This window comes from Topomyia yanbarensis, chromosome 2 (assembly GCF_030247195.1).
Source record: "Topomyia yanbarensis strain Yona2022 chromosome 2, ASM3024719v1, whole genome shotgun sequence".
Lineage (NCBI taxonomy): Eukaryota > Metazoa > Arthropoda > Insecta > Diptera > Culicidae > Topomyia > Topomyia yanbarensis.
The window spans coordinates 44,188,108-44,260,196 of NC_080671.1; the positions used below are offsets into that span (position 1 = coordinate 44,188,108).

At 40.6% G+C, this 72,089-nt stretch overlaps 1 pseudogene; it reads left to right on the plus strand.

Moving 5' to 3' along the window:
• The first annotated feature begins 32,510 nt into the window (after positions 1 to 32,510).
• On the plus strand, positions 32,511 to 35,385 carry LOC131679448 (uncharacterized; annotated as a pseudogene).
• Positions 35,386 to 72,089: the final 36,704 nt, after the last annotated feature.

Here is a 72,089-nt window from a genome sequence, read left to right on the forward strand (position 1 = left end):
TGCTTGACCGTTCTGCTTCAGAGCCCAGCGTTGCTGCATGAAGAGTTTAGTTTTGATAATCATTGGACCAACGTGTTCGAGTGGATCAAAGATTTGGGCGATGTACGACATCTCCATGTGTATTGCCATGACGGATGCCGCTAGCAGCAACCGAACGTTGAGTGGGAGTATGTCCAACTTCGGTTCCCAAATTAGGCCAGGCGTAGCCATCCTGAAGATTGTGGTATGCCAGAATGTGACCTCAAGAACTTTGGGAGAATTCGATGCCAATTTAATGTTCGGTAATCCAGCGGAATTTAGTAAGGCAGATGCCTCACGAGACAGTTTGGTGGCAGTATCTACGTCTTGCGCACCAGAAAGAAAGTCGTCGACGTAAACATCTTCCGTAATTGGTCCACTTGCGACTGGATATTATTGCTTCGTCTGAACCTATAGACCAAAGATGGAAGAACACTTGCCGGTACATTGTCTCGATGACTACAACCAAGGCGATATGATGCGTTCGACATCTCACTATGATGGAGAGTAGATTTTGTTGAAATACGGGTCACCAAAAGCGTGTCGTTCAGCGAACATCCTAACAGGACGCGTCGAACACGACCCTATCTTTCGTCGTGGTGCTTGACTCCTTGAAAACGGAGTGTTGTAAGAAATAACAGTGAGCCTTCACCACATCTAGGGGCTCGTCCAATATAACTAAGCTGTAGGTACTCGTCCATGAAGCGTTGATAGGATTCCTTGATTGAAGGAAACGGCGCTCCAGGCTACGAAAACGGCATTCTACGATGACTATGGAGGCCTCCAGAAAGAGTTCTGAATCTTCGATGCGAGGAAGACGTACAACATACATACCTTCTAGTCGAATCACGCTTGACTGTATTGGTGTACAACTTTCCACAGCGACTTTCTTGGGAGAGTGTGCGGGAGCAGTGGAAATCGCTTTCAACTCCCAAAACTTCTAAAGTGCCATTTCTAAATCTTCTTTGGTAATGGTGAGATTGTAGATCCGGAAAATTGTTGCGGAACCAGAGACCTCCCATCAGAATGGCGTTTCAACTACCTACGCAAGACCGTTACCGAGTGAGATATTCCTACCGGTATGAAGTTCCTAGAAGACATCAATTACGATTATGAAGTCAATCCTTTCTGAGAAATGGAACTGTGAATCTGCTAAACCATCGTGATGAAATCCCCACGGCGCGCCGACGTCTGCGGATAACTACTCTGTAACTACGTGAGAAATAGAAATCCGAGCTTCGTGGAGAATAGCTGAATTCTCGATTCAATGGATGGCATTTTTCACCCTTTACGTTGAGAGACCGATTTCTACAACCGAAATGTCCACCTTTGTACGACGGATGAGGAGAAGCTTCGCTAATGCCCAGAGATGAAGTTGGACATTGACGCCGACTCGAGCAGAGCGCGAATCTTGTGTTCCTTGCCATGATCATCAACAACGTTGAGAAGAACCGTTTCCAGTAGAACCATGCTGACCTGTGGTAGAGCAGAGCGGCTGCGTTGGCTGCGAACTTCATCTTCGAGTTCATCCAACCCGGGGACTGGTTACCTTCGGCGGTGCCGGTTGCTTTATGTATGATCCAACGGAATTGAGGACGTGCACCTGTTGGTACAGGAACTCAACCGATTCCTCATACTTAGCATCATCCTGGCTGCTAGTTTTCTTCTCCCATGCTCGTAGTGTGGATTAGTCTAATTTGTACGATTTACCAGCGGCGCTCCAAAAATTCATCCAATTTCGCCACGTACATGGCGCTCGAAAGGATCGACCTGACTGTGGATACGCTTAGCAGACTCCTGTTTGATCGATGGAAGCTCGTAGAATGTTCTGAACAGCTTACGTATTAGAAATTGGCGATTATCGTACCAATGTTGACGCATAATTGTCGGATTCAACGTCAACTGACTCGAACGGCTCATTTGAATGAACAATGGAGGTACAGGTATTCCGAAACGTCAATCAACGTGTGAAATCGGAATTAACGGTGGTGGATTGTTACGAGAAAGAGTGCTGATTTGCTATCATAGATGTGTTCAACGGTGAGTTGTTCACTCCTACGGGAACCTTATAGCCCTTCGCTTCGCAGTATCGCTGCTCGAAATCAGCACGTTCCTCCAGGTGTGACACCAGCAGTTCCTCCTTGTTAAGTCTCTCAATTGAATCATACGCATCCATGAACTGCGCATGAGCTCTGTCCAGTAACTCCACACTGAACACTTAAACGACAAACATCACGTGAGGGATCGAACCTCCAACGCATCACGAATCGCCAGCAATCCATTGCGCTGGATTACAATTTGGCCGGTTTATTATATCGATCGGGATCGTCTATCTGGCGCGAATGTTCGCGATCGCGCTGTGCGTTTCTAATCAATTTCCATCATCTTCGATTTTGAAATGGTGTCAAACATCGATTTACGTCATCTGCTTGTCAAGTCAATTCCAAAAATACCTATATTGGCAGGATTTTAGAAAATTTAGCTCAACCGGAAGTCAACAGCTTGAATTTTAAAATGACACCCAACATCGGCTTCCATGATCGACTCATCAAGCCCGTTGCTAGAATATATGGATGAACTGCACATTCCTTTTGTTCGATTCGTTTTATCTGCAAGTTTTTTTCCGTGGCTACCGTTGTAGACATTTTCTCAATGACGTTTTTGGATATTAGTTACAATGTTTTTAAAAGTACGAAAAACATGATGAAATCTTTAGAAATTATAAACAACTTGTTTTTGCGAACATCCTTACTGAAGACCAAAAGACTCTATTTATAGTACACTCGAAGTTATAGACCGTTGTTTGTGAATGAACTCTTAAAAACGAATTTTTAACATAGCTTCTTAAATATCATAGATAGAGCTTCAGCATATTTCTGAATGTTATTTGTATAGTCAAGTTACATATCTTTCCAGAAAAGTTAATTGATATATCTCTTGTGACTTTGAAGTTATTGGGCAAGTTATGATAAAATTTGCGAAAGTTTCAAAAGCAATAACTTTCGGACGGGAATCAACGGGCAATCAGCTCTAGTTGCAATTAGAAGTGCTTTATCAACCTTATAAAGTTCAATGGATTTCACTTGTTGTCTCCAGTAGAGTTATAGATGATTTTTAAAAAAACTATAGATTGTGAAAAATATCCAATATCTTCGAAAATACTCGTGATAGAAAATATTGTACGTCAAAAAATGGTGTATTTTGACTATTGGAAGAATTTCATAGAATATAATCCGTAGGATTATTTAATAAAAACTTGGGGGTCATCCAAATATAATGAGCTACACGCAAATAATAGAACTGGCTATTTCTGGTAAGTATCTCGAAAACAATATTGACGTAAAACCAACCGTTTCAACGTAAACAACTAAACACTTTTTGAAACACTATATTTTTCAAAAATGTCGAATGATTTCGAAAATACACGAGAGCAGCCAATGTTGTAGTATAGAAGGTTTTCACGGAATATACCTTACTTGTCAGGGTGATATTAAAAAATTATATAATTAAATTGGTTTTAAGGGGCACCCACAAACAGCAAGCAATGATGTTGACGATATTATAGATGAAGACTTTGTGTCTTCTGAAAAGTTGTTGGCTTGTTCTACAACTTTGCTGAAGATATAATCTTAAATATATTTTTTTATGTCTTCCGTTTTAATTCCATTATGTTAACATAAAGGAATCAAAATGGAAGACATCATAAAAAAGTGTGTAATATAACATTCCACTAAGTCACTCATAAACAGTGCTTTTTAAAGTGACATCATCTTAATATATGTAGTTGCAATGAAGTTGATAAATATAGTTCATTTTTAGGGAGATTATTCATTTAAATCACAATACTATATGAATGGACTTGTAATGTCCACAAATTCCTCCGAAGCTGCCATTGACCCAAATTTTACGATTTATGTGCAATTAATAGATCGCACGATTTTGTCAATTTTTGCACTGCGCATTCTTGTAGTTTGTATCGAGCATGTTTCAAGAAAAAGAACAAAATAGGACAAAGTGAAAAGGACTAAAAAATTACAACAATACCACCGAAAAACGGTCAAAATTTTTGCTTCTATATTTTGACAGCCATATGTCGATGAAGTAGTATGGTATTTTATTTAACTACATATGTTAACGAAGTTTGATAGCTATTGATATTGATAATTCTCAGATATACCTTGTGAAAACAACATACTATTCCAGAAATGTTACTTCGTTAGCTTCGTTTAAGGTTACACATAATTATGGAGAATGGACGAATAAGCAGTTTGGATAACGTTCAACTAATGGACTATTAACCCACCCTACTCCATCATTCCTCCTTCTTGACGAAGGCACTCTTCATCCTCAAACAACCTCTTACAACTATAAAGGTCAGATTACACCATCGGGAAGGGGAAAGCCCATTACACTGTACTCAGCTCATCGGAGTTCGAACTCCCTTAGTTCTGTAGTGCCCTGAGGTCCCTAGTAGTCTTAACACGATCCTAGAGTGTCGTTTTGCCTACCTTTTTTCTTTCACCTCCTTTTCCCTTCCATCAGAAAAGTAATGAGATGACATGGCACAAATACCCGAATAACTTGGGGAACGTGCCAACCGAGCCAATATATTCTTATTCCTGATGCATGACTACGGACACGGGACGATACATGATTAGGGGTAGCATGTGAAAAAGTTTCCTAACAGGGGCGAGCACAGCGCAGTTGGTAACTCGATTACCTTGTACGCAGCTCACCTGGTTTCGATTCGCAACCCCGCACATAGGATTAGAAATTTTTCTAAAAAGATTTTTCTAACCCGACAAAAGAGGCGAATGACTCCCCTCCTCTTTATAATCGAAGTAAAAAAGGGTTTCCTAATATTTTACTTTTTTTAATCCAATTTGATTGCGCCTTATAAATATATTATCCAAAATGAATCATGATTTTCTGAACAAAATAGACTGAGATCTTGGAGTCCCGAAATAACAAGTTCAAGCGGTTAGCGCTTGAACTTCTCTAAAACTTTCGTGGGAATCTGTGGGATGTATCAGACCATATTGACAGTCCCTCGCTTTCTTCTTTTCGATATTCTAACGTTACTAGATGGTCACGCGAAATATGGTGGAATTAGTGATTCTAAGCTTCATAGCGAGAAGCTTCTGGGTTTCCATTGTAAGTGTACAAAATTAGTTCATAGGATGATATAAATTTTGCGATGTTTTAATGACACGGCTAAAATAAACATATAAAATCGAGTATGTAATTTTTCCCGAGTACACCTTTTATTTCAGTTCACCAATATGTTATTACTTTCAGCAGAGTAGACTCATCTCCGATCAGTCGTCCAAAACATTACCGCTATTCTGTTCAATACCTTCAGTTACATCTGTTTACCTTCCATTCTTCCCGTTTTCCGCTTCTAATCTGACCTTTTGCAGAAACGATATCAACTTTTCCCAAAAGGTCATAGTACCCGCAATCAACGAAATGACACTACTAACCGTTGTTGTTTTTATTGCTGGTAGTGAATGAAGACTTCGACTTCGATTTTCGACCATACTCCTTACAACCATTGGAAAAATAAACTTTGCCCCGTTCTCGTTTCCGCAGGCTGCTATCGAACCATTTCTCACCCCAGCCGCCCGCGACACCCGGCTAAAGAGCATCCATCCAACCGCCCGGACCGGCATGGTAGTGCATGTGTTGCACACCAATCGCATCGTATGGAAATACTACACACAGTCCTAAGCTGTTTGCCTCTGTCCAGTTCGAAGCTCCAAGCCAAGGAAACATTGACGCGGTTCAGTCAGTCAGAATTGTAAATAGAGTGTTCAATATTGATTTTTTCGTTTCTTTTCCATTCCATTCTTCCCGACAGCCCGTTCTTCATCGATAAACCCCGTCGTCCGGCGAAGTATGGTGTTTGCATATTGTAAAATTGGAAAAAATAGCACTTGAACCATACAGGCAAAGTTTTCCAAGCTGCTGCAGGCGATCGAAGGAAAGGTGAAATGAAAATTTTACACTATACCCCTGAACGGAGGTGATGAGAGAGCGCTGCAGGTCAAAGACAGGCGAAAGTGGTGATGAAAAATTTAATATTGGTGAAAGCTGATTGGGGTGTTTCGGCTGAATTGGTTCGGGAAGGGGCAAAGATTGACCCACTGTGGAAACTAATTGACCGGCTTACGGGCGGATTCAGCTGTTGATCCGTCTTGGATATTGTCGGAACGGCTGGTTTATAATGGAAACATAAACCGCTCGTGAAATGTTTCATTTGTGATGTAATTGAAGCAAAATGAAACCGTTTGCTGATGATTTGAACAGATTTTCCAGACCATTTCAGCCGACAAAACCCCGATAAGCTTCCGTTCAATGAAAGTTTAAACTTTCCAGTACGGTGTTATCTATATGAATATTTAAAGCATACTCGCTGTCGATATTGACTAACACATTTTCCATCAAAGTCGGGTGGCAGTAGCAGTGCGGAAATCGAAGTGAGATCGATTTGAACGAAGTGCAGTGGAGAGACTAATTAAATCCATTAAGCTAATTGACTCAGTCCACAGTTGCTCGCTGCACTGATGAGCAGAGTGGTTCAAGTATTCTCCCAAAGCTGACTGAAATCGAGTTGCCATCTGTACAGTAATTGGAACTGTGTGGATGCAATATACTGTGCGGATGTTTTGAAGCTATTTCATCTGAATCTAAAATCAACAAACTCCGTCCACTATTATCTTCATTCGGACGTAGCTAGCCTAGAGCCTTAGTTTCCTTCTTCTCTGTCGTAAGAGGAGGTAGAAAACAGGAGTCTCTAAGACAATGTGATGGTTAAGAGTTGCGAACAGGGTATCACAGAGCTTACCCTTGCAGAGCCTATGATACAGTGGGCATTTAAATCTCCGCAAATTGTGGTTTTCAAATGGTGGTCATGCCACCAGTCAGTATTTCGTGGTGCGCTATACACCGTTTATAAGCTAACGCTCATGGAATCTTCTAGTTAATTGTTTATCATGTTTCGGAGATGAAATGTTTTGTACTCTGACTGACATAAGTTACAGGAGCAAAAATTAAACTCCTGACTAAACCAAAAGCAATTATGGTGTTATTCCAAAAGCTACTACAGCTTTCGTTCAGGAATTTATGCAAAGAAAAATTATACAGCCATACCTTGATTTACTCAACTTTTGCGCTTTATCAAGTTACGAAAATATGTGCGTCGATGTGTTGATGATCGACGGCGGTCATTTTTGAACGACGGCGGCGGTGTTGGCGATGTCACGTCGTTTATATCGCGACCGTCGTGAGAATATTACTATATATTTTCACTAGCGAAATTATTAGTCGGAGTTTGGTTAATCTCGAAACGTATTAAACCTGTCCACTTAAACGTCACGTAAAAATGAGTTCAAATTATGACAATGCTAATCTCGGCCATGTGTGAACCGATTTAGTAAAATGTATGCAAATTTGAATATAATCAAGAATGATGTGCAATTTACGTATATACGTAGATTAAGGTGAATAGTTAGTATATAGAAGGCAACAATTTAACACTTTGCACTCTTAGTAATTGGTCAACTACCCGAACTAAACATTTAAAAAAAATCAATAGTTTTACCGTGGATTGACACGTATTACATTTTCACGCAGTAGGTAGGGGTTTTATATTTTATCGTACTGTTTGTGCAGAGGATAGCAACAAAGTGGTAAGTAGAATTGATTTGATTGGTTTATTGATAGCTATATAGATGGTCGGGCTTGGGTTTTTGGACCCAGGTTCGGTTCTAAAAATTTAAAATTTTCATATTCGGGTCGGGTTCCGGGTTATCAAATTTGGAATTCTCGGGTTCGGGTTTTGAACAAATAAAACTCGACAATTTCTTGCCGCTGTTTACGACCACGCACAACACGTAGTCGTTTTTTATAGTAAGGTCAATGAAACTTTACTTCGTGACACAAATGACCCATATAACCGTACTATATTTAACCATCTTTGAATTATTTTGCTTTTGCTTTTCATAAGTTATTCATGTTTCCCCAACAACAACAATAGGTTTTTGAAATTTCCTACAATTTTCCCTTTTACATTTAGGCGATGCGATATTGTAAACCATTTGATAGCTACATGAAAATAACTAAAATATGATGAATTTCGCTTTAAATCGTATTCAGAGTGTGCAGTACCCTATCAAATTTTAATGAAACTTTTTGTACATGAAGAATTTGTTACAAAAAGCAAATTTGCATACTTTGTTTTTCCAAAAATGAAATGGGTCAAACTTTTTTACCATTTTTTCAAATGGCTATGTCTAAAAATGACAAGTCCTACAAAAAATGTTGTAGGAGTGATTTTCACAAAATTAGTCCAGTTTTTGAAAAAAATATAGAAAAAATCTTCATTGACTCCTACATTGAAAAAAAAAAATTAAAAATTCAAAGTCATTTACAAAAAATTCAAAGTCATTTACAAAAAAAATACCATGTTTGATTTGGATAAAATTTTGTTCCAAGATAGGTGATTATGTTCTCTATCTACCGTCAAAAGTTCAAGTTGAGCACTTACAAGGAAAAAAAGTTATTTGGAAAAAACTTTTCCTTGTCCCAACTGAATATTTTTTCAGTGTATTTGTATCGAAAACTAAAGCAATAAAAGTCAGTGTAGTAGTTAATACTAAATAACTAACTAATCAACTAACTATCTAACTAACTAACCCAACTAACTAACTAACTAACAAACCTAACTAACCTAACTAACTAACCTAGCTAACTAACCCAACTAACCAACCTAACTAACTAACTTAACTAACTAACCTAACTAACTAACTAACCTAACTAATTAACTAACCTAATTAACTAACCTTACTAACTAACTAACCAAACTAACCTAACTAATTTTGATTGATTTTGTGTAGCTTTCAAATGGTTCATAATATTGCTTTGATGTTAAAGGGAAAGTTACAGAAAGCTTTATTTGCCCTTTTAAAAACCTATTATTGTTGACGGAGAAAGGCGAATAACTTATTAAAAGGTTGTAATAAAGCAAAATAATTGTGTGTCAAAACAAAATTTAAAATATCTTGAGGACTACCACATTTTAGAAAATTTTTGTTGGGAGCATTTTTATTCGAAATAGCGTTTAGAATCATATTCAAAAAGAAAATTGTATTTTTGACTGCAACTAGTATGAATTATAAAAATATGTCAATAGTTATTGTTAGGAATTTTTTTTAATGAAAGTTTCTCTATTATCCAAATACACTGAAAAAGTTTCTTTTACGTATTTAAATTAGATTGTTGACATTTAAAGACGTGGTAGCGCAAATAATTTTTAAAAAGGGCATAATTATACGAATTAATTTTATACAACTAGCGCGTTTAAAAAGATTTTTTGTTTGCATTTTGATTTAAAATGATATCTAAAATTATATTCTCTAATAAAATTAAAGTTTCGTATGTCAATTAGTATGAAATTAAAAAATATGCATAAAGTTATAAAGTTATAGTGTATAAAGTTAAAAACTTTTTTACTGATATGTTCTCCATTATGCAATGACATTCAAAATGTCACTTTTCTCTTTAGTTTTTTTTGACAAAATATAAAAATTTAAAAAAATGGATTTTGTTGCAATTTATATTTTTAACAGAAATTTTGGTTTTTATGAAAAGTGGCAAATTTTTTTTGCAGTGCATATGGTTTCGTACAGAACTTTTTCTTCCCTGTAACTCGTACTCAGATAGTTTTGCTGCTTAAAATACGGTAATCGAAAAAAAATTTAATGTAATGCAGGCAGAAACGTCTACGCCCTTTTGAAAATTTGCTCTTGCATGAAAATATTGCAATTTCCGGAGAAAATTATGGAGATTCATAAACTGAACACAGCTACAAAGATTCGTTCGAATCGGCGAAGGTCATATTTTGCGGTTGGTCGGTTTCTCATAGAATTCCTTAGCTGGTTTCTTTTTCCAAGTAAAAAAACTTTTTCCGAACGAATGCTTATTTTCCATCACCTGATGTAAGTTATACGGATGGAAAACGTATAAGTAGGATTGCCCCTCCTCCGAATTTGACTCGGAGACTCAGGGGCGATCTCCGGGCCTATTTTTTTTAAAGCAGATAATTTAAGCAGTTTATCCCTAATTTATTTTCGATAGACTGTCGTTGTACATTCTATTTTTAATAAAAAATCTTAAAATTAAAGAAATCGAAGTTGGATATAAGTTTCGAAAAACTTTGGATTTGAACCAACATCTCATCAGGCACCAAGCCTTGCGACAGAAACCTTTTTGCCAGGTTTCTATCTATCCTTGATTTAGCTAGGTTTCCTTCCGCCCTATTTTGGCCGAGAGCAAATTGTGTTGTATTGTTTATTGGGGCTTTAGCCTTGATGGGTCATTCGCCCTTAAAAATTCGTAAGTTACATTTCATGTTTACATTTCAGTTGTCTTAATTCTGATTTATTTTGTTGCCATGGTTGGCTAGGTGCGGATTGGTCATTTGGCAGGGTGTTGCGAATTGAGGACGGGTCTTATCCGGAGGTCCTAGAGTCGAGGCAGTTGGAGAGATACATAATTTTCGTGTGTCTAGCAAAAAACGGGATCGGACTTTCTGTTCATTCCAGTCTGGGCGGTCGTCCTATTTGACGAATATCCCCTTAATTTTCTGCGGAAGTCCTTGGGACGCCAGCCAGTGGTCGATGAAGTTATTATTATGGACTTCGGCGAAGTGCCGAATGATGTCCACCGCTGGCACTTCTTTGGTCAGCTTAGTTCGAGACCTGGTCATGGCGATGGCTGCGGTTTCGGCGGAAAAGACCAACCACTCTGTCCGAAGGCGGAAGGGCGAGCCTGTCCCACCGTTGCGGATTCCGACTCCGACCTCGCCAGTCTTCCTGCATTCGTCGGTGTAGACCCAAGTTTGATTCGAGGATCACCGCTCCGCTAGTTGATTGTAGGCTGAACGGGCGACTTCAGGGACTCCGCCCGTCCGGATCGCCTTGGACGGCCGTGTGTCGATTTGGAGTGTCTACCGTCTCATGGTCGAGGCCATACCCTGGGCTAGAGGTGGTAGGGGGATCCGACGTACTCCTCTCTGACTATTCTCATCGTTGCCGAGTCGTCATCTCCTGATGTGCGCTCGAGAACCTCTAGTGCCAGCCAGAGGGTCACCAGGGCAATCTTTTATAAAAAAAATGGAAGGACGCCGGCCTCGACGTGGACGCTTTCGGCTGGTGTACTGGGCAGTAGTTTTGATGCAGTCCGGGTGGATCATTGGTACAGAGGTAGCAATATACTGTTCATTCTTGCTAGGTTCCATCCGGTAATCTAAATTTTGTAATAAATCCGGCTATGAATTAGCACTTGGCTGATGGTGAGTGCCATAATCCGGTTCCACTGCGGGTACTGGGTGCATATCGTCTGAACCAGCTTTTTTTCGGTTGGCACAGTCGGCCTTCAATCCAGTGGGGCTCCTTAGTATCTTCGGCTCCTTTTTGTAGGAGATTTGGGTGTCCGCTATCCGGATTGGCCGGTCAGTGGCATGATGGTGGGTTGAGAATATGTGGGTGTAGTAGCTCTTGGAGGAAGATATTCGGAAACCGACGGAGATTACCCACCCGCAGGCGGCGTTAACTGCAGTTTGCAGCTTTATGCGGGTATGGCCTTTGGGCCTCCCGGTCGACCCCAGCACGATGTCATCTGCATAAATGAGTAAGAAGATTCCCTGTTGTCTTACCTTCCCGGAAGGCGTGTTACCGGTGGTCCAGTAGTTGGTGTTGTACAAGGGTTGTGATTAGCCTTCTGTTGACCATCAGTTCGAGCATCTCTCTGGTGCAGAGTTGTAAGCTAATGGGTTGAAAGACTTTGGTCGACCGGGTCTCCTGAGCTCTTTTGGAAAACGGAACGACGAGGGCCGTTTTCCACGAATCCAGGAGGGGCTCGTCCTCCCAGATCTGGTTGTAGCATTAGCGGAGGTCTCTTTTACCCGCCGGTAGGAGGTTCCCTAGAAGCGGGTACCGACGATGTCGATTCCAGTGGACTTTCCTCGTCCCTGGCTGTCTGGCGTCTGTCAGTTCTTGTCCGGAGAACGACTGGTTCCACTAGGGAAGGATGTCACGGGAGTGGCTTCGAGTAGGTTTTTCATGGCCTGGAACTCGGGAGGCAGTCAAGCAGTTTCTGAGAGGGAGGAAATATACCGTCCCAGTTCATCGACAATTTCGGGGGGTTGAAGGGTTGCGACGCCTCCGATTTCTAGCAAGAATCTGGTGTTGCGCTTTTCCCACTAAGTGCGTTTACTCGTCGCCATATTGGCGAATCGAGTTGGATCCGTCCAAGGATGTGTTGCAATTTGTGAATTTGGTCTTGGCCATTGCTTTCTGTGCGTTCAAAGCTGTGGCTGTCGACCGTCGTGTTCCGAAGAGTTCAGAGGAATCGTCGTCGGTTTCTGATAGCGTTTACGACCTCGTGGCACCACCAGTGGACCGCTCCACTAGACTGGGGAATACTGTCCTCGGCGTCATGGTGGATGTTCCCTGTGAGCTCATCCGGTGTGTAGGTCTGTGGCTCGAAGTTGTTCATAAACGCTTTGCCGAAGTTGGTCTAACCAGCCGTTTTATGCAGCTATCGTCGCTGCCAGGGTCGCCGCCGTGAAGTGGTCGGAAAGGGTCTTGTGGGTGATTGGGTGGTGATCGCTACTGCATCAGTCCGACAGGACGGACCAGTGATAGTCAGCTTCCAGGGAACCAGAGCAGATGGTGAAGTCTATTGTGATAGGGCAGTTCCTATGGCAAAGGTTGGGCTCACGTCGTTGAGGATAACAGCCCCGTTGTTTGGCTACCAGAATTTTGTTGCCGCGACAGCTAGGGCAGCGTTATGCCCAGGAAGGGTGGTGTGCGTTAAAGTCACCTCTTATCAGGAAACTTTTTGCATTAGTTGGTATAACTTCTTTCCGACTTCTCGGGCCTCTTGGGGTGGAAGCAAATGAAGGAAACGTTGAATCTCTACCGAGATAAATTTGAATGATCTAGTATCGACGCTAGACGCATTGATGGCATTCATAACATACTTCACAAAAAACGCTTTTTACTTCAAACTGTTACGTTTCGTTGTTCAAGAGACTCAAATGGAATTGGATTGGATTGTATAAATGTATATCAGAGCCAATTTCAAAACAGTAGTACATATATAAAACAAGCACTTTCTGTCAGATTCTTCCCGGGCTGGTCCATTGCATGATCCGGATTCTTTCATGAAAATACATAAATTTCCACGATCTTAAGGAACGGATTGCAAAACTACTGTGTGTTATTTTCAAGCCATTAGTGGATGTGTAGAAAGTTGGAGTTGTTCCGAGAGCTCCATGTCGAAGCATCGCTATTGGCACGCATACCATGCTATCTGAAGCATAGCACTCCACAATAGACAATCATCCTTACGCTAATTATGTGACATCAAGAACACGTCAGAGAATCTTGATTGACACCCGTCGACATAAGTTTGGCCGTACCAACCAGTAACGCGGGTGACGTCGTGTAAACTGTCGAACACAAATTGCCAATTGACATAGCTTGATTTTAAACACGTAATATACCTTAAAAAACCGCTCTTCTAGAAATTCGATAAAAAATTATAAATTTTGGTTGAGTACAACGGGCAAGTTTGTTTGAAACAATCATCATTAAGCGTTTTGTTTCTCGATGACTTACCCGCCGATTTATCCTACTTTCCGGTTAGGATATCGTCGATTTATACGCTTCTCAGAACATGACAGATTTGACGTTCAATAATAGTAAATATAAATGCGAATTCCACTTCCCCACTCATTAAATACCTGTTCAGGGTTACCATATGAGAATCCATATGTTTAAATATTTTAGATTTAGATATATGTGTACTACGTCACAAGATAGTCAAAATTGCACTGTTCTTATTAACAGCCTAAAGTGTATTCTACCTCACTTCGGCTATGTATCTAACATTACCCACCCATCTTTTTTATATACGTGCCATCGAGCGTTGATATGATATATGGGACATGACTAACAACGCTGTAATATGTGTTGCATGCCGGTGGAATAGCACGGACTAATCATGGCGCAGATAATTACTACTTTCACAAAATACATTATTTTCGTTATTTAGTAGTGTTACAGTTTACAAAATCAAATATAATATACGTGCACATATTTCCGACCAGGTAGTGAAATTTTTTTGTGATTACTGAATGAAGATAAGTTTTCAGCAACAATTTTAAACGTGTTGTGTCAGATATTTTTATATTTATGAACGTATTCTGCTCATATTTGCATAAAATAAACTTATACGTAGAAAATATGCTCAAATCATAAAAATCAATCCATTATTACAACTCGTCCAAATTGGAAAATTTTAAAAAAAATGCGGGCATTGTAATTGACACTGAATGAATGACTGAATGAGTCCGGATAATTCACCACTGCGACAATAAAAACTCACACATTCACAATTTCTTCGTATAAATAAAAAGCAGTTTTTCTCTAGATAATCAGTTCTTAAATTGTTCTCAAGGTCTGTGTGGAGTTGGAGAATTTTGCAGCTCAGGGGTTAAGGTTGATAAAAACGGGTTTTCACTGTATATATTATTCTATTAAAAGATGGCTTTTATCTTCATATTTGGAAACCCAGTTTAATTTTAATAAGCTGCCTTCCAGAATTGAAATATTCTATTTTTCACCATTTTATTTCTACGTTCCGAAATACAAAGTGCGCCCTCCGCACACTCAAGCTGTAGTTATTTGGTGGTAATGTATCACAGAAGACTGCACCTTCTTACTTTCGGGTCCACAATCTTCAAACCGATTTAGGCTTTGAAGGAGCACAGCTCACAAAACTTTCTTACGCTGTGGGTCTGGCGACCGCTTTGGAACATTAAATGCGATTGTTGTGCCGAAACAACCAAAAATACCTGGTTTGGGTTCCCAAACAGCACTCAGCTGACTTCGCACCATGAAAGCCACTCGTAGATAAGTGCCAGCCCTTGAATAGCTCCAGTTATTGCCTCAACACTACTTAGCAGCAGTTTCGTGATCCCTTGCTATTTCGGTTTACCACATTTGCGATCCCTGTCCCAAAAAAAAAACTATATAGAAAAGTGCTAACGCAATTCAAATTTAGCACCAATTTTTGGATGGTATGGAGCAGGGGTGACGGCTGATTCTCCGAAACGATCCGAGCGACCTTTTTCACCCCAACCCTTCCGAGCTAGTGGATGACCAGAGAAGCAGATTAGGGCATGAATATTGAATGAGTGAATGAATGAATGAGTGGATTGATCAGGTTTTTTTCCGCCAGACTCGAAGATGGAACTTCAAATAACGAGAACATAAATTGTGTCCTACATTTCCACCAACCCGCGCTGTTCCACTCCCATCGAAATATAGGAAAACACTCGGCAAACGGCAGCGGGCTTTTTGGCCTAGAATGTAAAGGCAACGCGATTGGTGGATGATTTTTCGGTCTGCGCCAACTAAATTCCAATTAACGCTACAGTTGTTTTGAATGCAAATATTTGTGGCAATAATTCTTCGGCTGTACATCGTCTCCCACATCACTGCGAGGGGAAATTATTTCCGTTCGGTTCTGTTGGATCTGGTATAGTTTTTTTTGAATAGTATACATTTATATCTACTTTGAATATTGTTTTCTAAATTAATGGAAACTTAAATTGGTGAGAGTTTTGAATGCGTTCTGTTTTACTAAATTTATTTTTTTTTTCGTTCTATTTTCCAGAATTTCTTCATGGAAGAAAACAGACCAATTCACCCGGCAAAAGGTAAGCAAATACTATTGTATATGATACCTTGATCTGAATTCAATACTGATGAAGTCTGCTTCAAAACATAAACAGGTGTGTCAGAAATTGAGATTGCTTTGCAGGATGATTTTGACCTAGATTCGCAATTACAAAAATTGCAATAATTATTGAAGGGTATTGTTTTCAACCAAGGAGCTGCATTAGTGTTCGTGAGATCGGTCGACAAAAGCTCAATTGACAAGACTATCATTTCGTCGCTGTTGTGCTATCTTATGACAAACGCCATTTTGGGGTAAAATGAGTTTGATATGCCACATTACTGGTCTAACGAATCTCTACAAGATTACGTTTCCAGAATTTTGAAATTTGGCTTGATTACTGAAATATAGCGACAAAAGTGATTAGAAATTGTGAGTTTTTTGCTTTAAATCATTATGTCTTGGGATTGGCTTTAGTTATAATGAAGTTCTAGTTGTTTTTATGTGTAAAAATATCGTAGGAACACAATGGCATAATAATTTTCAAAAGAAAAATACATGTATTTGGAGAAAAACGAAGTGTTAGCTTTAAACTGAAAATATTGCCTATTTGGCAGCATTGTAACCAAAAATAAATATTTTTTCTAGATTCGCTGACTCATTTCCTTCAAAATACATCTAACCGATTGTTTATAGACCAAATAAAACCAAAGATATGAATAAAAGTTCATAATTGGTGATTTTTTTCTATGGAAAATTTTCCATGCACGATTATGACACGTTATACAATTTTTTTCATCAATGCACACCTATGACACGTGTGAGTGCGACTTTTGTTTACATTTTTAGTGAAAACTCGCAATATAGTCAACCGAATATTTGAGTAATATTTGAGAAATAAATACAGAATAGGTAGAAGCATCAATTGTCTTCTCTGAATTGTTTCTACCATTTATAAGTTTCATGATATTCAATTTCAAACTTTAAAAATCGTTTTTCTCGATATGTGTAAAATGGCGCTTGTCATAAGACAGCACAACAGCGACGATTTGTTGTTAGAAACTGTCTATCCTCAGGAATGGTCATTGAATGGGCCACCCTCGATCCGCGTTGCTATGGGCTGCTGGAACCTTCAAAAGGAGTAGTTCAGAGAACCGTTTGATTAGTTGTTTTATTTACAACTTTTATAAAAGTTAGTATTTCGCTATGTTATAATAAGCTACAAGAGCGTTTAAGGACTACTCTTATACTGCGTTACAAAAATGCACTAGCACTTCGAAATATACATGCGGGTAACTATCACAGATACGTATTTCACTATTTCTTATAGTCATTTCTTATAGTCATCATCAGGGTCATATGATACTTCAATATTAATTTTTCAAAAGGGCTGATGAGATTTTTGTAAACAAATTTGTTTTGGAATTTTTTGAAAATAAATTCACATCTTTTCCTTCGTGGAAGCAACTTCAAATATTTTCTGCGTTGAAATAATAGCAAGTTAAGAGAAAACGGCAAAACGAAAGTTTGTTTACAAATTTTATTTGCCCTTTTCAAAAGTTAATATGGACTTACATAGATCTACAAAAGAAATTTATTCGATGTCGGAAACGTAAACACATGTAGATTATTACTCATTCTCAGCATGCAGATCTTTCATAGTGGTGTAGTGAAACGTAATAATGGAAATAATGATTTAGGCTACACTCCTGTTCATGATGGTCTAATGCTGTTTGCATTGACAGATAGTGGATTTAGGTCGAATATTTCAATTAATTGTTCTATATTTTCATTTGGTTTGGGCTTATTATTCTACACCACAGTTCACTCGCCATTTAGTCCCCAACAATGCTTATTTCTTTAGTTTTTTCTAAATATCAGACGGGTAAATATTAATCCATCTTGCTGTGGCTTTTGTGTCATTTTCCACTTGGCTCTCGCCTGAATCAATGTCCATTTGTCGCAAAAACATGCACATCCGTTTCGCTGGGCCACAATATGCATCCGAACGAAGAATGATAATATTAAACCAGTGTTGCCACATTTACATATGTACTAGTTTTGCAAATGTTTTGGAAAAATGTCAACATCACAATTTCCACTGTCGATTCTAATACTAGTTATTCTTAATTCATTGTTTATGTTGTTTTAAATTATTGCAATAATTGTGAGTAATAAACAGTAGGACAGGAAGCTAGTCTAAACGATCAGAACCTCAAGCACTTTGGATATGCATCCTAATAGTTTAGTGTCTTTGGAAAGCTGTCTTGGAAAAAATGGGCTGTTTTGACAGTTTTGGCTTTGATCTAGAAAAGTTGCAACTGATCTAGTGACAACCTTTCTGCTGCAAAGTTGTTTGTTTTTACATTTGCGAACTATACTCCAAAATGCACCCCATAAAAAAATAATACTAAAATTGAATCTTGACCATTTATAAATTCATAGGACACCGAAAAGAATATCTTTTACTCTTTTCTTATACAATGTTGTATGTTTCCATATTTTTGATATACAGTGTATATTATACACTCTGAATACATATACAGTTCATAATGTATATAGATGGTGTACTTTGGGGCAACATGATATTTTTGGCGAAGAAAATCTCTGGAGCTCTGGGTATGCATGATGTGCTTTCTATTATTATTTAAGTAAAGTATTTATTGTTTGGTTGAGTTATTTTTTACCAATTTTGATTTCTATGTAGATTTATTGAAACTTATCTAGATCAGTTACACATTTCTACAGAAACTTCCTTGGCACAAAATTTTTACAAAGGTGTTTGTTGTGGAATTTTAATATATAATCCAAATATCTCTATAGTTTCGAATTTCTGTAGACGTAGCTGTACAACTGGTGGGCGACGTTTGGCATAATTACGTTAGAAATAACCTTCACCCTTAGAGGCGTAGCTTTTTTCCATTATTTAGGTTTTCGCAAAAGTTGGCCTGGAGGGATTTTCATTTAAGTGATCAGTTCTTGTTAAAACTCATTTCTTGAGCGTTTTTTCAAAAAGACATATCTACAATGAGTGACTCTCTTTGTTTACTTTCTCTTTCGATTTTTGCGGCGTCGCTAAAGCACTTTTCACTTATTTTACAGTACAGCTCGAAAGACGGTGGTTTTGACTAGCATATTATGCAAAGAGTTGAGGGATAAATGTTAAAGCGACCGAATTATTAACAGAAGAGAAAGTAAACAAAGAGAGTCACCCATTGTAGATATGTCGTTTTGAATAAAAGGTCTAGATTTCAAGCCTATAGGGTATACCATCATGACAACTGTAATCAAATGTTGATAAATAATTCACAACAATGAACGACAAAAATTTTGTTCATGCATTTATTCAAGAGACTTTAGCTTTGTTTGGATACACACTACAATTAATTTTCGGAACCTATAAAAAGTTGCAGTGTTTTGGATAGGCTAAGTATTAGGCTACGGATTTTCCGTTCGTGACAGCTTGTTTGTTTCGGCAACTCTTCACAGTAAAAGGGAAATACTTTCTTTCTCTCTCTCTCTCTCTCTCTCTCTCTCTCTCTCTTGAATCAGAAAGTTTACGTAGTTCATTTTTGAGAGCAAAAATAATATGATCATTGAATTGAATAACATGGGGAGAAATCATTGTAGAAGCAGCCATATTTATAAGGTCGTTGAATGAATAATACTAAAATTGATCATTCTTCATTTCATAAGCTGTTCATTTCAAGTCATGTTTCTTATTGGGCAAGTTCAACGTACATATATGTCACCATCAACCCTCAAAAAGGCAAGGCGTCTCAGAGGCCCGGCTATTTTCAGTTCTCTAGTTTCAATGAACTTGTAATTTGAAATACAAATGATCGAGCGATTTTGGACTTTCGATTCTCTTACTAATAAAATGACAAAAAAGAGGCTTTTGATTGTATTGGGTCTTACAAGTGATGCTTCATGGAGTCACAATTTTAGCTTGTCTTTTTGAAGGTTAATCAACGTATAAACGTATGTGTATTTTCTATTCCTCCTAAATACCAATAATTTCCCAATCCTAAGGATTCGCTTTTTTTCTTTGAGCGCAAATTTCTTCAAGTTTATACTGTAGGATGAAATGTTGATCGAGATTGGTCAGCCAAGCTTCAACAAGATGCAAAAGCGCAAGTTATCACGCTTTTACCACCGACGACATCCGTATGGTATCCGGTGGGCTGAAATCACTCGAAGTTTTTCAGTCAAGAATTGATCCACTGGTTTCTGTTCCCATGTCGTAAGACGCCATCAACAACAGATGTGGTTGTGATCTACTGGGAGGTTGATGACAGTCTATTATCTTTCTCCTCAACCTAGAGGCCGTGTGGCATTCGGCGGGTTGAAGTAGTTCAGCCAAGAATTGATCCACTGGGTTCCGGATCCCATGTCGTAAGAGGCAACTGAAAACAGGTATCCTCAAGTCAAGGAGTTTCTTCGTGCCGAGGACTGAATGGCTGGCAGGACTAAAATGTGCCAGTCGCGCACGGAGTGTCGTAGGTCTTACACAGAAAAAAATATTTTGTAATTTTAAGTTTATTTTCATGCACATATTTGGAGCATGAATATAAATGTTAAATTAAGTTCCACCACAAATACATACGACTTGTCGTGTTTTCTTCAGCGAATTTTATTATAATTTTACACGTGGATTGAAAATTACAGTTTCTTTCAATGGAAAACCACTTGAATGTATTTTTACTCGAATACGACTGTAAAATGAATGACATGTAATATTAGACGAATGAAAGTGTAAAATTGTATGCTGTTTGATGCTCCAATTGATTTTAACGTAATTTTCAATCAAATTTTTGATTCAATCTTTGGATGTTTACATTCGTATTGATTTACATGTCGTTTAAATTTAATTATTTTTTGGTGTGTACCCTTGCTATGTTACTCGAATCGCTGAATTGTGGGATTCAAATGATGGTCATGTCACTAATGCCCATTCCGGGTTCGTTATAGGCTGTACAATAAGTGATGGTAATGAAATATGCAATGATCTGATCGACCATGGTTAGAGTAGCACAAATTATTCTTCAGCGTGAATGTACAGCAACTATGACTCTATTCCGCCTTTTGCAGGAAGGAAAAGCTTCCATAGGTTCAAGAAGCGTTTTTCCATGAAGAAAACTTCTATGTTGGAAAACTGCTTATAAACCCTGACTTCGTTGCATACAACAAAATGCCATAACAAATCCGCATAAAATGCCTCGTGCATGTAAACTTGTGAATAGTGCTATCGACGCATATCTTCTTTCCGACCCCACAATTCGTGATATTGCCACAGTCAATATAATTAGGTTATCTTTTGTGGCTGCCTCTGTTTGCTCTACATGTTACAAATTGCCCGAATCCAATGTAGTTGGAAGCGAGTTGTTTGTTCGTCCACATGTGTCGTCCCAACCGGGTAGTACATTATTAATGTAGCTGAGGATCCGTTTGGGACAGGTATGCCATATCTTGTGAGGCGTCATAAGATGCCTTCCGAAGTATCGCTCCCTTCGAAGAAATAGTACTGCGCACTGGCAGAGAATATGTTCCGAGCTCTCGAGCTCGTAGTTACAAAATCGACAAATGTCATCCTGACTTTGCCAATTTTTTTCAGATGATACTTAGCAGGACAATGTCCCGTAAATAAACTTGTGATTATACATAAGTCTTTACGTTTTCGATCCATTAGTTTTTTTGTTCTCGTTGTATCTGGATGTATGAATTTCTTAGCTTGTCGAGCTCCTTCTACGTTAGACTAGTCGTTTAGTAGTTGGTCTCTTGCCCAAGCCGAAAGTTCTAGATTAATGGCACAGGTAGATATACCTAGAAATGGTTCTGGTCCAATAAACGTGTTTGATGAACCGCGCCTGGCTAATTCGTCGGCCACTTCGTTACCATCGATTCCTTGGTGACCAGGTACCCAGAATATCATTACTTTATTCCGATTTGCTAGTTGTTGTAAAGATGTGATGCACTCCCAAACCAGTTTGGACTAACATTTCGACGACCCTCATGCCAACAGTGCTGCTTGGCTGTCCGAGAAGATTGCGACTTTTGCATATCTGTAGTGTCGCTTCCTACAGACCTCCGAACAGGTGTATATTGCATATACCTCTGCCTGGAAAACTGTAGGCCACTTTCCCATTGATATCGCTTCTTTAATTCTTTCGTGTCTCCCAACGTTGCTGTGATCTCTCGACTCTTGAGCATTGCAAAAATCCAGTCCTCTATCGGTTTTTCCACTCCTCTTTTTGCCAGGGCCTTGTGAATTGATATATAGGACGTATTATCAAAGCACCCTCGATGTCAAGAAAAGTGCAAATTGCTATTTCCTTGACATCGAGGGTTTTCTCAATAAGTGTCACTAATGTATGTAGGGCTGTTTCCGTAGATTTGCCCTTTTGATATGCTAACTGGTACTTGAGCTTTCGATAAGTGCTCCGTTCGAATATCGTGGTCCAGTAGTTTTTCTATCAGTTTTAGAAGTGTTGATGTCAAACTAATAGGTCTAGATAGGTAGTGTCAGGTCTTTTTTATCCGTTTTTGGAATAAATATTACCCCAACTTCTCTCCAGCTTATAGGTGTGTACCCAAGCATAAGACTGGATCTCAGGATGTTTCGTAGATCCGGAAGAATTATGTCTGCCGATTTTTGTAGAAATATTGGAAGAACGTATTCAGGGCCGGGGGATTTGTATAGGGTTCGAAGGTGTTGATAGCCCATTTCATTAGAGATGGTGTGAAAATCTGACAGGCCAGTTTTTGTGATGCCTCACAAGTCCTGTTAGGACGGAGTCCATCACAATCCTGACCTGTCGAATTCTCGTCTTTCGCAACCAACCCAGGAAAGTGGGTGTTCATTAGAACATCCAATGTTTCACTATTGCCAATTGTGAGAGAACCATCGCCTTTTTTCACTTGCCCTGGGGCATTTGTGTGATCCTTTGATAAGGCTTTTTGGAGGCGAACTGCCTCTGGAAAGTTTCCGATGTTTTCACAAAGCTCGCGCATTGATAGTTTTTTTTACCTTTCTCAACTTGGTTTTGTTTTTGGTAAGAGCGGTCCTGTAGTTTGACCGGTTACCAGTAATCTTCGCTTTATTGAAAGGGCGCCTAGCTTCCTTCCTAAGTGTTGCTAGATTTTCGTTCCACCAAGGAACATCACGACATACAGACCTCGTTACAAGAGGACAACTGTCATTATAAGCGGTTATGATCCTCTTTTGTAGGTCGTTTGCCGCATTATCTAGATCTGTCGGATATTGGATCTCACTCTCCGTTCTTTTTTATTGTTCCAGGTGTGAGCGGAATACACACAAATTTGTTTTCCTTATTTCCCTGTGTTTTTGCATTGTGAGTTTATTGGATTCTATGGCGAACATTATGTGTCTGTGATCCGACAGACTAGGTTCGTCAGAAACGTGCCAACTCTTTATATCTTCCGTTATTTGAGCGCTGCATACCGTAAGATCCAGTACTTCGCTCCTAACTGCGTTCATAAATGTAGGTACAGCTCCCTTGTTACATATATTGACATCATTTGACGAAAGGTATTCTAGTAGGTACTCATCTCTGGTATTTATATCAGTGCTACCCCATATTGTATGGTGTGCATTGGCATCACATCCTTGATAAAGGGCTTGTTTATGCTTCTGCAGTACTTTATGAGGGCATCGATTTCAAAAGGTGGTGCTGTATCCGCATCGCCAGGGAAGTAGGCAGATGTGATCACAATCTCCTGCTTTCCTCTAGCCGTCGGTGCTTCCACTGTTATTGCAACGATGTCTCGTTGAATGAATTCTGTAATTGGAGAGAATTTTATTGCTCTGTTTATCAAAGCTGGTCGATACAATATACTAATGTGAGCTGAGGAATTTAAGCCAACGATTTTGTGTTTATTCGCCCACGGCTCCTGTAGAAAAGCGATGTCTAGTCGCTCTCTGGTGAATCTCCGGGCAAGGACGCTTGTGGCACCTTTTGCATGGTGAAGGTTCACTTGAATGCAGCGAATGCTGCTCATTTTTTGGGTGTCGCTTTACCGTCGTTTTTTGGGCCAATTCTTCGCCTCCTTCATTGTACCGACGGCTAGTTACAGGCTGTAAGCTGCTCAACGTTCTAGTGGCCTTTTTTTGGCCCAGTATTTGCTTCGGCTCTTGCCGTTTACGCACCTTCGTCTGGCGTGAGTTTTCGATCCTCTCCTTGCGCATCAGTTCGTGAACCGCATACAGTAGGGTGCTTTTGTGTTTTGCTCGTAAGACGGGCTGCCACCGATGCACTCGTTACCGTTACTGCAGCCTTGCTATGATCAGAAGTCCGTTGTGAGGTGCTCCGTGTTGGGTCACCCACGGGAGCTTTTACAGACCATACTTACCTACAACATCCACGTTCGGCGAAGGCCGGGCCCCCCTTCAGCTGGCGCATTCTAGCCTTTCCGAATACGTAGTTCAGCTGGTTGTGTTGGGGGGTTATCAGTTTCACTGAAGCCTCATCTACCACCAACAGGAGCTCTACCATTTTGAGGACCGTAGTTCTGTTCACGACTTTCCAGCGTTCTGTGTAGAAATTGTCGTTCTGATTCTGCACCTGGCGGAGGATGTTCCCATCGGACCTGTCGATGCTGTCGGGGAAATACCCGATGTAAAGCGCTTGTTTTGGAATATGCGACTCTTCAACAGCTTTTAATGAAGCGCCTTCCCAGGGCTTGATTGCAGCTGTGGCATCCTTTAGCCACATAGCTGTATCTTTGTCTACACAGGCGATTTCGAGATACCCTTGTTTGTAGGTGCACTTCTTAAACTTGGGTCTCGTATTGCTTGAGCACTGCTCCATGACGCTATCGATCAGCACGCATCGAGTAGCATTCAGTTGTTCATGGCTGAGGGTATTTGCAGGGTACCCAACCGGAATGATGGCCATCGAGTACGACTTGGCCATTTCGTTGAAAGTTGGGCGCTGTTCAGTTTTCAGTCTGTCTAGGATCCTGATTCTTGATCTTTTTTGGTTGCGGTTCCTTCCTGCACCGACTGTTGTTCGGCGACTCCGTGTCCGTCGAACGCTGTCGCTGAGATGGTGCTTTCCCTATTGGGCTTTTTGCCAATTCTAGCGCTTCAGTGTGTTTGTGGCCGTTTCTCAGCAGCCACCCATAGCGTTTCTTCGCCGCTCCGCTTAAGTGATGAGTTCTTCCTGTTCCTCTTGTTTTGTTCTCGGAGACCTTCAACCCACCGGTTGCTCCGCCGGACTGGTCTATGTCCTCCTTGGCCACTGTCCGATTCTCGTCTCTATCTGGAGAGTTGAGAATAGACGAAGTGCAGGAGACAACATCCTCCAACGAAACCACTATTCAGCAGCTCTCCAAGTTTGCTTTCGGCGCAATCCTTCTTCTCTTCCACCTCCATCGCCGCAACTAACCTTACTATTTCCCTAAATCTTCCGATCAAGGCACAGATCTTCGATCAACATGTGGGAGATGCCACATTTTCCTATTCAAAAAATATTTTATTTTACGAGAGCTCGGTCGTATAGAACAAAATTTTAGGTCTATGACCCTAGCGTAGGTGAAATGTTGAAAATCGAAAAAAAAATTTTTGTCGGAATATGTCTAATTCTCTTTTGGATTTTTTCGAATATTATGAAATCAATATTCAAACGCCGCACCCTCTGAATAATGTTCGACTGAGCATAGATTTCTTTCTCGATGTAATAAGCATTATATGTATAAGATTTTATGCAAAATTTTAGATGACTATTTTCTTTGATATCTTCCTTATTGAACACCCCTAGTTCTCCATACAAACTTTGGTTTTAAACAGAGAAACGCCGTTCCAAATTTTTCAATAATTACCTCACCAGGGGTTTCGTGGGACACAAAACATCCGCCATTTTTTTTGTTGTGCTCCCCGATCTTGTGTTGAACAGTGTTATCATTTATAAAAGTAGTGTAAAAGTGAAGTATGTTGGTATTCATAGTGTACATTTGAGTGTCGAATTGAATGGCGTGAAATAGATTTTGTACACTAGGTCGCATTATAAACTTTTAAAGTCAGTACTGAAAGAAATGTACCAGAACATTTTTACTTGTCCCTCGAAAAAAAATTATGAAATAATTATTCAAAAAACATGATCTAGTTACTTGATGCCTTCAAATAAAGTTGTTAATAATGACGCCAGAAACAACTTTGTTGAAGACAAAACAACATTGGGGTTGGGAGGCGCTTAAATGAGACTTGAGTGTTGTTTTCAAATGTAAAATGGATAAAAGAAATAACGAATATGTTTGAGTTACACGACACGAGCATTTCAGCTGCAAAGACTTCGAATTAAAAATTAGCGAAAATTAGTGCAAACTTCATCGCTTGTTTTCTTAGATTCATAAAAATGTAAATGGGACAGACCAGCTCCAAGGGTAGTAAAGCAGGCCACCTTCTTCAAGTTTTAGCAGGCAACATGAAGTAAGCAGATCAATCATCTTCGAGAAGGCAACTCCATGCTATAGCGTGAAACTTAAACTCTTCTCGGTGCTGGGTGAAATTCCAATTAATAAAATGTTACCGGTGTCCAACCTAAGCCCACCCAATCCTGGTTGAACTGTTGAGCCACTTAAGATTTTTGGTGTTCTACGAACTCATTGATTGATCTCAATGTTCTAAGATCGGCGGCTGCTTTGGCTTTGTGTCAGCACTATCTCAAACTGTTATATTTGGTGGTCTCACAGGCGAAAAATGTTCATCTTTACCATGAATCTCATTTGCATGTAGTTTTTACGAGCAATAACAGATATTCTCACCATGGGATTGACAGAGTCGCACTCCTCCTGAGCCAAGATAGCATAATTGTTGGTTGTGGTGAGCGGTGTGGCTCTCTTTAGTAATTCAACAAAGGAATGCTTAGAGCGTCTTTTACGAGAAGGCTTAAGATTCTCCGGGTGCTGATTCTACGCGAGTCATGGTAATAGATCATGCGAATTTTTCCCACAATTGGAACACTTTTCTGCATCCCTAATGTAAGAGCCATCCTAACCATTCTCTGCGCAGTTGCAATACCGGGCCTTATTGCTACAATTGCTATTTGCTTGTGGTATTTAGTTCAATGCATGGCGCGCAGCACAAATAGCGCAACAGGCAGAGAAACCTTGTCGAACAAAACGTAATTAGACAAAGAAGCCTCACTAAATGCCCCTGAAAGATTACCATTTTAAATATTTGCCCTGTGGAGCAAGAGATATTTTTAACAGCCAACTCGAATAGGTGAACACACCATCGATTCCAACCTTGTGAGCGGGCATTTTGACGCGGTAGTCCTTCGTAAAAGACGTAACGTTATTTGCTTTCTTTAGACAGAATATCACAATTCTGAGCGTATCTGGGTGTACCTTCGGTTACATTTTTCTGCATCAGTTTCTTTCAAAATCTTTGGATTACTTATTTGATTATCATTGATCCGAAAGAGACCAGATATGGTTCGACTGAGTTTAAAGCGCATGATTTTAAACAAGAAGTCGGAGTTTTTGATGACGCATTTGATCTGAGTTGAGTTAGCTGATTTATTTTTAAACGCACTCGAGAAGTGTTTCGCGGTCAAGTTACAGATGGCGCTGGGAGTGTTAGACGTTTCATTTGCGAGAAACATGCTGAAAAGAAGACCATCTTCTTAACGTTTCTTGTTTACTAAAGATAGGAACTGTTTTGAATTTCGTTTTAGATTGGATTGGGTTACGCGTTTGATTTAAGTTTTGCCCTTTGAATTGTTGACTTAAAAATTTGCAAGAATAACTTCCTCGGTCGGCTGTTTGGAATTGTAATAGCTATAATCTATGGAAAGAGTACATCACTTTCGATGACTGTTGTCCAGAGTTCAAACACAAGAAAAACATGCCATAAAATATATTCATTTTATGATCGCATTGCCTGCTTGTGCCGAACGAATTGTATCCTGTACTCTACATAATCTGAATCAAACTAATGCCACTGTATCTGTACCTTCCCAGTTAAATCTGCAGATTCTGGCAACACTTGATGAAGCTGCAACGGAACAGCATACGAGATTGGACTGGACAGAATCGACCGACCGACTGGCGGACCCATAAACACGATTAATTTTTGTCATTTATTTGCATTCCTCTTTCCGCTGATGGTCCACTTTTTCCTTCCACTGGACGAAACCCTGCATCCAGATACAGAACAGATTTAGTTCGGGATATGCATCTCCCTTGTTTTATGAGTTTTTATCTTTCCTCCGGTGGAGGGGACGTAGGTAGGCACTGATTCCACTCGAATCCACTTTCGTCGTGGGTAAGTTTTGCAAACAACAGTATGATTGCGAAGCGAGGGTGGTTTCATTTGTAACTTGCATCCCCATTATTTCTCTCTACCGTATCCAGCCTCACATTTATCGTTAAGATGGATAATTTGGCTCTTCACCAAATTTTTAGCTATATTAGATTTCACTTCCTGTCCGACTTACAGAATTGATTGTCATTGAACCCTATTTCTAAATATAGAACTCCTTAATGCCTTCTGTCCATACACTGCATCAAAAGCCAAGTTGAATAAAACAGATTATTGTCAAAAATCGTCTGCCTGTCAATGCATATATTCACTAGATTTGTCCCATTCCATATGCATAACTGAACACATAAAATGCTAAATACATTGTTAATCATTATCCTCATCTTGCATTACTGCACAGTGGCATGGCTACGGACGGCGCTGCAGTTCGCTTCAGTTGACTCATCATTTCTCGCTTTCAAAAGCTCCTCCTGTGCATACATTATTCAGTGGCAGGCGGGCATCGCGCTGTTCGGGGAGATGCACAGAGATACGAAATGTTCAATGCCCGGACGAGTGAGCAATCTTCTACATACACTACCTACACCCCCGCCCCGCTTCGTATGCCTATACGGTAATATGGACGGGATATGTTGGATGCATTTGTTGCACACTGCACTATTTATCATTGCCACCGCCCGTACTGTTTTCTTATCAAATTTGTGTCACTGATAGATGCAATTCATCATACATCTTGACTGGGTGGGACACACAACAGCCTAGGATAAGACGTCTCGAATGGGGGGTGGGATTGTTCGGCTGGTGGTGGATTTGTTTGTGTGTTGGTGCTTTCGAATTCAAATTAGGGTAATGCATAGACGGGCTCTTAGACACTCATCTTGGCTTTAACCTATTTAGCACCCAGTGCACAGAGTTTTCTCTTTTGCCAAAGAACTTGCAATCGATAATTATGATTTATGCTAAAATCGTTTGCATTGGGTCAACGGCATCTTCGAAGGATTTGATTAACCCTAGAACGTTGCACTTGCGTGTTCCACCCTAGAACGTTGCACTGGGGTACAAATGTACCCCACGCGATTGATCGCAATTTTCGCAGGTAAAAATGCAAACAAAAGAAATGTGTAATACACCATTTTCTTCGCCTTTTAATTGCGAAAACAACTGTGTAAGTGAAAGTACGTAATTGATTGAATCAGTGATACATAAATTAGTTTGAACAAAATAAAAAGTGACTTTTTTCACAAAAATTACTAAAATTTAGCGAATTTTTAACCGATTTGAAAAAAATCAAATGATTCTAAAAGTTGAAAGAATACTACGGTATAAAATGGAATTTCGATATTGTTGAAGAACTGCAATTATTTTGAAGAACGAAAGATTAAAAATTGGGTTTTGGAAAATACCACGAAATGGGGTGGAAATTGAAATGAAAAAATATTTCTGACCAATAATATATTGGTAACACGCAATGTTACTGTTACAGCTGTTATTGTGCGCAAATTATACTTGCGAGCCATTGCTTTGAAAAACTATAAAAAATTAACAATAAAACAATAAAAATCAGCAAAAATGAGAACGATTTTTTGTTAAATTAAATTAAATTAATTGAATAAACGATTAAAACGATTATATAATACTAATTGTTACTACCGTAGTAAAACAACCAATATTTAAACTGATGTTGTCACAAACAACATTTCCACTGACCGCACGAATCCCGACGAAACACTAACGGCAACCGTACACTGGGGTACAAATGTACCCTACGTCAACTTTGACACCTGCTTCCACGAAGGCTATAAGCAAACTGGCTATACCACATTTTCCTACTCTTACTAGGAACTCTAAATTGAATTATGGTTAGAGTCCCAGGTCGGTAAATGCGGAATTCTCGTTTTTACACGGCCCTAAAGAAGGCGTGGGGTAAATTTGTACCCCAATGCAACATTCTAAGGTTAATATTATATGCATACATATGATTTTAACGTTTAATTCCTTTATATTTTCCAAATTTTATTTTCAGCAAATATAATGTTTTCCGCAATGTGGTAAAGCCAACTTTCGAACAATTTCGGTGCATTCTGAAGTATTTATCTACAATACTTTTAACGTATCTGCGAACTACAAAAGAGGTCGTGCATAAATGACGTAGCATTTTTTGGCGAATTACGACCCCTCCCCCCTCGTAGAATTTGTCACAATATTTTAACCTTCCACTTGTAAATGACGGAGCAGTTTGTTCTTATTAATTAAAAATTCGTCTCCACGTTCGCCTTGCCATCCCTCGTGTGATGAATTACCTTAATTGTAAACAGCTTCACCGCACAGCCACTTACCGTTCCAATAAGGCAAATGTGGGAGGTCTCATCAATAGGATGCTTGCAATAAAATCTCAGAAAAATGTTTACATTGCGGAGATAATTCGCATGAGCTCCTTGCATGCAGGGTCGTGGCGTGTGGTTGGCTAGGTTGGCCCCGCTTTGATCAAAATGATCTGCTTTGTAAAGTGAGTAAGGTTAAGTCATTAAATAAGTCAGGATAAGTTTTCCATTTCCAGATATAAACTAAATTATTGTTCTAAAATCGAATTGGAAATAAGTGTCAAGTGGAGAAAGGAATAAAGAACGAACGTGTTTGAGAACTCTCCCCACCATAAGCACATCCTCACGACTCTGCAAACTTGCGACCGGGTCTTATTACTACAATGGCCCTGTTGCGTCTCGCAAGTAGTTCAACACAAAATCATCAGACCTTTGCCATGCACAATAGACGGTTTCGATCTCTGGCATTCCAATATTGTTAGTGCACGTATGATACACACATACCGTAAACGCAGTGAAGACATCCAGCCAGTTATGTATCGATTAATTATAAATTAAATCAGTTGCGATAAATATAGTGAACCATGAGAAACAGGTTTTTCCGTTTCGTGAACATCAGCTCCTGTGCGGATAGTACCGAATCGCCTCCCTAGCCCTAGACAAAACAAGTTTGAAGCGACATACAAATTTGTCATGCCCTGTGCGATTGAAACAGCCAAGCCAACGAGTAGATCCACGCAAAATCATCGCATCGGTAATCACACCGACGATCTCTACTTTGTGAGCGGGTATGTAGATAGGGTAGTTCTATATAAACGATGTGTCATCAGTAATGTAATTTGCTGCTTTCCATAGGATACCACAATTCTAAGCTTGAGTGAACTTTCGATATACTTGTTGACGAATCAGGGTCGACACCTATATTATCATCAGCAAAAATTGAGAAGTATTGGAATTTTTAATTTAGAGTCTTTTACCGAATCTGTTCTTTCAAACTTTGTTATTTTGATCGGGGCTCGTCTAGCTGTTCGCATGAATTACCGACGTTGCAAACAATAGGGTTATATAGTTACCTATTGTAGAAACAAGGCACGGAGCGGAAAATGCCGAGAGAATCGTGAAAAGTTTTCCTTATGTGGAGAGCAGAGCTCGAAAAAATTGACATTCCCATATGAATACGAATGAAAATTACTTTCAGTGCATATATTTTTACCATCCATAGTTTTTCTTATCCCGCCGCGATATATATTTTGAACGAAGACGCTTCATGCGTTCATTCTTTCATTTCTCCAGAGTTTCATAAAAGTCATTCACTGAACGCAAAGTTGCCAAATCATTCATTCATGCGCCAGGTTAAGTTGTTGGCAGAACTTCATTCATTCAATTCATTCTCGTCTTGGTGAACTGAACGTTGTGAAAAAATTCAACCTCTTCCACGTTTAGTGATATTTTCCGATTTGGATATCTACAAACGAAAATGGCTGAAGGAAATTCTTCGACAAAGAAAGATGTGAAAAATCGAAATGGCAGAAAACGGTCAAATGTTGAAATTGGTGAAGAATTTGTTAGTCGAGACGGAGAAAAAGCATTTTGCAAGATCGATATCAAGAGCGGCTGTACATACGTGCAGGTTAAATATGATATTGGAAACTTCATTCGCCATTTTCGTTCTCAACACGCAGAGAAGGCTCATGAAGTTGGCCTGCTAAAGGATTTTGATTTATCTGCGAAAAAGCCCAGGGTTATTGCAAAACGTCCTTTTGCCATCGATAAACCGTTGCTTTTAGATTCCGCGATTAAAATGGTGTCATACCACCAGTTGCCGCTATCGTGTTTCGAATGGGAAGGAATTCGGCAGATTTTCGAACCCTTAGGAGCTGCAGTTGGATGCAAGATTAATTCAACTAATATAAGGATGCACATGCGGAACGTCGCGGAGAGAATCAGGGATCTTTTGAAGGAAGAAATGCAAAATCGATTAGTTTCAGTAAAAATAGATTCGGTATCTCGTTTTCATCGACATATCCTCGGCATCAACGCACAGTACGTGATCAGAAACAAAGTTGTTGTGAGAACTCTGGGTAGGACTTTTACTAAACTGTAGCATTTTACTTTAACTCGGATTTTGCTTTTCAGCTATGATTGAAGTGAAGGAAAGCCAAACTGCTAGTTTTCTGAAAGGAAAAATAATAGATACATTGCTCAGTTTCGGAGTCACAATAGAACAGATCTTCTCTATAACATCCGATAACGGTGCTAACATGTTAGCGGCTGTTCGGTTGTTGAAATCAGAATTGGAGCAGACATTGTTAGCGGATTTGGATGAAGATGATGACAATACAGAACAACTTGACCTTACAGATGAGCTTTGTACCGAATTTAACGAACGATTGAATCTCATTCGATGTGCTGTGCATTCACTTCAATTGGCTATTTTGGACGTGGTAAAAAAAGTAATGAATCAGTGAAAAACCTATTTTAATCCACCTAGCGGTGCAATTGTGCCTTTCTCAATCATGAATCACGAGAATGTGTGCGTTGTTTATATTCATTAAAAACTTTTAAATGCATATATTACATTTTATTATTATGCATCACATGACAACTATATACAGGAAAATAAATCATTATTCGAGTTCTAAAATTTTGAAAAAGAAAAAACAGCCATGGTAATATTGAACTGAAAAAAGGTGCGAAATCGGCAGTCCCAAAAAGTCGATTTTTATAAAAAAAAAATTTCGAGATAACATAAAATCTCGACGTTTCATGCATTTTAAAGATGTTTGGCATCAAAAATACGAATTCGATTTCTGAAATTTCATGGGGTCCCCCCTTTGAAAAAAAAATTAGAGTTCCGACTTATATGGGAATTTCATATGTGACCGGACGATTTAGTCTATATTTCCGGACCCATATAAGCGATCCGTACGAAATTTTATAGACATCTGTGGGGATATTATAGCTATCATTTGGGACTAAGTTTGTGAAAATCGGCCAAACCATTTCCGGGAAACTGATGTGAGTTCGCAAATTTTGAAAGATGGCCGCTTTTCCCGGGCACTTCCGGAACCATCTATGGTGGTCAATGTAATCAACGAAAGTTTGGTTGGCCGTCAGTGACCTAGAACAGCAAATTTAAGTTGTTTGAGAGACATTTTAGCGAAATTTTTACCTTTTTTGCTTTCATCGGAGTATCGGTTTGAATCACAATTTGCTATGTGATCGCACGCCACAGCCTGTAACTCCGGAACCGGAAATCGGATCGGGATGAAATTAAATAGCCATTTACGGGGACGCAATACCTTTCATTTGAGACCAAGTTTAGCCGAATCGGTCTAGCCATCTCCGAGAAACCGATGTGACTGTTATTCTGAATTTAGATTCTTCCGCCGGGGCTTCCGGAACCGATGATGGTGGCCAATGTGGCCAAATAGACTTTGAATGGATGTTAGTGACCTAATACTACAAATCGAAGCAGTTGTGGTCATATTTTGGAAAAATTTTCACCTTTATACATTCATTGCAGAATTTATTAAAATCGACATTTTCTGCGTGTTCGTACTCATCACCCTGTAATTCCGGAACCGGAAGTCGGATCCATTAGAAATTCAATAGCAGCCTATGGGAACATTGCACCTTTCATTTGAGACTAAGTTTGTCAAAATCGGTTCAGCCATCTCTGAGAAAAATGAGTGACATTTTTGGTCACATACACACACACATACGCACATACACACACATACATACATACACACATACATACACACACAGACATTTGCCGAACTCGACGAACTGAATCGAATGGTATATGTCACTCGGCCCTCCGTTAAAAAGTCGGTTTTCAGAGCAATTGCAATACCTTTCTATTGAGAAAGGCAAAAGGTAACTGATGTGGCAAAAAAATGTAAGCTAACCAGGTACAAGACGCACTTTGAATTCCGGAACGCCCACTATCCACCTGTTTGGTGCCAAACTCGGTGGGGTGGGATATTTAAAATGCTCGAAAGTTTTAAAATTCAAAAAGAATTCTTCGTTGAGCTTTCTGGACAGTTCCCAGAACTTGGTAAGTTTTCGTTCAGAATGTTTTACCTCTTAAGTCACCTTTCGAGTTCCGAGGAAAGTTTTTCTTAATCTACAAATGTTTTTGATTTCTAGATCTTTCATGTAGCTGGGAATTTATAGAGAAATATGTAGATGCATTCAAGCCTGTATAGATCTGTACAAAAAATATGCAAGCTACTCATGTTTCACTGCCAGATTTTTACATGGGCTGGTTGTTGGCTATCAGTGAGGTACAGAAAATTGAAAACAATACTTTTGTGCCGGAACTGGTAGAAGCGTTGACAAACCGGCTGAATAACCTCCGAGACTCCCGGGCATTCAAAATGGCGTTATATTTGGATCCCAGGTTCAACTATTTGGGATCAAAAATATTCACGGGCGATGAGAAGGACCAGGTTCAGGTACGTTCATACAAGCATTCCTATGATAATGATGATTATTATTATTATTGATTATGATTCTATACTGCAGGAATATTTGGTTGATACTTGGAACCGAATTTCTGAACTTGATCCATGTCCAAGCTCAAGTCGAACGACTGAACCAGTAACAGAGACTAGAAATGATGACTTCGATAAATTTCTGACCGACTTGTTCGGAGGTTCGGCGCCAGCGGAATCTAGCTCTGATCGGTCCACTTTTTTACAACAGCTAAAAGCTCTGGAAGTGGAACCAAGGCAGAACCACGGCTATGACTCATTTCAGCATTGGCTAAACCGAAGTCAAACACATCCGGAACTTTACAGAGTAGCAATGGTAGTATTGGCTGTTCCGTCGAACCAAGTTTCTGTAGAAAGAGCTTTCAGTGCCTTTGGACTGGTTTTGTCTAACCGGCGAACTGGACTTGCAGAAGACACTCTTGCTAACATACTACTTGTTAAACTGAATAGAGAGTTGTTCGACAAAGTCATGCCAAATTTGTACAACTGGAAAGAACCAGAATCATTCTAAATGATTTCATTTGACATACTATGTATATATTTCAGCTGAATGTTTTATGCATTTCGCTAGTTTGTTTTATATTTAGTTTTTTTTTAATTTTATTATGATGTATATATTTTAGAATTTAATTTTCTTTCGTTGATAACATTCGCCTGTTTCCATATTATTCGTTTTTCCTCATTACCACAAATATTAAAAAATAAGATTTTCTATTACAAATAATTACGATATTTGAAATAAAAATTAAGATGCAAATACGCTACAGAGATGCTTTCAATGAAAAGAAAATACTGTTAAAAATAATCCTCCCGAATACTACGTAGAAATGAAAAGTGAATTTTGGATTTCGTATGTGACTAAATATTTGCATTTTGAACTATTCTAATTTGGCAGGTACTTGACCATTGCTAACCAGACGATCATTTTTTTTTTTTTTATTATTCATTTCGTTTATTTGATAGGCACAAATGCGTTAGCTTGGCGGTGCCAAATTCTTTTGTTTTTACATTTTATATATTTTAAAACTAGGAGGTTACAATGTTGAAATATTTTTTTAAAAAAGAAAAATTTTACAGCTATCTTAAGACTAGAAATAAGATTCTATATACAAGAGAGGGGGCGAAAGATTTTTTTTATGAAAAAATTTTAAAACAAGGAATTCAATAGTAATAATTTTTAGGAAATATTTACAGTTATCTTAAAACTAACAATATAGTTTGGTACACAAAAGGGGGAACAAATATTTATGAGAAAATTCGCAGGTGTTTTAAGACTAGGGATACAATTCTATTTACAAGATGGGGGACAATAGTTTTAACAAAGAGGTAAAATTACAACTATCTTAAAACTAGGAATACAGAATACAAATTTGAACTTTTTTAGCGGAGACTTATGCTTGGTCAAGATATTCAGAGGGGGCTGTAGAAGCAGTTGTATCAAGGACAGGGGAGAGAAAGCGTAGATGGTGACCACGAGAGAAGAGCAAAACTTGCAACTTTCGCTCAAACGGGAGATCAGCGAAAGATTACCGCCTCAGTCTAGTAGGTCGGATTGGCAGATGGTATTCTTCGGACCCGCGGGGAATCCTTCAAAAGTCATCGGATCTCGAGTCGCTCTCGCTTCAGTTTCCGTAGTGGTAAGTGCGACGGCGGTTACATAGTTGCAGTCTGGAGCTGATCGGTCCCACAAGGCAAGAGAAAGCTTCTAAAACGAGAAATAAAAAGAGAGGGGCTAAATTGGGATATTTGTCGTTTTTATGAAAGTATAAATAAGGGACATATAGGGGAAATCACGATTTGCCAGTATATCTCGGACTGGGACATTAGGTGGTCTACCTCGGGCCCGAAGGGAATCCTTTAACTGAGACCTGGCGTCCAAGTACCCGGCGCATACCCAGACAACGTGCTCGATGTCGTGATAGCCCTCGTCACAAGCGCACAGACTACTCTCCGCAAGCCCAATACGCCGCAGATGCGCATCCAAGGTGTAGTGGTTGGACATAAGTCGAGACATTACACGAATAAAATCCCGACCCACATCCATCCCCCTGAACCAAGGCTTCGTTGATACCTTTGGGATAATGGAATGTAGCCATCGTCCAAGTTCACCATTGCTCCACGAGGTTTGCCAACTGTTGAGTGTCCTCTGACGACAAATACTAAAAAATTCGTTGAAGCAGATTGGTCTTTCGTATATGTCACCATTTAATGCGCCCACCTTTGCTAATGAGTCGGCCTTTTCATTGCCCGGGATAGAGCAATGAGAGGGGACCCAAACAAAGGTAATTTGATAAGATTTTTCAGATAACGTACACAAGGACTCCCGTATCTTCCCCAGGAAATATGGGAATTGCTTTTTGGGCTTCATCGCACGAAGAGCCTCGATGGAGCTGAGGCTGTCCGAAATGATGAAGTAGTGATCTGTGGGCAGAGTGTCGATGATCCCAAGGGTGTACTGAATTGCAGCTAACTCTGCGACGTAAACTGAAGCGGGATCATTGAGCTTGAATGAAGCGGTGATAGTATTGTTGAAGATACCGAAGCCAGTGGACCCATCGAGATTTGATCCGTCAGTGTAGAACATTTTGTCACAGTCGACTTCTCGGAATTTATTATAAAATATATTGGGGATCACTTGCGGGCGTATATGGTCCGGGATTCCACGAATCTCTTCCTTCATGGATGTGTCGAAGAATACAGTAGAATCAGAAGTATCTAGGAAACGAACACGGCTGGGAGTATATGAAGAAGGATTAATGCTCTGTGCCATGTAGTCGAAGTACAAGGCCATAAATCGGGTTTGAGAATTAAGCTCAACGAGCCTCTCGAAGTTTTCAATCACCAACGGGTTCAGAATGTCGCATCGGATGAGCAATCGATATGAGAGTTCCCAAAATCGATTTTTTAGCGGAAGAACGCCCGCCAGCACTTCGAGACTCATCGTATGGGTCGAGTGCATGCAACCCAAGGCAATGCGCAAGCAACGATACTGGATTCTCTCCAGTTTGATGAAGTGTATGTTCGCAGCGGAGCGGAAACAGAAACACCCGTACTCCATCACCGACAATATCGTTGTTTGGTATAACCTGATCAGGTCTCCTGGGTGAGCACCCCACCATGTTCCAGTTATTGTTCGGAGAAAATTGATCCTTTGTTGGCATTTCTGTTTCAGATACCTAATGTGACATCCCCAGGTACCTTTAGAGTCGAACCAGACCCCGAGATATTTAAATGTGAAAACCTGGTTGATCGTTGCACCCATTAATAGAAGCTGGAGTTGCGCCGGCTCACGCTTCCTAGAAAAAACAACCAACTCAGTTTTCTCCGTGGAGAACTCAATACCCAGCTGAAGAGCCCAAGCAGACAAATTGTCCAAGGTATTTTGTAATGGTCCTTGCAAATCGGCAGCTTTGGGCCCTGTAACAGAGACCACGCCGTCGTCTGCAAGTTGCCTTAGCGTGCATGAATTGGCAAGACAATCGTCAATGTCATTCACGTAGAAATTGTAGAGCAGGGGACTTAGACATGAGCCCTGGGGAAGACCCATGTAGCTAAATCGCGATGTTGTTAAATCGCCATGCGAAAAGTGCATGTGCTTTTCAGACAACAGGTTTAGCAAAAAGTTATTTAAAATTGGTGAAAGACCATGCTGGTGCAGCTTTTCTGACAGAATGTTGATAGAAACTGAGTCAAAAGCCCCCTTAATATCCAAGAAGACTGATGCCATCTGCTCTTTGTTAGCATAGGCCATTTGGATTTCTGTAGAAAGCAACGCAAGGCAATCGTTCGTCCCTTTGCCTTTGCGGAAGCCAAATTGTGTATCTGACAGTAAGCCATTTGCTTCAACCCAATTGTCGAGGCGAAACAAGATCATTTTCTCGAACAACTTCCGAATACAGGACAGCATTGCAATCGGCCGATATGAGTTGTGGTCGGAGGCTGGTTTTCCTGGTTTTTGGATGGCGATGACCTTCACTTGCCTCCAGTCATGAGGGACAATGTTACCCTCAAGAAACTTGTTAAATAAATTCAACAAGCGCCTTTTTGCAGTGTCAGGTAGATTCTTCAGCAAGTTGAATTTGATTCTGTCTAACCCTGGGGCGTTATTGTTGCATGATAAGAGAGCAAGTGAGAACTCCACCATCGAAAACGGTGTTTCGTTCGCGGTATCGTGAGGAGACGCGGCGCGGTACGTTTTCTGTACCGGGACAGAGTCCGGACAGATCTTCTTGGCGAAAGCAAATATCCAACGGTTTGAATATTCCACGTTCTCGTTGGTACTATTACGGTTACGCATACGTCGAGCCGTACCCCAAAGAGTGCTCATCGCTGTTTCTCTCGTTAACCCGTCGACGAACCGGCGCCAATAACTACGTTTTTTGGCTTTCATTAGACTCTTCATTCGCCTTTCTAACGACGCGTACTGTAGATAGCTAGCGGGTAACCCGTCTTCCCGGAAGGCCTTATATGCAGTGGACTTTTCCGCGTACAGCTCTGAGCACTCTTTATCCCACCACGGGGTGGGAGACCGTCCATGGGTATTCGCGCTGGGTACTGGTTTAGTCTGAGCTTGATTCGCACTGTCGAGAATCAAGCCAGCCAAAAACCTGTACTCTTCCTCCGGAGAAAGTTCTTGAGTGGATTCGATTTTAACGGATATCGCGGTCGCGTAACTCTTCCAATCAATGTTCCGTGTGAGGTCATACGATACATTGATTGTTTCCGATGGTCTTGAACCGTTAGCAATTGAAATCACGATAGGCAAATGGTCGCTACCGTGGGGATCAGGGATCACCTTCCACATGCAATCTAACTGTAGCGAAGTCGAGCATAGAGATAAATCCAACGCGCTTGCGCGTGCTGGTGGTGTAGGAATCCGCGTCATTTCTCCCGTGTTTAAGATGGTCATGTTGAAATTATCGCAAAGATCTTGGATTAATGTTGATCTATTATCATCATGAAGACAGCCCCATACCGTACCGTGCGAGTTAAAGTCTCCCAGAACTAGCCGCGGTGACGGTAAGGATTCCGTGATATTACAAAGCGTTCGGTGCCCTACCGAGGCTCTAGGAGGAATGTAGATGGAAGCAATGCAAAGGTCTTTACCTTTGATTAAAACTTGACAAGCGACAATTTCAATGCCTGGTGTCGAAGGGAGGTTAATTCGGTTGAAAGAATAGCACTTTTTGATCCCCAAAAGTACTCCTCCATAGGGGTTTTCTCGATCCAGACGTATTATATTAAAGTCGTGGAAGTTGAGATTTATATCGGAAGTTAACCAAGTTTCACATAATGCGAAAGCATCACATTTTAAACTATTTAGTAAAAATTTAAAGGAATCGATTTTCGGGAGGATACTTCTGCTGTTCCACTGTAGAACAGTGATCGAATCGGTGACCTCGTTCGATGACTTAGCCATCGAAGGATACGATCGCTGCAAGGAGGGGCCATTTAGCAGTCAACTGCTTCAAAAATGTTTGCACTATAGAGAAAACGTATCAGAAGGCTTTTAAGAGGATCAGTAACATTGAAAGCTGTGAAAATTAAGTCCACTATGTCAGAAAATTTCATTAGTCCGCTACTGGACTGAGTATCTGTTTGAAAAAAGGGGACACTTGGGGTTTTTGGTGTCCCTGGAAGTGGTGGGTACTCCTTGTTAGAATTAATATTTCCAAGTCCTGGAGCAAATTGCTTCGGCTTTTGTGCATCACTTCCGTTGGATTTATTGATTGCGGTTGGCGCACTCTGAGTGGACGACACCTTGGCACCCTTACGAGGCAATGTAGGGGAGGCTAGATTTCTCCTCTTCCTGGATTCCCCTGGGTTAACCAATGATGTTCCCTCTTGTGGGTCGTCAGATTCTTGCTCAACGCCAGCCAAAAGAGCAAAGGAATTTTCGGAAGGGACAGATGGCGAAGCATTCTTTAGCATTTCTGCATAAGAGTGCCTCGAGCGATCCTTAAGGGAGCGCTTAATTTTATCCCCGCGCTGCTTGTACGCCGGGCATGATTTAAGAGCATGCGGAGGGCCCCCGCAGTAAATACACTTCTCAGTTTCTCCACCGCAAGCGTCATCCTCATGCTCTCCCTCGCATTTGCCGCACCGTTTTTTATTGCCACAATAAGTGGCTGTGTGGCCCAGTTGCTTGCAATTGCTGCAGTTCATTACCCGCGGTACAAATAGGCGAACAGGTAGGCGAACCTTATCCAGGAGGACATAGTTGGGAAGAGCAGATCCGGAGAAAGTCACCCGAATCGAGTCTGACGGAGAATAAGTTGTCTTATCATCTTCAGTTTTTGCGGAATACAATTGCTTGCATTCCAGAATTTTCACCTTTTGAAGTGAAGGGTCCTTAAAGCAGCCAACCCCGTACTTCAACAGGTCTTCGGACTTTAGACCCGGTTCGGCGACGACCCCATCGATCTCCACAACTCTACAAGGCACATACACTTTGAATTGCTTCGTAAAACGCTCGCTGCGAGCAATCTGGTTTGCCTGGTCGAGGTCATTTACTATAACGCGTATCTTATTAGCTCGAACACGTGTTATCTGAGCCACGGACGGGTAGTTGGCAGTCAGCTCCCGTGAGATTTCTAGAATATTGGGCGATTTCGTGTTGGGCCGGAAATACACCACCCAGGGTCCAGTCGAACTGGCTGGGTATGTTTTAATACGGGGAGGACTGGGGGAATCAGGGGAGGGAGTAATTTCGGGTTTATCCGGTATATCCATGGGAATATCATTCCCATCCAATGTTACTTCGCCCTCGGCCATTTAGGCACGAGGATAACACGTGGTGTAAACGAGAGATGAAACTTATATTCAGGGGAAAGGGCAGAAGTAGAGACCGATCGGGGAAAGGGAAATGAAAGAAAAAAAAAATACTTAGCTTATATAGCGGCGATTCCGGCTATTCTGGTATTCACTTCACCAGCCTGGGCACCGGCGAACAAAGACTGCCTCGAACAATGGTTGACCTTCACTGACAATTTATTCTTGTTCACTTTATGCACAGCACCAGAAAACGAACTGCTTCGATCGAGAGCTCGGAGGGTTATATGCAGACGATCATTGCGGTAATACCCTTCGGCAGGAGTACAATGCTATTAGCGCGAGGTATTTTTAGGCCGCTGATGTTGGCGCGTTTTAGAATTGAATCAAAATTGCAAAAAAATTCGTCTATACCCAATCCTTCTCAATTATAGAAGAATATCAAAATTGATTATTTTTACATGAAATAACATGAAACACACGTTTTTCTACGGTACACATAAATGGGAGCAGAATCAAGTAGTAGAAGTAGAAGTAGAAAAATGAACAAAAATCAATCTTTGATTAATATCATCGTGGCAATTGAGACGGCGGAAAAACGTACAATACATTGAAACAACTTCAATCGAAAAGTAACGTTAATCACTCTTGTGATGTTATCATCGTTTCTGCCATTACTAGTCCCATACCGACTTAGCTCGTTTAAGTTTGGGTTTAATATGTCTGCCTCTTTTTCACACTAACCCGGTGTAGCATAACTATGCAAAACGAAACCATGTGAGTAAGAAGTCGACTTATTACAACTAATTTTAACCGTAGTGTAGTTGGTGTTAAATCAACGTGCTGCACAGGCAAACACGACGTATAAGTATAAGAAAAAAGATTTAAGATTTACGCTATTCTTTCTTATCAGTATGACGTATCACGTCAACGGTACTATTATTGATAGTCGAATGGAAAATCTTTGCTGGTCTTTAGACGGAAACTAAAGTATCTTTTCTCAAACTGATCTGATCATAAAAATGGTTACTTACTCTGATATTTTATTCTGAGCTTATTTGGAATTGCAATAATATGTTAATATATTCAGATCCAATAAAATATGCATTTAGTTGTAGTTTTCGAAATCTTGTAGCTGAAATTAAAACGGGATCGTTAATATATTATTGAAGTTTTTTATTATGCACCTGATTCTTTTTTCTAAAAATTCCAAGTGATTCATCCATTTTCGGGTGAGCAGCTATGCTATGCCATGCCTAAAAGCTTGAACAGGTTGGCATAATAATAATACCAGCTTGAGATTGAAATGGGATCAGCGCTTAGAGTTGGAAATCAGACCGGCTATCAATTCTTGGGATCCACAAGCTTGACGAAAAAAATGCTTGTTGGATCTTTTCGGTTTCACTAAATCTGAATGTCAAAATCAAACTAAGCCTACTGATTGTGATAATAAATTCAACGTTTCATGTTAAATATATTAGATAATAACTTCACTCCGAGGCATTGGTGTACTTAAAGATGGAATAAAGAAGGGCTAGGTGAAAACGGTATTGCGTCAGAATCGATCCTTGCATTACCATTTTCTAGACTTCACATAAGAATTTAATCTGGCACTAACCGCTAATCGTTTGAGCCCTCTGAATGTAGCACTATTTCCACTTCTCCGTGCCGTCTACGTGGTAGAAGACAGCCGCAATTTGTCCATGCAACACTTTGATTTATTGAAAACATTTCAATGGCCATTCTTATCAGACCGTGTTACGGTAATGACACGGTTTGATGGAAATGCTTCCAGGGAAATACATTCAACAAATTGGAAATAGTGCATAATTCGTGCAATGTCCATCATTTTTGAAACATATTTCCTGCAGGTGCGGCCGTGTTCCATCCCGTACATGGAGCTACGTGGATAGCGATTTTATAAACAAAAAAATCAAGGATTGTGATGGTAATAGCACCAAATACTTGTATTGTATTGTATTGTATATGTATTTCATAGCACTTCAAAGCCACAAAGTCGGACATCGAAATATTTTCATTCCAATATATATGAAAACAAAAATTTACTCTATCGATTACGGAAATCATTGAACATTATTTTCATTCACCACAATTCAATCTAGATGAAATGATCTTTGGCGTTGTTTCACATTCACTGCATGCAGAAACGAATGAATGTAGAAGGCAACAAAAACAAAAAAAAAGTTCATTTACTGGAAACGTGCGATATGAATAGGTAAACTAGAGTTTATTTCAATCCCAACAGGGAAGGCAGTTGGTGAATGAAATGTTGTCTCAATCAAGATGTATTTTAGCAATTGAATGTGAGGTTTCTGGACTCTGGTGGAGAGACTCCGCATGAACTGTCGACATATCTCACATATAAATTAGACGGGGAAACATTGAAGCATTTTTTGAGGTCCACTCCAAAGAAAAATGCTAAAGAGGGCTACGCTACCGGCCAGGACTGATTTCTATGCTCACTAAAGAGCGAGATTCTGACAAGTCCATTGAAGGAACATTCTGTAATGTACCTATAAATTATTTCCTCTCCTGAGCTTCCTCGTAAACGCTTGAAAGTATCCCTTGATGGGGGCTGTTACAAAACCGAAGTGAGTGCGTCACTCGTATTATTTTCCTAAGTTTTGCACAATGTATTTGCATTATAGAAAACCTGGTTAACTTTCGACGTAGATCTTCAAAAATTTTAACATTATTTGTCAGAGCCGCACAAACACTATGTAGGAGCGTTTTGAGGATCAAAATGTTCTATTATTTCAATCGATTTGGCCTTTGTTCGGTACCAGATATTGAAATTGTCGCTTGTCAAATCCGAAAAGATTGTTTTCATACTCATCGCACCACAGATGATTCTAGGTAACTTCCACGGTATGCCATGGACTTGTCTTCACGATGATAATCGATCTATCTTAATACCCATATGGACTACGATGGAAATGACACGAACGCCAACTACACCAGCTCAGCCTAGCGCGTTAGATTTATCATTGTACTCGACCTCGCTACATTTAGTGTGCCCATGGATTCAAAGTGTTACGCGTCCACTATATCCGAAACAATTGAATCAAAACAAGAAATTCCTCCGGTGGAAGCGTACGACGTTTTGACTGGCTTGATTCAGACAAAACGAAAAATCAAATATTAGTTTGAGTTCTTTTATATTGCTTCATTCCTGGTAATGAGGAGGCGGACACTTAGGCATTAGAAGGAGATATTTGTGAAAGATCACATAGCTTCAACGAATTTTTCAGTATATCTTGTCAGAGGACTTTTGAAAATTTATCAAATTTCGTGGTGCAATGAAATTTTTGGAATCCGAAAGGAATTGGCAAACCTTGGTTAAAGGGGATGGATGAAGGTCGTAAATTCTTTTGGGTGGTATATCGGGTTATGTCCAATCATGGTACGTTGAATGTACATCTTCGGAGTATTGGAGTCGGAGAGAACCGTCTCTGCACTTGTGGTGACGGTTATCACAACATTAAACATGTTGTCTGGTCGTGCGCCTAGTGTTCTAGTGCCAGTTATCAGATCCTGTCTTTCATACACATATTTTAAACCCCCGATAGATATCCGAATTTAGTTATCTCTTCTCTTTTGGTTGACATGCTAACAGCTACCTGGAAATCTGACCCAAGAGTTCCCAGCGGATCCAAGGAGGCCAGTCGGCGATCCGGTTCATGATACTCGGACAAAGATTTTCTGTTTGTCAAAAATCTAAAGTTTAACATGAAGTTTTTGTTCATCGAGAATTTCAGACGCATGCATTTTATACGCGAGACACTACGTGGTTAATTTCAGGTTGTGTTTTGTTCCAAACTTTCGAGTTGGTAATTCCTCCTGTTACCGATTATCTGGTACGGCTCTCTTAGCCCTCGAGGATTGTTCTCCGAGACCCAGAAGGGGAATCAGTCTAAACCCCAAGCTACTGGTCAGACCAACGGCAGCCGGCGGGGCGGGCGCGAAAGGCCTCTTTTGGGTCCTCGAGTCCCAGGGTCGTTAAAGAGGTGGTGGGGAGGCGTTCGGACTTTGTTAATAACGAGATTCGGGGGTTAGTTTTAAACGTTCTATTACTCACTCTCAAACTCCAGATGACGATGACTTTATTGGTTAATTGTTGGGCACGTGACGGTGTTGAAATTGGTCGATGTAGCTTTGGTCCTTGTAGCGATGGCCACCGTAGCACGCGGCGGTGCAATGTGAGGGCCTACGCTGGGTGGCGGATGGTTGCTGCGAATCACGACCACGAGGCGAACGGGTTCCTCCAGAGGCACCAATACCGGGTAAGTTGACGACTCCCGGGACACAATCTAGCGCGGTCCGCAGACCACCTCGTCCTTGGCGATTAGCAGATGGAAGTTTTGGCGAAATTCGCCACCGGGATCTGCGACGACGGTCTCCTTTACTTGTTAGCCGTTCTGGCACAGGGCACGATTACGGCGAGAAGTCTCTTTGTCCGGTCTTGGCTAAACTTCACAATTACCAGTGAAGTGACCGGGGCATTCAGCCTATCTAGCCGTCCTGAATATGCACTTAGCGCAAAACTTTGACTCGGTTGGTAAAACGATGCGTTCACTTCCACGGTCTAGATACAAGAGAACTACGTCTCGTTTTCTTGGCTCCAACTAGGCTTTCGATCCTCTCCTTTCAGTCCTGTTCCCCAACCAGCATCCGGTCCACTCGTCTAATTTTCCTCTCATATCATCTCACTCCCCGAAAGCCACCTGTTGGGGTTTTTAATTTTGCTTCCCACTGGTTTGCATCGCCGCGAGCAAATAGGGTTCTAAAACCTCATCCCTACTCCCGCGCATACCAAAGCGTTGAAAATTGCTATTTTGTTTTCTTGCAATAATTTTGGTAAATTGTAACACTTCATGGTTACAATCCGCCTGTGGTTGGTGAGAAAAAGAGATATTCATACAATATTTCTTTTTCAATCAAACATGCTCACTTACACATTGCAAATCGAACTGGTGCATTCACTCATCGTGTGGTCTTATCGAATAAACGCACGTATGGACCGATTTTGTATAAACATTTCTTCCAGGACAAACTTTCCGAACACTTATTATATCTACAACTTTTTTCGAAATAATGACGATAAATCACATGCATTCAAGAAAATAATGGCTTATCCTATGGGTTTTGAACTTAACGCAAAAAAAATTACCTAACACTACAAAATTTCCACTCAAACCTAATATAATACCTAACTATTTACACACGCAACGCACGCGACGCGACGGCGATTCTAATTTGCGAGACCGATCCGAATTTGCCAACGGTTTAGTTGTAACTAAGGATATCGATCGAGTCTGAATTTCTGCCTACCTACTTTGATCTTCGTTCTACGATCGAACGCGAGACGATCTTTTCAAACTCAGACGATGAATTTTATTACCTGTAACAAACTGCTCGAATTCAGAATTTTCGAACCATACTCTATTTCTTCGGTTTCCCTATCAAATCGTACCTACGAAAGTATTTAGTGGAGTTCGGTTATTGATCCGATTTCAGTGAGTGATCGTTTGTCGAACCCGTCGGTTCATGATCCACGCACATGAATAATTTTGGGAAGGTGCACCTATTATTACTCGGATCTGTTGTCGCCGTTTGGACAGTTCGCGATATGTACCGATGGAAATTATGCTGCTTTTGGACAAAAAGAGCCATAAATGGACTGCGATACCAGTGGGAGCTAGATTTCATTAGATCGGTAAGTATCCTATTTGATCATTAGCGACGCGAAACGACCATGAGCTTCTACTGAATCCTTTGTTCTTTCAGGTCTGACCAGAGACTAGGAACGATGGGTTTTACTGGAGCTATGGCCGCCAACCTTTTACTATTCTATTGTTGGAATTTATTTAAGCTGGTTTGATTAAATTTGCGGGCCAGACACCTATGTTTCGGCCAGAAGAATCAACCAGCTCGTATGACGAAGAGCCATGTTTTTTCAGCACAGTGCATGGTAGGTATTGACTTCCTAACTTAGCATTGTAGTGCTCACTGGCACTCGATTGCTTCATGTTGCGCTTGTATACTTTATCTCCCACATTCAAGGGCTTTGCTGCCTTACAATGGCGCAAATTGTAATTCCGGCTTGACGCATCATATGCTTTTTTGAGGTTTTTTGATACGAGATCAAATATTCTCGGATTATATTCTTTAATTCGATTCATTCTTGCTTCCAATGACTGTTCATCGTCGGTTTGGAAACGATGATAGTCTTCCCCATCCACCATTACTTCGTGTCCCTTCGCTACGAAGAAAGGTGAATAGCCAGTCGCCGAATGGACGGTTGAGTTTATGACTCGTTCTATCTGGGACAGTTTAGTGTCCCACGACCTTTGATCTTCCCGAGCATAAGATCGGATGGCCGTATTTATCGACCGGTTGACACGTTCCACAGGGTTAGCTTGGGAGTGGTAGCGGGACGTAAGCCAGTGCTTCACTCCAAAGCTTTCGAGGAACGCGCCAAATTCTTTCGATGTGAATGTACTGGCGTTGTCGGATAGCAAGATTGAAGGGACCGAATTACGGAAAAACCATTGATCGCGCAAAACGGTTTTAAGAGAAGAGACTGAGATGCTCGGAAACCCATGTATTTGTGTCCACTTACTAAATAGGTCCATCACTACGAGGATATACTGCTTACCAGACCTCGTTCTTGGCAAAGGACCAATGTAATCAATGGCTATTATGTGCCAAGGCTGGTTGGAAGTGCGCATATCACCCATTAATGGAACCGTGGGAACATTAGATGGTTTAATTTCCTTGCACACTGTGCACTTTTGCACGTGTGATCGGGCGTCGTTTGTTAGTCGGGGCCAATAATACTTTTGACGTATTTGGCTTATAGTTTTGTCGGTTCCAACGTGCATTGCATCATCGTGAGCAGACACAATAATTTGTTTTCTGGATTCAGGCGATGGAACAATTTTCCAATTAAATCGGTGATCAGATGGATCGTTAGAGAAAACAAATTTCATTAATTGTTTCTCCTGTATTCTAAAGTCAGGGTAATCTTCAGGGGAATCTTCCACCTTTCTTTTTAAAGTGTTGTACCAAGACGAATCTGATCTCAGCGAGATTGCAGCCACACTTCGGGACAATGCGTCTGGCACTACATTCTCCTTTCCCCGACGGTGAAGGATAGTGAGGTCAAATTGTTGTAGTGTCAAACTCCAGCGACTTAATCGCGACGATGTCTTCCATTTGGTCCGCATAATAAATGTTAACGCAGATGAATCCGTCACCAACGAGAAGTGGCTTCCCTCAACATAACCCCGAAAATGCTCGATTGAAAGAAGGGCCGCTAATCCTTCCTTCTCTGTTGCATGGTAGCTACGTTCGGGAGTGGTCAGTTTTTTTGAATAATATTCTATCACATGCTCCCGACCATCTATTTTCTGGGTTAAAATACCCGCTATAGCCTGATCGCTTGCATCGGTATGAATAATAAATTCGTGATCGAAGTTAGCACTTGCGAGGATTGGAGTGGTTATGAGCTTTTCTTTGATATTTTGAAAAGATTCCTCCGCTTCCGAATTCCATTTCAGATTCTTCGTTTTCGATTTCAGAAGCTCTGAAAGGGGGGCGGTGATGTGACTATAATCGGCGATAAAGCGCCGATAATAGTTTGACATGCCGAGAAACCGGCGAAGCTTTGTTATGGTGGTGGGTCGCTCATATTCCACGATTGGCCTGATCTTATCCGGGTTAATTTGTAAACCACTGGAAGACAGGATATATCCCAGGAATGGGATTTTCTCCACGCAAAAGTGCGATTTTTCCAATTTTACTGACAGATTGGCATCTCGTAAACGCCTTGCAACCTCATTGAGCAGACGAATGTGTTCTTCAAACGTCTCCGAGACTATGATGATATCATCTAAGTACACGAAGACGTTTGGTTCCAGTACACCTTGCCCCAGCACTCGATTCATTAATCGGGCCAGCGTGGCCGGACTGTTGATGAGGCCGAATGGAAGCCTGGTGAACTGGAACATCCCTTTCCCCTGAACGCTGAATGCACAATATTTTCGTGAGCCACGCGACAGTGGAATCTGAAGAAAAGCTTCTGTCAAATCGATTGTGCTGAGGTAACGGGCTCGTGGCAAACGACCGAGGATGCGTCCAGGGTGGGGTAAGGGATAAGCATCACGAATCGTCCGCTCATTAAGTTTGCGAGCGTCAAGGCATAATCTGATGTCCCCCGAACTTTTCGAATGGGGACTATATTCAAGGACCATTCCGAATTAGACTCCTCAATGATTCCACGGGCCTGTAGGCGATCTATTTCTGCGAAAAGGCCGGCCTGAATTTTAGGAGCGATTGGGTAAGGATATTGTCTGACTGGTTTAGTCTTTTGAAATTCGTCTCCGAGAATAATCTCGTGCTCGACTAGGGGTGTAGTATCTAAATTTTTATGAGAAGCCACCTTGAAGGTCAGCTTTACTTGTTCTAAAATTTTCTGCTGGGCTTCCGTCAAGATTGGGGTTTCCACCGTCTTTGGATGACGACTAGTGGAGAGAGGAGATATTGCAAATGTGGAGACTATCGGTCGAATTCCATAGACTCGCCAAAAGTCGATTCCACATATGCAATCGATTGCTAAACCAGGGACATAAAGTGTTGGTATCACTCGAGTTTTACCCTGGAAGGAATATGGTACCAATGCTTCCCCGGCTATTTCCAATGTGTCCCCGCTGGCTGTGACCAATTCTATGGGTTCGGCAGGATGCCGCAGACGAACGCTGGAAAATTGATTATATATTGTGGAATTGATGATGGTCCTGTGGCTTCCACTATCTAGAAGTGCACATACAGGAACACCAAAAATGGATATTTTTACATGCGGTCGATCGTCTTCCCCATCCGGTGAGGTAAGAGTGATCTTATTGACTTGAGGCTGTCGGGTTTCCTGTTGAGTGTCATCAGATCGAGGCTCATAGCGGTGGGCCAGGTCTGAGATTAGGTTTTGGAAATTTTTATTTATTGGCGCTTGGTAAGAATCCTGCGACTTTAGGACTCCCTTATTGGGTTTTTTGAACAATACGGACAGCTTTTGTACTCTACTCCAGGAAATGCACAAATTTGGCAAAATAGTCGTCTCGGAAGGGGACATTCACCGGTTTCATGTTCGTCTCTGCAGTTGAAACACTCCCCATGTGGGGGTGGGCGATAATTGCTCACGAGTTTTGTGAATGGATCCCTCGACCTTCGAGAATCACTTTTAGGTGGTTGTTGATCTACTTTTGATTTAGGTTGTTCGCTCGGTTTTGATTCTGATTTGGGTTGTTTCGAGGTGTAGTTTGACTTAGAGTTCTTGTCGTTTTTGGCGTTTTGATTAGTTCTCCCAGCCTGATGGTGTTTGTTGGAGAACACTCGTGTGTTCTGTGGACTAACTCTTCCATTACTAAGTGCACAAGTTTCCTTTTTCGGATTACCGAAAACTCTCGCAAAGGCAGATGAATCTGCTGCATCGAGATCGTGGCCAAGATTAACCAGCGTTTGTATGGAGGTAATTCGTTTTCCCACTAACAACTTACGATAATCAAACCTCAAATTCATCTTAAGTACTTCCATCTTGTCCAACTCAGACATGGGTTGACTCATGCTACGGAAAAGCTTTTCCATGTGCAAATAATATTGCTGGAAAGTTTCATTCCGTTGTTGGCGGTATTGGTAGATTTTTACTCTTAATACTGCGTCTAGATCGGGGTGGCGGAATGCCCTTTGCAATTCCTCAACCAGATGGTTCCAATCTCTCAGTCGGTTTTGGCTTCTAGTTGCCGTGTACCAACTGAGGGCAGGTCCATCAAATAGATGAATTGCGGAATCAAATAAGTCCTCTTCTGAAACATGTTCTGAGAGAGCCATCTGATTCACATTTTCAAGGAACTCGTTCATCCCAAGTCCTTGGTCATCGGCTTTGTATTTTTGAATCTTCCACTGCGATACTGGGATTACTTTCCGAGGGTGGAAGGCAGACAGGCGTCGTTCTCCCTGATGAAAATTATGATATTCAGAGGACATCGGCCGAGACGTCTGAGTTCCAGAAACGGGTTGGTGCGAACGATAGAAGGCTGTATTTGGGAAGTTCCAATGCTCCGGCACTGGTAGAGTTTCGGACTCTGACCACCGGGGGTACTGCATGGCTTCAAAAGTTCTTCTTGAATCTACCGCACTAGTGTTCGGGTGGGATGAATGACTATAAGACGACAATACGGGGATAGCCTCTGGAATTGTTGCAGAAGGTACGGCGAAGGTGATTGTCGGCTCTGTTCGAATCGGTTCGACAGTCGAATGCGTACCGAGACAAAAATCTGACAAAAAGGGATTTGTTGTATTGAACGGATGGTTACTGGTAACGGGCGCCAGTGATACGGGTGTTTGAGTAACCAGTGCGGTGCCAGAGGATTCGTGAATCGCAAGGGCCGGGAATGGTATGCTTTGACTGATGGCCGCTGTTACATACGTTGAAGACCTGGAAACTGGTCGTGTAACAGTAGCCGGAACACTAATATCGTTTCGATAGTATTTACTGGAAGTCAATACAGGGTCGACAAGTATGGCCGAAATATCAAACTCGCTTGATGCACCCGACTCTCGGGTTTGAAGTTCCGTTTTTATCTCTCGTAGTTCCAGCGTCAAATCTTTAAAAAGATCTGCAACATCTTTCATCGCGAATGTAAAGTCATGCTTCGTCACATACCTTGACTTGGCACGCTTAGGTTTCGTGCCAGTGCAGGGCGCTGACTGAGGTGTTTTCAGTGACGGCGCCCCCAGTTGAGATTCATTCCCACTTGAGGGAGACGAATCGTCGTCGGTGACAAAGCCATTCTCGTTCCCAAAATGCTCTGAGAATAAGGCAATCACGTCTTGAAAAGTCTCACTGCACTTCGAAATTAACTCTTCACTACAACGGTTTTTAATTAATGCCAGACGGTGACCTAAATGGAGTAATCTAGCTTTACAGAAATCGCTGTTCTTGTCTCTAGTTTCTAGTGTACGCTTTATATCTCGAAATTTTGTCAAACAATAATCAAGATCCATCTCTGGATCGTGATCAAAATTCAGAATAAGTTCATGACCCTCCCTCTCTTGTTTTAGAATTTCGCTCAATCGGCGTCGACGTTTATACCGGGACTCGTCATCGGCGATCACGGTATTTCGAAGAAGCAGCTCATAGTCCAGCTCACCGGGTTCGAGATGGTCAACGCGCAGGGTACGGTACAAGGAGCAGAAGGACTCTTCGGAAAATCGCGGCATTGTAATGATTTAGTCACGTGTTAAGTTCGAGAATATGGACTGAAGAAGGAACGATTTATACCGCACACAAATAAAAATGGCGTTCTTTATCAAAACTTCAGGTATAGTCCGATAAGTCTTAATAGCATGTAATTTACTTTACACCTCAAAAGGTTCGCGAACAATACCGAAAGTGTTCGTGCCGTTTCGCCTAAGAATATCTCTACTTTATCAGCCTATAATGTGCTTTCCTGCTAACGAACGTGAAATAAAACAATCACACACCAGTTCAATCCGAAAACACTTTTTTTAAGTGAGGTTAACCAACCAGGGCGAATTTTTAATTAAACTTGCGAGAAAATACAATTTTCGCGAAAGCTCCCCCACACCTCAAAAGAAAAAATATTCTAGGAATATTTTTACTTGCTGGGAAACTCCCAGGATTTTAGTTGGGCGCCAAATGTTACCGATTATCTGGTACGGCTCTCTTAGCCCTCGAGGATTGTTCTCCGAGACCCAGAAGGGGAATCAGTCTAAACCCCAAGCTACTGGTCAGACCAACGGCAGCCGGCGGGGCGGGCGCGAAAGGCCTCTTTTGGGTCCTCGAGTCCCAGGGTCGTTAAAGAGGTGGTGGGGAGGCGTTCGGACTTTGTTAATAACGAGATTCGGGGGTTAGTTTTAAACGTTCTATTACTCACTCTCAAACTCCAGATGACGATGACTTTATTGGTTAATTGTTGGGCACGTGACGGTGTTGAAATTGGTCGATGTAGCTTTGGTCCTTGTAGCGATGGCCACCGTAGCACGCGGCGGTGCAATGTGAGGGCCTACGCTGGGTGGCGGATGGTTGCTGCGAATCACGACCACGAGGCGAACGGGTTCCTCCAGAGGCACCAATACCGGGTAAGTTGACGACTCCCGGGACACAATCTAGCGCGGTCCGCAGACCACCTCGTCCTTGGCGATTAGCAGATGGAAGTTTTGGCGAAATTCGCCACCGGGATCTGCGACGACGGTCTCCTTTACTTGTTAGCCGTTCTGGCACAGGGCACGATTACGGCGAGAAGTCTCTTTGTCCGGTCTTGGCTAAACTTCACAATTACCAGTGAAGTGACCGGGGCATTCAGCCTATCTAGCCGTCCTGAATATGCACTTAGCGCAAAACTTTGACTCGGTTGGTAAAACGATGCGTTCACTTCCACGGTCTAGATACAAGAGAACTACGTCTCGTTTTCTTGGCTCCAACTAGGCTTTCGATCCTCTCCTTTCAGTCCTGTTCCCCAACCAGCATCCGGTCCACTCGTCTAATTTTCCTCTCATATCATCTCACTCCCCGAAAGCCACCTGTTGGGGTTTTTAATTTTGCTTCCCACTGGTTTGCATCGCCGCGAGCAAATAGGGTTCTAAAACCTCATCCCTACTCCCGCGCATACCAAAGCGTTGAAAATTGCTATTTTGTTTTCTTGCAATAATTTTGGTAAATTGTAACACTTCATGGTTACACTCCCTCGGTAATTTTCGAGTGGGTAGTACTACCCATACTACCCACTTATTCAGCCGGCTCTGATTGATTTTACAAAGTCTATACTGATACTAAAACAGAATTTTATAAATAAATGATAACATTTAAGAGGATGATTTTGTAAAAGCAGAAAATGCTTCATTTATATTTAATTTACATAGTATTTACATTCATTACATACATTAGTAATTAAGGAAAACTGTAAAACAGTCTATATGGATCGACGTAATGAAAATTATATACATTTTTTTTATAAGAACTGTAAAAAAAATCAATTTGAGCTTGAAATTGTCCGACAACTCCTAGCGGATAAAGTGTACTCAACCTTTAGTCGACTATAGTTCCTTCACAAAAGTTTAACTGAAGTTGGAGCTGTACCGACATTACTGCTGACTACATAGAACTGAGTCGTTGTGAGTTCGTTCTAGCATTGTGGGACTAACTCTCTCTAATTTTGGTTCAAATGCGAACACGTTACGTTCTTTCTCACTCTTGCTAATAGAACCATTTTAGATGTACAAACGCTCACCCCCCCCCCCCCCCCACAGAAGTTACTTCAACGAACGAAACCGCTGCAGTTAGGAAAGTTATGCACTTTCATTTACCTTAAATTTCACCCAAAAGTATCTTCTCCTAAAGAATTTCCAAGCCCCCAGCCTACTTAGATGCTTGCGGCGTTCCTGAAACAAACTGAACCCCGATTCTGTGAAGGAGAATTCCCCAACGAGTTGCATTGACTTTGGCGAACTGTTTCTCCGTGCTGCTGACTGCTGCCAGCTAGCTAGCTGGCTAGCTCTGCTTCTATCGAATTATTTCTAATCAAAGTAAGAAATTGCTCTCTTGCCAGCCACCCGCAAACTCGCACCGAAAAGACAGAGAGTACGGTTCGCCGTACCTACATACGATTGTACGTGTGGAACACCTAACCTACATAGCAAAACGGCAGAAAACGACCTCCCCAAACAGCATCCTTTTTGGAAACAATGGAAAATAACTTTCAGTTTAATTTCCTCTCCTAATGAATTATTTCCCTGCTCTACGCTCTTGCCGTGCCGGGTTTCGCAACCGTTTTGCTACCCGGGAAAGACTTGGCTCGGTTATACAGTCAGAACAATGCGGAATCCGTCCATCCCTGCACTACATCGCAGCCTCAGACAGAGCACTTGGCCGTCGGCAAATCGAAACTCCAACCGGCACGCTCATTCACTCGCATAGAAATATAGCCAGCGTATCACCGACTGCCGTGTGCCATGAATGTGTGAGTGTGTCTGTGTGTTTATTCGTGTGTGTGTGTATGTATGTACACACGCGCGGTCAAAGAGGAACTACGGGGAGGCTGGGAATTCCCACCAACCCTGAGCTTTTCCTAAATTCATAATTCCCTCAACTGGCGCGCGTGCAACGGGACGGTTGCCTTCGAGCGATGCTCCGTCGCTCGAGAAGAACCGTCTGTGAATCGAAGAATGTCCCGCCGAATCAGTCTCGGTCTTGAAGTGGGTTGGCAGTGGGTTGGTAGTTCGGACAAATGCCACGCGGACGCGGCTGTGAACTGGAAGCAACTGAAGGGACGGTGAACTGAGTGAAATGGGACGTACGACGAACCATTTTCCCAGCAAACATTGCATGAAATATTAAACTATGTTGGGGTTGGTCGGGAATTGGCGAGTTTATTCCGATCCAGGTTGCAAAATTTGCGAGTATCCGAACCATGTGGTGGTCCCCCGATGAGAATAATGACATAATTTCACGGTTAGTACGCTGTCGGCCGCTCTGATATGGCAGGGTTATAGATAACTTTCAGATCTGACTAATGATGATAGTCTTAAGAGGTACGACTTGGATGACTTGCTCTGGTGTTATTCATGATTGTCTGACAGTGACGGGTAGCAACCTGGAAAGTTGTGCTTCACCACCAACACCATTGATTTTGAAAAAAGACGGTGAAATCGGGAAAAATAAATCCTTATATTGGCGTCTTTGATGTTTGGATTGTTTCGAAAATTTTACAGAGTTAGCAACGTTTCTTAAAGGGTGTTAGGGTCAAGTTCAACGTGACGCGCTTTGAAAAACATACAAATCCCTTATTTTAAAAATGTGAGTGTATAGCATCATGACTACTGTTTGATTTTGACATTTGGTCTTCAGTTGTCGAAGCAAGAGGAGCATCGAAGCAAAATTTTGATCGCGCTTGGAGAAAATCCGAACTCGTTGCACGCCAAGTTGAACAAATTGTTGAATGTGGCCAAATCAGTTGTCTCCAATGCAATAAAGGTGTTGGTAAAATGTTTTCAATTACCGGGAAGACTGGATCATGGGAAAATCGAAAGGCGGATGCCGCAAAAACAACGAAAATAATGACCAACTGTTTCAAGCGGAACTCCAACCTCTTCGTCCTGGATGTCGCAAGCTGCGAGTGTCGTCTATAGCCTAGTATCGCCACCAAGACGGAACAGCTTTTTTAACTTGAATAGTATGCGTCGAAGAAGCGGGCATAGCGTAGTTGATAAATCGATTGTCTTGTACGCAGCTCACCTGGGTTCGATTCCCAACCCCGCACATAGGGTTAGAGATTTTTCTAACCCGAATGAAATGGCGAATGACTCCAACTATTCGCGATCTACTCGGATAGTACCCGGTGCTGAATCCACCGTACTCCGACTGAGAGTTTCCTCAAGGAAAAATTTCTCCCGATATCGATACTTGTTTCCTTGCGCCATTCGGCTTCCAACTACTCGGATATTCCCCGTTGGTGAAACTAGCCTAGTGAGACTTTCGTGACGGCGACGTTTCTCTCGGTACCGATGTCCTTTTCGTGATCCATTTAGCTTCCAGCTTTGTCATGATGTAGTCGGATTAAATTCGATTTGAAATTTCTCCTAATAGCGATGCCCGTTTTCGAGAGTCATTCAGCTCTCCGCGCCATGTGGTGTACTCAGTCTAGTCGTCTATGGTAGACCTAGCCCATTCAACGGGCCAACCGCCGAGATGTGTCAGTAGATTCCGGATGGAGCGTGGCTTCCGGTTCACTGGTGCCATAACCATCCGCCGCTGGCGCTGGCTGTTCGACGCAGCCTATTCGGTTTAGTCCCGGCGGTAGATCTAGCCTACTCCCGAGCAACTCATAAATGTGTAGTACAGGCGCCTCGAAGACCGTCAACCGATGCATCGTACTCGATTTAGCGCCGACGACAGATCTAGCCTACTGCACGGCAATCGGTAAGGTACACTTATTCGAACTGTCAGCTCTGGTTACTAGTTCGTTGAGTTCTCAACTGACGGTTTTCCATGTCTTTCCTTCTTTACCCTTCTGTGGTACGACATTCTTTGAACTTCGAGCTGGTAATCTCGAATCTAGGGTAGTCAAAGACCACATAATCCGGCGTTTCCTCCACACCTTCGCACTACGGGCAGTAGGATAGAAGTGCGTGACCGAACTGCAAATACTTCCTGAACCAGCCGTTACCTGATAGTAGCTGAGTTAGATAAAAGTCTTTCTCTCCGTGCTTTCACAAGGATAATTTCGGGATTAGCCGATGAGTTCACCATCCGTTCTCCACGTTATCCCAATCCTGTGACCGTTTGGCCATCAAGTCAGCTCTCGCCAACCTGCTCGCAACTCTTGCACCCCTCCGTTGATAACACTCTATATCCGCGGTTAGAGCAATACTATTAGGGATCATCCTATACAGCTTTGTACGCGATCACGACTTGCATGGTTATGAATGGGAAGGTGCTGATCAGCTTGTCATGATTTCGCTTGGTCTTTAGCGCAGCCGCCAGAGACTAGAACACCGTACCTTAGTATAGAAGATGCCACTCCAATCAGATGACGCTTCTTATTGCTTGTTGGATCACCAATGTTCGCCATTATTCTAGCCACCGCATTGGTCACCTATGCCGCATAATCGACGTGTTTATTGTAGTTTAATCATTCGTCGATTAATACCTCCACACGGAAAAAATTGTTCCCAAAATCGTGAATAAAGTGCCATGAATTCTGGAACAATCACGTTTCTACGTTACGAAAACAGGACCATGAACAAAAATAATGTGTTTTATAATTATGTTCAATTTCCCTTCAGTAACGCCCGCAAACGCTTTTATTGGTGGAAAAATTTGTTTTTGTTTTGTGAACTTCAGTCACGGTTGTTGCCAGGTCACTACCAAATCGATTTTCCGTACGTGAACTAGTTCACAACTTTATGAATATTATTCATAAAACCAAAGGTTAACTCATGCTGTTGTTCATAGATTTAGGAACATTAGTTCACAAAATCAAAATATTCTGGATATTTTCTCGTGAACTAGTTCACGAAACTCGGAATTTTATTCATGAATCCCTTCAATCTTCGTGAACTAATTCATGATTCCTAATATATTAGTTACGATACAATATCCGTGCTCGTGAAATAGTTCACAAAATTATGAAATATTTTTCATGTATTCGTGAACTGGTTCATGAATCATAGTACAAAAGTCACGACTTACCATTTATGCTCGTGAAATAGTTCACAAAATCATCAAATATTGATCATGTATTCGTGAACTAATTCATGATTCCTAATATATTATTCACGATCCAATATCCATTCATGCTTGTGAAATAGTTCACAAAATAATGAAATATTGTTCATGTATTCGTGAACTGGTTCATGATACCTAACATAATAGTCACGACTTACCATTCGTGATCGTGAAATAGTATACGAAATTATAAAATATTATTCATGTATTCGTGAGTTGGTTCATGATCCCTAGTATACGTCTGAGAATTCGTGCTCGTCAAATAGTTCACAAAATTATGAAATATTTTTCATGGATTCGTGAACTAGTTCATGATTCATAGTACATGATTTGCGATATATTTTGTGTGCTTGTAATATTTAAGATATATTCATTATCATGTTCAATTTCATGCAACATGGTAATGAAATGAATGGTAATGAAATTTGGGGTGAAATTCGTGGAATCATTTTTGTTCCATGCGATTTTTCATGAAATGTTCAGCTGCTAGCGGCCAGTAATAGGTACGAGCAGTAGATATAAGAAAACTATTAGGGCCTCGTTATTCATTTGATAAGGTTCAGTGTGATGTCACCTGTCAAATTGAAAAGTAAGCTCTATAATAAAATATCAGGATAACGTGAACAGAAATTACGAAAATCGTGACTAAGATCTTGAAATCATGAACATAAACCACACAATTCGTGACAAAAATGTTAAAAATCGTAACTAAGATTCTGAAATCGAGAGCATAAATAAACATAAATCTCGTGACTAAAATATCACGACAACGTAAATAGAACGAAAATCATGACAAAGTTCCTGAAATCATGAACATAAATCACATTACTTGTGATAAAAATATCAAAAATCGTAACTAAGATCTTGAGATCATGAACATGAGTCACTCTACTCATGACTAAAATATTACGATAACGTGAATAGAAATTACGAAATGTGCGACTATGATCCTGTAATCATGAACGAAAATCCCGCCAGTCTGACAGAAAAATCCGATAGCAAACTTATGAATAAAATAGCACGGTAATGTGACGAGAAATCACAAAAATCGCGAATAAGCTCCTGAAATTATGAACATCGTTTGACTGTCGGCTGTGTATTCTCAAATTATGAACAAGAATCATAACAAAAACTAAACATGTCTAGGGAACAACAACAGTAACCCAACCAAACATTCGAATGTAACGCCATGTATATACTTGGGGCAAACTAGTTTTTTAAAAACACAAATAGTTTCATGAATACGAGGTTTATTATTCACAATTTCAGGAATTTGGTCACGATTTTCGTAAATCGTTTAGTTCACGAAATCATGATCTTTTATTCATGAATTTATGAACGGATTTTTTTCCGTGCAGCTGTTTCAGTACTCGTTTCGATGTTATTATTATGCCCCTTACGGTAATCTGAGCGTGCTAGTATTTTTTCCGGAGCTCAAATCGTCAGTTTGAAGACTGTCACCCTGTACAGAAAAACTTTTTCCACCAGTTTCCCGAGTGTATCCAGCAGGTATATGCGCCTGTATGATGCTGGATTACTGGCGGATTCCCTGATTTGGGCAGCAGAACTAAATTTTGGATTGTCCATCAATCTGGGATTGCTTTTAGGCATTTCGTCATCACCGTCCCTAACATATCTGGGACTGCGAGGATTGCATTTCGGAGCTAACTCGTTGAACGCGTCTTCTACCTCTAAGACAGGCAGCCTAGATTGTACAGGGTGCGCCAGCTGGATGTATCCTTTTTCAACATTGAACAACTCCGCCATTTTTCAGCCGATTTTCACAAATAAACAAGTTTTCTTAGGACATTTTATGCCATTTATTATAAACCAGGTTTAGAATACTACGTCGATGTTACACAAAAAGCAACTCTTTTGCGGGCATTTTGCATGACATTGGACAACATTACAAGCAGTTTCAGCTCGTATATTTGCTTTGAGTTCGTCAAGGTTCTTAGGTTTGATAAACTAAACTTTACTTTTCAAGTGACCCCGCAGAAAAACGTCTTGTACCGTTAAATCCGGAGAACGAGGAGACAACGCGTCCTGGGAATTAGCTCTGCAAGAACTTGATTGTAGCGGCTACGGTGTGGCAAGGTGCCCCGTTTTGTTGAAAACAGAAGTTTTTCAGACCTTTTTTCTGCATTTTTGGACAGACAAAGTGCGCCAAAATCCAACGGTAGCGAGCGCCGTTGAGGGAAAAAATAAGGACAATAGTTCACAAAATCATGCAATATTTTTCATGTATTCGTGAACTAATTCATGAATCCTAGTATAATAGCCACCATTTACCACTCATACTCGTGAAACAGTTCACAAAATCATCAAATATTGCTCATGCATGCGTGAGCTGTTTCATGACACCTAACATAACAGTGACTACTTACCATTCGTGATCGTGAAATAGTTCACGAAATCATAACATATTATTCATGTATTCGTGAATTGGTTCATTATTTCTAGTATACGTTTAACAATTCGTGCTCGTCAAATAGTTCACAAAATTATGAAATATTATTCATGGATTCGTGAACTAGTTCATGATTCATAGTACATGATTTGCGATATATTTTGTGTGCTTGTAATAGTTAAGATATATTCATTATCATGTTCAATTTCATGCAACATGGTAATGAAATGAATGGTAATGAAATTTGGGGTAATGATTGTTTTGGAGCACACTCCGGCCCAACTACATTTTAAATGCTGCGGGCGTTGTCGAAAAGGAATCTGGGGAGTTGCTACGGACCCGTACTCAAAGAAATTCTTCACCAAATCACGGATTGTCTGGGCGCCGATTGCCTGCCATATTGTTTACGATAAGCAAGCACAGTTTTCACTATTGAACGATCGTTTTCAATAGAAAGCGCTACGATTTCAGCGCGTTCTTTTGGTGTAAATCGACTCATTGCTAAAATGGCACTAAATGACGTTTAAAAATTGTGTTTATCTGTCAAAATTGGCTGCAAAATGGCTCATCCTGTACTTAGTATCTCGTTTTACCATTAGGTTGGACGCCGTGGTTTCAGTGGCTCCAGTTACCGTATCACATACCCCCGTTAACGTTTCCGTCAGCTTGATTGCATCCATGTTCTGAACACCGCTGCCCATGCAAAATACCTTAACGAATAGTTCCTTGTCGAAGCTTTTTGTCTTCCAGGTTCTCTCAGCAGTTCTCATCCGCGTAATGCCGTAAGGTTGCTTTAATCAATACTGCAAAGGGTCGCTTGGTGGTCACTGTGGGTGTACTCTTCGCTAACTCTCCGGTTTATGTTTTTCACTAGTGACGGACTGCCCAACGACTCCCGGTTTTCTTTGCGAATTGTGCTGACAGAGATCGTAACGTCATGTTATGTTATTATTTTTTGGAACTTTAACCTATTGGGTCATTCGCCCTTAAAAGAATCATAAATTACAAGCAGCACAAATCATCATATACTCAATGTAGGAAAACGCCCAACATTTGCACGACCTGGCAGGGAAGAGATGTTAGATGCAACTCTCTGCTCTGACGAACCGTCGTATGTGATCATAAATACTTCATCTTTGATGATTATGACATATCGCTATATATTGTAATATGTCGTGAACCCAAACTGGGATCTCTACGAAGAAAGCTTGGAGACTAAATTTCATGGGTTTCGATCCCCTTAGCGAAGTGGTTAGAAGAGCTTCTGCACAAATGTCTCAAGATACAGCGAGACTACTAGATTAAAAGAGTTACTTTCGAAATCAAAAGAGTTTAATTAGAACTGTTAATAGCGAATACTCATCTGACGAAGATGTAGTACTCAATTGTTTTTTTGACACATTCTTTCCATCTTCGACGACTGTTCTTGAGTTTCTTTCAGATAGTTCTGATTCTTGGGCAGCTCGTTGAACTGTGAAACACGAATCGATGGTTCATTGAAAGTTTTGCTCCATTTAACGTTTAATCTACCACTACATTCGGGATGATAGCTTAGGCGAACACCCGCTGCATGCAATGCAACTTACATATCAGCGGAGGAAGTCTACTACCACCCTACCACGCAATGATGTCTATAATATTGAAAAAGATTTTCCCAAAAGCAATCAAGCTTAGGAGTTTTTCTTGATATCGAACCATCCTATATTTCGTACCCATTTTGGAGGCAGCACGAGGTCGTGGATTACCTTAACATATCACGAACTGGATACACACAATGCTTAGCAACCGACATCTGTCCTCCTCAGTCAGACAAGTAGAGGAAAGGAAACCGAGTGTCTGGGGGCGTGCTCAAGGCGATGTGCTGTCACCACCTCTATGGAACTATGTCGCGGATGGCTTTTTGAGGAAACATTATGATCTTGGGTTTCTGACATATTTATCTGCCGATGATTATCATATAATGATCAACGATATTTGCATTACCACTTTGTGATTTGATGCAACGAGCAGTATTTAGGAGTCTTCGTCAGATCAGCTTTGGAAACGGGTTAAAGCTTACTTCCGACAAGAAAATGCTTGGCGTAATGACTCCGACATCTTCGTACACAACGTTGATGTTGTCGATTACCTTCAGCAGGTGTGTTTTCGCTGACTTCACTGCAGCCTCCCAAAGACCGCCAAAGTACGATGTTCGATGTGAAATAAACTTTCAGCGAATTTCATTGTCGGAGCACCAGTGGAAGATCTGATTGCGATCAGACTCCATGGGGTAGAGTGCAATGAGTAGATGCGACCTTCAGCATGCGGCAGATGCGGTTGAGTGCATTCGAAGCACCTTTGAAAGTGGTAGCGTTGTCAGAGTGTACCACTGTACCATCTTTTCTCTGCGCTACTAGACGGCAGAGAGCAGCTAGGAACACGGGAGAAGATAGGTTGCCCATTAAATCTATGTGAACTGCCTTCGTAGAGAATCAGACGAATATGGTTACTTACCGCTTTGTTGGGCCAAGTTTATGAAATAAAACGGACAGCAATACTCGACTCCGCAGACGAAAAACGGTCGGGTTGTAGACATTCCACGGCATGCTGTGAAGTTCAAGCATCGTTGGCCGCTGTCATTTTTAACGGTGTACAGGCTGTCCGGTACGATCACCGCTTTATACAAGGCTTCCCGGCCTATCTGGGCGTTCGAGTCTAGCTACGAGCAAAATGCATTGTTCTCGTCCTCGGGTCTCGCTTCCTGAGAATAGTGCACGTTGATGTTGCTGTAGTTGAAGAAGTGGCCTTCGATCCACACTACACACGTCCTTTCACCTGCCTGATCATGAGTTGGCGCATCTTTCCCAGCACTATAAAGCTGATTCTCAGCTGGTTGGTTGTGCCGTCGCTCTGGTAGAATTAAGCCGCTCGATGCCCGCTTTTCTACATCTTCTGTTTCGCCAAGCAAAGTTCACGCAATCTACGGCTTCGAAGTTGCGAGTGTTCAGTTCGTCGCCCAGGATTTGTTAGAACCCAGAGAAGCAGACTTGCAGTTTCATGTTCCAAGTTTCCACGCGTAGTCCTTTTTTGTCTTGATCGATGGTTCCGATCAGTATTTTATTCCTATTTACTCAATCACCTGTTTCGTCGGAGGGCCGCCGTACGGGATTTGTTTCTCGCCACCCCACATAGCTAACACAACCGACAGATATTTAATTGTGTCTACGGTAAGGTTATAGCCCCAATGCTAGCTTACTCGTTATCATTTCGCTACTACTGCAGAAGACGATAGTACCCAGTCGATGTTGGCCTACAGATAAAATGCTATCAATAGACATACAGGGAAGCATTATATGGGAGCATGTAGGCACTGGTAAGTATTCCCCATTTTACGACAAATCTTCGAAGTTGACGGTTTCGAAATTATGTGATATAGTTCGTAAATTTTTTTTCGAACATATATTTTATGTCTCACAAAACCCGGACAAATAGACGTTAAACCCGGAGGCCTGTAGTATCGGGGTAAAACCTGGAGGGATGGCAACCTTAGTCGAAAATCTACGTATTGGCTTCGTCTCATCAGAATTACAATTATCGTAAAAACTCGTGATTAGTTTAAAAAGATTAACTTTTGCGCCTTTCAGTAGAGTGTGCTAAAAATGTCTATCACAATTAATTTAAATTCAATCAAACACATCCTTTTAATCAAAGCTAGAAATTCAGGCATTTTCTTACCTTCGCGTGGAAGGATGTATTATAGTTTCCCGCACCCACCCGCAACAATTGCTGACACAAACAAAACGACCGACGTGCCGATGAAATTTTATGTATGATAATTACGTCGCTTTTTTCGTCGTTCTGTTGTGCGGATAATTACCATTTCAAGATTACCCTCACACCATCATTCTGATTGGTAAGTAAGTATCTTCTCCCCGCCTATGGTTGCCAGTTGCTAACAATGCGCACTTCACACAAAAGCATTTCTTCACTGCAAGCACTGGCAACTTCGTGACAATGCCGAAATAGTCCCAACAACCGCCCCACAATCCGTTCTGCTGCATTTGGTTCCATAATTTCCCATACACCCATCCAAATGAGATTACAGCATCGCCGCCGCGCCGGTTCAGTTTATGCTGCCAAGCGGACATGGTCAGAGATTCCCCGTTCTGTTCCTGTTGCTACTGCTGCTGGTCCTAGTGCTGGTGTGCGGTATAACTCGGGTCGAGATTTAAATTAATGGAAACTATTCATAATTGAGAAGAATTTCCATTCATTCAGTTCGTTGTTTATTCAATTCACATACGAGTTCAAGCTGGAAGGGAGGCTGCATATTTGTACATCATCGTACAGTGATTGCCAGCCGCCAGTATCGCACATACACGAACGCAAACACTAGCAAGCGCGTGTTCATTTCGTTGTTCTATTTCGATTTCATTGGTGGGACCTTTCCGCTACCACCGCGATTCGCGTCCCGATTCCAGTTCGAATTTAATTTCCGTCTTTATAGCGAATGTAAAGCTTCTTAAAATGTAAATATTTTTTGCTTGATTCCTTTTTTTATTACACGATGTTGTAAATGATACATGTGGACTCAAACGAATCGGTCATCAATCTTACTGCTATGTGAATTAAATCGTGCTCCAAAAGAAGAAGAAAAAACGCATGCTGGATGATATGTGTGTGAACTCACCCAAACACAACACAAATTACCCTATCTGCCCGCATTACCCGATCCGACCCAGTTACCACCGAAATCACGGACAGTCGTGGGACCACGTTTTGCAGTTGATCGCCGTTCAAGTGGTTGTTTGAGATTACGCAGGAATCGTGCGTCGACCATTTGGTATGCATGTATGGATGTAGCTACCGTACTGAGAGTTTGCATCTGAGATGGTATAGCGTTTTCCTTCTTAGAATCCCCAAAGGGAATCTCCGATGACGACGCATGGTGTTAATTTTGCTTGTTCTCTCCGTGTTTTCAGTTGTGCTCCAGCAAACCGTTTTCGCTCAGTACAAGCTCGCGAGAATACACGCTGAAAATATTACGTTGAATTTCCTCTCCAGGATTGACGGCAGACTATGGCATCACAATATTCGACATTTCGTCTGTCACGGTCTTAGTTATTTTTCCCCAAAGATCGGCTGAGGAAACGTGCCATGAATGTGGGACTCTGCGAGAAGATGGTGGGACGGATGCATCATAGCAGAACTTTTGTAAGGACATAGTGTAATTGAAAAAAATACTACTCTTCACAAATTAAAAGTTAGAAAGTGGTTTCGTTTGGGTACTCTTAGTAACTTGAAAGTTTCAAAGAAATCCCGTTTACCGTATGTGTAATATTGTTTGCATCATTTAGAAATGCAAAAACTAAAATAATCTGAAAAAAAAAATCAGTTTTGATTATTTTATTTATTTAAAAGGTATGTGCTTCTTGAAAGCTGTATTTGAGTAGCGTTTAGTACAAGTCTTGACCTTATACCACACTATACTATATATTTTCTTGAGGAGAAAAATTTAGGTAGCAACCAACTATTTTCCATTGAGGAGAACAAGCGATAAAACTACTTTTGCACGTCAAAGCACAAAACCTACAATGAAATTGGTTTTGGAATTTGCGTTTCGATTTCGTCTCATCAGAACCCAACACTAACTTGCATTAGTTTAGTAAACCGAGCCAAGTGTCGATTTAACCAGCTCTCATCAGCTTACAGAGCTGGGTTTGCTCAGGAACGCAAATGCCTAAGTTTTTTTGGAGCTAGCGTCGACCCAGTGCCAGCTTAGTTCTGGCAGTAAGTTACTGGTGGATTCTAATGAGACAAAGTCGAAACGCAAATTCCATAACTAATTTACTTAATGGTACGCCATACTGAATAATACAATAGATTAAGATTGGGGCTGGATGGTGGGTGTGCCACCCTTCGAGAGGCAACTACAAAATACATATCGCAATACAGAGAAATGGAATCCATAACACCTGATTCTTGGAGGAAGCTTCTTCTCGGGTACTCATGACGCACCTCATGTGATGAAGGCGTGGGTCGAAAGATTTACTCCCTCGCACCTAACCATACAATTCAAAACATATGGAACTTCCATTTCACAAATCACACTTTGTACCAATCAAGGACAAATTCCTACGTACCAGTTTTATTCTCTGCGGAAGCTGGTAAGAAAAAATGCTTCTACTATAATTAAATCCAACCTACAATCTTCAACATCACCTGCTAAATCTCAAAACATTTATACGAATAGTATGTGCTATCTAAACTGAGACTTTGTCTAGTTTCTTTGATCATGATAGCCGTTTAATTTTTAGCTGCTACTCCATGATTAACCTGAATAGGCGAAATTCACTGCATTCAACGGGGAAGGAAATGTATATTGGCTTGACAATCGCTGTTATGGCTGTCTATCTTCTCATCTCGCCTAGAGCAGATACTAAAAATGCTACCTGCTCCGTTGTCCTCCGTTGTGTAGTGAAAATGAGTGAACCACAGAAGAATAGAGAAGTCTTGTGGGAGACAACGACTTTGCACCGTCAAAATACGGAAAAATCATTTTCGTTACGAAACTTCTTCCCAGGTATTTCCAACGGAGTTAGTGGGTTGAGCATGAGGCTGACAAAGCCTAATTCTTCCAATGTGACCGAAACAGGCAAACTTGATGGCATTATGCTGGGCACCTGCCCAGATCAGCAAAATGCCGGTGCCAAATTTGGCCCACTATAGAAATCAGAAATCTCAGTACGGGAGACTTACAAGAAAAACTGCCATAAAACTAACGTTCAACCAACGACTAATCCGCAAACGCCTGCTCAATCAGCCATCACGACTGTGTCCAGTACCACAAAACCAACAGCCAACGAAAAAGCTATTGCAGCAAACGGTTACGTGTTCGTGATACGATAAAACAAGAAGCGGACAGAAACATCGACCGACGACGACATATACGTATCCAACAACAGCAGAGAAATCAGATGGGTAGATCACCAAGCTGCAACAGATGATGCAGCAATTATTTCCCACGACTTTTACGGATCTCCACGCGCAACAACAAGCAGCGGTTACAAGTTTCGGAGTGTCGGTAAAATACATTTTATAAATACATGTTGTAAATATTTTAAAGATCCGTGGCTCAGTAAAACTATCGCATGGAGACTTTTTAAATAAAAATAATAATGAAAAAAGCCGTTGTTGTGGAGAACATGTACACTTCTGCATCTTGCACGTTTGCCACGGGAACGGAATTTAAATAGTTGGTGGGAAAAAATTACACAATCCTGGAGTAAAAGAATATGTTTATTGCTCTGGGCAATCGGCTGTAGACAATTCGTGAAAGATTTATCATTTGTTGAAGCAGTTCGAAAATTCTCACTTTGTAAAAAATCCTACTCCAGTCCAGTCGAAGAAAAACACAATATAACGTAAAACGAAACCCACACTAAAAGAATATATTCGTAAATCTAATAAATAATAAGTTTCGTTAAGACAGCTTTTGCAAATTATTCGAATTTTTCGTATAGATTATGATTCATTCATAGTTTAATAAAAATATTTCTATTTTTATTACGAGCTTTTCATAAACACCCCGAAACGAGTTTCGTGGGTTTATTACGAATCGATTTCAATAGTCAAACGAATTGTTTGATGAATAAAATAAAATATTACCAACATTTACAAATCCTTTTCGCATTATGAAATTTTTTTTTCGAAGAATCCTCGTAGCATTTATGTACGAAAAATTCATATCACTGAACGAATTGCTACGAACAGCTTTCGTACAATAAATTTTGGTAAAATATGCGAATTGTTTGTATACAACAAGATGATTTTTTTTAAAAATTAGTTGCTCGTGAATTCAACGTTCGTAACATATATGAACAATGTTCACAAATATAACATTTTTTTACGTTTATTTCATCAACCAGTTCGCACCATTTACGAAATCGATTTGATATCAATTCACGATCTACGAACAATTCGCAATAAAAATAACAATTTCTTCAATAAAGTTTCGTGAACATTACGAATAATTTTCATGCTTAACAAACAAAATTACTCTCATCACTACGAAAGATATGAGGCAAATTTGAAAAAAATTTCGCGTATTTTATTAAACAATCCTTACTTTTAATTATCTAAAATATCTAAAATATTATAATTTTTATTACCTAAAATACGAAAGCTTTCGTTCAATAAAAGGAAAACAAATCGTACGACTAATGAATATATTTACTAGCAGCACACAATATTTCGTGCATTGTACGAAAAATACATTCGCTCTTTTCAATTCGCACTATATACAGAAATATTTAGTAAAAGTACGAAACATTTCGGTTCATTCGTCACCGACGATAACATTCATGCAATGTACACTGAATATGTAAAGTTACGAAAATTTTCCTTCATCAAGTTGTCATTTTTTCAATCCTTGAAATGAACGAAAACAACTATTCTCAACGTACGAAAATACTTCGTTGCGAAAAGCGACGAAGGAGTTTGTGCAAGTAACCGTGAGCTTCAACTTATTGCACTATATTGGTTATATAATAGCACTTATATTGCATAAAAATCCTATTTGAATATTTATAATGTGATCAAGCTCTATATTAGCACTATAAATGCATCACAGAATAGGTGAAATGTAGCATAATTGGCAGCTCTAAATACGTATATGAAGCTTATATAACGCATAAAAGTCCTTATACATATTGTTGCTTTATAGAGAAAATGTAAATCCTATACAATGCTAATATAATGCTGTCTTTATTAGTTATGCATCTCCTTTTAAGTATTATATTCGACATATTTCATTGCATTCAAAATTTGCATGAAAACCACACGCGTTGAAAATATGAAAGTAACATTTCACGTAGACAGCTTTGCTACGTATTTTACTGCTTGATAATAATTGAATTTTATATGCGTTGGCATGTGAATCAAAAATTGGGTCTGCTTTAATTAACAATTTGGCTGAGTAAGCTGTGGAATTGTGAATGACTCATATTTTCACATTTTCATGCATGTAGGTTCAGGTGAATTGTGACAATCCTTTTATGTGCATCTTGTGAGACGTAGATATTTCTAAGAGGACAAATTTTAATAAAATTAAAAGAGTGCTGATTACAGTTTCAAACTTTTTTTCCAATTATCCTCTCGTTTTGTTTGTCATTCTGTGAAGGAAACGTAAGAAAGCTTTGAAAAATCCTAGCGGGAAATTACAAGCCACTGAAGTTATCTAAACGCATGAGTAGTATGACCTGTCGATTCTTATCAAGAATGATTAACATTCATACATAAATCAACAGCAATGCGTATTTAGAACGCACATTAACCCATTCATGCCCATGTTGTTTGTGGACAACAACGTTTTTAAACAGCTATAAGTTTTGATTGAGGAAATATTTGCTCACAAAAACAAGCAAGGCTAATAAACCTGACTATTGCCTTTCATTTGAGTACTAGCAATTACAAGGATCAGCTGTAGAACTGAAGTTATTGCAATTAGTCTGACTGAATTCCAATGGAGCAGTGCTGCCAGTGACAGTTAACGTTGACGACGAAAAATGTTTTTTCATATATCTTCGTTATTTTTCAATATTATTGAAAACTGATAAAACTTATCAATTTAGAGTACCCTCGGCTACGTTTTCCACGTAAGTAAAAACTAAGCAGCTTCTAGTACTGCGAGGGAAGCACTAATCTTTATGCAAAAGGTCTTTTCGTGTTTCGTGACCCCACAATTTTCAAGGAAAAATAGATTTGTAATCTTACGTGCACCACAAAAAAGTTGGGCATGAAAGGGTTAAATGCCCAACATATTAGTTCTCTAGGTTTTATGGTACAACGAAATGTTGGCCCGATGGATGCTCCCTTATAATGCCATCAAATTAATGAAAATGTAAAATTATATACACATAATTTCAATTTTGAAAATAATGAAAATAAATAAATGGTGACTTATTAGCAATAAAATAAGAACAGAAAAAAATATTCAAATAACCAAGGTGAAAAAATAATTACTACATGAATATTAAGTGATAAGGAACGCGGATGAAGATAGTCAAAGACAATGTTTAGTTCTTCCTGATCAACAAACAGCACTACCAACAAACAAGCAGATACCAATCAAGACGGACATTCAACAGTGCCCAGCACATTAGCAGCAATGAACGAGTACGACGGGTGGACAAAAAGCAAACATTTTGACCCTCAAGTAGCAGCTGGCGGTCTTGCAAATAGATTCCACCCAAAAACTCCACACAAAACGACTCATCGCGTGCATAAGATCCAACGGACATCAATTTTTTGTAATTCTTAGCGTGACTAATCCATCAAGCCATGTCATATAAACAAATTTAAAAAAAAAATCCACTTCGGAATGAATGAGTCAATTTTATTACCAGTTCTAACTGTACAAGGAAAATATTGTAATCGGTTGTATCAATTTTCTCTTTCAGCAAGCGCTGCACTTCTCAAACAGACGGGCGAATTCTACTGGTCTCGAAGTCAATGACAGAAGTATAGCAACCTATCAAGGTAAACTCATCATGTTCAACTATCTCGATCTACACAATTCGCCCATCCAGATTAAGAATATTACCCACTCCCCCAATACCAAAATTTAGTGCTACCTACTTCCAGACAATTCGATGCGTTAATATTTCTAGAGAAAATTTTCAATAGGACGTAAGTAACATTGAGAGCCTCTCTTTGTTTACTTTCTCTTTCG